General features: G+C 48.1%; 2 protein-coding genes across 4 annotated transcripts in view; both read left to right on the forward strand.

The window, feature by feature from the left end:
- The first annotated feature begins 2,004 nt into the window (after positions 1-2,004).
- GPR132 (G protein-coupled receptor 132) lies at positions 2,005-46,368 on the forward strand. Of its 2 annotated transcripts, none has more exons than XR_012646112.1 (3): positions 2,005-2,103; positions 9,690-9,826; positions 45,371-46,368. XR_012646112.1 is itself a non-coding variant. In XM_074998691.1 (3 exons), the coding sequence occupies exon 3, from the start codon at positions 25,377-25,379 to the stop codon at positions 26,400-26,402; it is 1,026 nt and encodes a 341-aa protein (XP_074854792.1). In that variant the 5' UTR covers positions 2,005-2,103; positions 9,690-9,826; positions 25,320-25,376; the 3' UTR covers positions 26,403-27,953. The 2 variants fall into 2 exon arrangements, 1 of the variants encoding a protein (XP_074854792.1); XM_074998691.1 differs by lacking the exon at positions 45,371-46,368 and adding an exon at positions 25,320-27,953.
- A 12,976-nt stretch (positions 46,369-59,344) lies between these two features.
- The window catches only part of CDCA4 (cell division cycle associated 4), a 12,136-nt gene continuing 336 nt past the window's right edge, over positions 59,345-71,144 (forward strand). The window contains exons 1-3 of one of the 2 annotated variants that reach the window (XM_074998692.1): positions 59,345-59,419; positions 65,522-65,602; positions 68,198-71,144. The exon at positions 68,198-71,144 is cut by the window's right edge and continues 336 nt beyond it. In XM_074998692.1, coding sequence (XP_074854793.1) covers positions 65,564-65,602; positions 68,198-68,953 — 795 coding nt within the window. In that variant the 5' untranslated portion in view covers positions 59,345-59,419; positions 65,522-65,563 and the 3' untranslated portion in view covers positions 68,954-71,144. Of the gene's footprint in view, positions 59,420-59,452; positions 59,521-65,521; positions 65,603-68,197 lie in introns of those variants that run through there. The other variant, XM_074998693.1, reaches the window with a different exon arrangement.

The following is a 71,144-nucleotide window of genomic DNA, read 5'->3' on the forward strand; positions in this document are numbered from 1 at the left end:
ATCTGACTTGCTGGAGTACTTACACAGCCTCCCCTTGGGGCTGAGCATCTCCTCACCACTAGCATGTTTATCCTCACAACGTAAGCAGAGAGTTCAAGGCCGGCTGGGACTAGACCATCTTGCCTGATCTCATGGATATTCCAGAACACCAGTACTCCCAGTACATGTACACTAAATCCCACCACCAAAACAAGGCTGGAGTATTGCAGCCCAGTAATACAAGCAGAGAAGAGGAGGGACTCATGCGCCCCAGAGTGCAAGGCCCCTCCAATGGTGGGGAAAACCGCTTTGTGGCAGGTCAATGGGTTATCCCCAATTCGCAGAGTGGAAACAGACAGCAGAAGTGCTAAAGGACTTTCATAGAGCATAAGGCCCAAAGGGATCAGTGTGAGTCTGACCTCCTGTATGGCCCAGGTCATAAAATGGTTTGCTATCATGCTGGCACTCTGGCTGTGCTAGGCATGGGACCGGCATAGCAGGTGTGCTGGTGTGTGGGCCAGTCCACTACTGCTGAACTGGCTTTCAATGCCAGAAGAAAAGATATCGGCTTGGTAACTGGGGCCCTCCAGGTTACCAAGCTGCCATCTCACCTTCTGAAGCAGGGATCTGGGTCTGGGACGCACTAGTGCTTGCAAAATGTGGGTGAAAAGTGGCAAAAACTGAAGAGCTGCTTCTGTAAAACCCAGGACACTTTTGTTTGGTTAAAACCTTACAACAAAGGACTTCCCATGTGGGCGGAGACATACACAAAAGGAAGGTTTCCCAGAGGTAAGTGATGTGGCCTGACACAGTCCAAAGGCACAGGCCATGTTTGAGGCTAGTTGGAGAGATCTTGTTCTTAGGGCAGGTCAACCTTAGACGTATAGCTGTAATCAACGTATCTAAGACAGATTTATCAGCCTGCCCTCACAGAGGGAGGTCACGGGGAGAGTTTCTCCCAGTGACTTCCCTTACTCCTCATGAGAATGAGGTGTACCAGGGTCCACTGTCGAGCCATGATGGTTCATTTTGTTTCCACTAGGGGGTGCCAAATTGCCAAATGGCCCCCGGGGTTGATCTTCTGGTAAGTATAGACATTCCTTTCCATATCTGTTCTTCCTCACAACATGAACATGATTTTAGTCTCTTGACCCACTGACAAAGAGTGATGGTGCCGAGGGAATCTTTCCCATTTTTCCCGATCAGTGCACCAACCCCTGTTCTGGAAGACCCAGCAGTTTAAGTGAAAGCAGTTTAATCTCTGGAAGCAATACATAGGACAGAAATCCACGAAGACAACCCAGGCAACTGAAATCCATGAGGTTTGGGGACACTAAGTTGGAAATTCCGATATTCCTTTCCTCAAGGCGTCTGATTTCTGCACCAAGTATGCTAAGATCACTAGTCCTGGACTGGATTCAATTATCCTGACATAATGGTGCAAAATTCTGTATCCCTCCCCACGCGGTCAGTTCCCCGCTCTCTGCTCTTTTCTACCCTGCTGAAGAGAGTAAAGTTAGTTGCTCTCAGTCACTGTCTTAGGAGCATATTCTAAAAACTGATATACTTTCAGGTGCAATCCTGAATATAGACAATGCAGATATTTCCTTCTGCAGGTGATGTCAATCAGCACCCTTTATTTTTGTAATGATAAACCCTGAGATTAGCGGGTCTTTGCCCACGAAAGCTTATGCTCCAAAATATCTGTTAGCCTTTAAGATGCCCCAGGACTTTTTGCTGTGTCTGAAGATACAAACTAACTTGGCTCCCCCTCTGATAAACTCCACTAATTTATTCTTCAAAAACGCCAAGCACCCAGCGCTTAGTCAAAGGGATTATTGAGGGGCAAGGTGCTGCTTATCATGAGTAAACGCAGCAAAATCAAATTCTTTGTGTATTTGCATAAATTAACTCATTTTTTCTCCCCTGAACTGGCAATTTGGTTTACTCATTACTGAGGCTGCTAATTTCATAATACGCTATAGGTGGTTACTTCCTGGAGCTGGTTCCTTTAAACACGATGCACTCGTCACCAGCAGTGCAGCCCCACTTCACGGCACCTTCATGTTCCTCCAAGGAAGAAACACAAGAAGAACAGAAATAAGATTGATTTCTGACAGAAAGGCAAGTGATTAATTCTATTTAAAGTGCTCTGTGTTTTGTTTTTATTACCGATGCTCCATGCTTTATATTTAAATGTAGTCAGCCATGCCACAGCCCACATGAGATAACATAGTACAGGCTCTTTTTAGCGAAGGCTACGAAGTAGAACTTGTCTGTAAAATCTAGTTTGAGAGGTCCTAAGCCCTCAAGCCATGCTCAGTACTGCCTTGAGCAGCAGTCATTGCAAGCGATAGGGGTGCTTACTATCTCCCTTGTGAAGAATAACACTCCCTTCACAATAGGAAACATATTTCTTCACTGAAAAGAACACACCCTTGTGATAACAAAAGCGTCAGTGACTCCAGTCAGTGGCAGCTGATGATAATTAATAGTGGATAGGATTAAAAAAAAAATACTGCCTGGCTCTGGGTTGACTGTGAGCTTTGGTTTAACCTTCAGTGCAGAGACTTTGATGAAATCATAAAATCATAACAGAACATGAGATGACTGGTTCTGTCCGTTGAAGTCAGACTGCATGAATAGTACTGAGAAATGAGTTCTGTGGCAAACCTTCCCCCTTCTCAATGTGTCGGCGTAGTATTTTACTAGTATGACATTCCCCTGGCAGCCCACAGTAGTTATAGAGTTGACATGTCTGTTTTCTCCACTCTTCCCACCTGTTTCCCACTGTTACCTGCCTCAAACATTCAAAAATCAGGAGGCTGCCCCAGAAAACCAGGAGGATACTGGTTTAAAAATCTGGAGGGTTTTATTTTTTTTTCCCTCCACCTTTGGTTTCTAAGTACTCAAGACACAAGTCCTATTTTAAAGCTTTGCCCTGCAACTAGGAGGATTCTGAACTTAGTTTTCCTTCTAACTAGAAGCTGAATTTCTTTTGCAGTTGCTCTGTTGAGTAGCGTGCTCTGCAGAATAACAGCAAACACTGCAAGTCTCGTGATGAAGGCGGGAGTTGGAAACACTGTAACATGCCCACTGAGTGCATAGACAGAATTAGTCAGTTTATGCCACTCTCCTCTTTTTGTTTATTCATATTTAGAAATAGTGACTGTGGTGCCAAGGGTGTCTGATATCTGAGGGTCTCTTCTTTTCCCATCACAACGCCAAGGAGTGCAACAGCTCGGACTGCATGCTACAACTCTGAATTTCACTTCTCTCACTCTCTTCCCCTTCAGATGCCGCTGTCACTTCTGTGATAATACAACTTGCTGCTGTTTTCTTTCCCAGCTATGTACATTGCCTGCTGCTGCGGCCACTATGCAGGTAGCTAATTAACCCTCCCCTTTAGATTTAGCCCTAGATGTGCTGCTGTGCCCAGGGGGGTCATAAACATGGGTGTCGGACGAAACCCCCTTTGGGGAAGTTAGTTCCCTGGCTTCGCTGCTGCCCACCCACCAAAGCCCCATCCCCTTCCCATGACCCCAGCCTGCCTGCACCAGCTGGCCCCAGTACTGGCCTCAGCTGCCTCTGGAAGCTCCTCCCCCCAGGGACTGACCTGAGCCCCAGACCACCAGCTAGAGCTGAGCTCCTGCTGTTTTTAGGGCAGAGGCAGAGCGAGCGAAGGGCCTCAGGGCAAAGCACGGGCAGGACCACAACCTGGGTTAGGGGAGGCGTCCCCTGCTGTAGATATCCGCCACCAGTCATACAAACAGTTGTAGCTCCACAAATGTGAGAGTTTTCTTCTAACCCAGCCACTAACGTGGTTATAGAATCCTCAGACTGCTCTAAACTGTGTCAACGTGTTGAGGTCCTTAGGGGCCACACTAGGGGGGGATTATTGGACTCCAGCCAGGTTCTTTTCTCTCAGTGCTGCCTGCTAAGCAGGGCCCTCCAAGCGTGAGTGAAGGAGGTAGTTGGGGTTCCCCTTTCTATTTGGCAAAGTGCTTAGCTGGACGGATCTGCCTGCTTTAGGGTTCCTTTGGGTCAAGAAATCTAGCCCATAGACTGTCACTGCTTCAACATTTCCAGCCCTGCTGAGTCAAGTTTGTTTCTGAACTCAGGGATCTGAAGCAGAATTATGTTGACTGTCTTGTCAACACAAACTTAGGGGTGAAATATCACTGTGATTATTTTTTAATGGTGCTACGTTATGTGCTGAGCGCTTTCTTCCAGCATGCAGTCAGAATACCGTCCCTTCCCTACAGATAGATTTCAGGAAACTCAATAGATGAAAGAGAAACTCCCAAAATCAATCACAACTCTCCAATCAAAACAAAAAAGCCATCAAGTAGCACTTTAAAGACTAACAAAATAATTTATTAGGTAAGCTTTCATGGGACAGACCCACTTCTTCAGACCATAGCCAGACCAGAACAGACTCAATATTTAAGGCACCAAGGAGTGGGCCATTCTGTTAATGACTTAAGAGTTTGCGTGTTACTGAAGAAGACTTTTCACAACGCTCTTGAAAGACAGACTGCCAAACTGTCTTTTACATTCATATTCAACACCTTAACACGTGGTTTGAACTGGGATGGGAATTTTCTGAGTCGCTATAGGGGCTCGTTTGCATACTTGGCTTAATCTAATTCTTGACCCGCTGCCCCTTCTGCCCCTCTACTCTCTGATTTGCTCACCTTGGTCATTTTTTTTTCTGATCTGTCCACCTTGATTACTGTTTTTGGTTTTCTGTGCCTTAAATATTAAATCGGTTCTGGTCTGGCTATGGTCTGAAGAAGTGGGTCTGTCCCACGAAAGCTCATCACCTAATACGTTATTTTGTTAGTCTTTAAGTGCTACTTGACTGCTTTTGGTTTTGATAGTATATAGACTAGCACTACTCCCTCTCTGTTACTATACAACTCTCCAATGTTAGAGTATTTCATGCCATGAAGAGGTATGATCTTACCGAAGTATGGAAGACTGAAAAGAATGTGGTTGCCTAATTATAAAGGAGAAGAAGAACCTCATGATCTTGGTATAGGCAAGGGAATGGTACATTGGAAATGGCTGGTAGTTAGGATTTTGAATTACTAGTTCTACTGTTGAGCCTCTGGGCTGGTCAAGAACCAGAGCCCAGTTGCATTCAGTGCTATACAGACAAATAACACAAAAACTGTCTTGGTCCCAGAGAACTTGTAGTCCTAGATTTAGCCAAAAGGTGACAAGTGACTGACCAGATGAGGGACAATGGGGAGGACAAAATTAACCTGAGATGAGTGTGTATGAATGGTCTTGTTAGGTGCAAGTGGTTGCTGACCTAAATAATGTCAAATAAGGAAAAACTACAGTTAGGGTTAGATCTTGTAACAGGTGATACAAAAGGCAGGGCAGCATGAGACCGGGACAAACCCAATCACTCAGCTGCAAGGTGGATAGGGTAATATAGTCCACTGTCTCAGCTTCCGATAGTGAGAGGGACGAGCTTTCCAGCTTCACAGAGTTTTTCAGGTCTGAGAAACCTACTCAGACTGTCACAGCAAAATCCAGGTGTTTGCACAAGTAGATAACATGTATTTCAAAGCACCATCGAAGGTAAAGTGCCCCATTAACCCAGCAGTTCACAGCCAGGGACTGAGGCCCTCAGAGCGGTAGGTGAGGTGGCTGCCCATAGGTTTCAGAGGCTTCACAAAACTAAACCAGGCAGCGCTGAGGCGGAAGGCCGAGCCCTACATGGTGGAAGCTGAAAACTGAGCTCCACTGTGCCTGACTGAAAGGGAAGCAACTTAGCTTTGAGGGCCCCCTGTAGTATAAGCCCAGACAACTGCTCTGCATGCTACCCCCTAATGCTAGCCCTGATTTGTAAGCTATTGGATATGTGGAAGAGAGGTTGCTGTTAAGTAGGGCCTCAGAAGAAAAAGGCCGAGGCCCCTGCAGTCACCTCTGCAGGACCCATCCAGTCATGTGAGGAGGGGTAGGTTATAGATTGTGGTAATAAACCGTATGTCCAGTATCAGAGGGGTAACTGAGTTAGTCTGTATCTTCAAAAACAAGACGAAGTCCTGTGGCACCTTTCAGACTAACAGATATTTTGGAGCATAAGCTTTCATGGGCAAAGACCCGCTTCACCATGCGACAAAGCGGGTCTTTGCCCATAAAAGCTTATGCTCCAAAATATCTGTTAGTCTATAAGATGCCACAGGACTTCTTGTTGTTTTCATAAATCCAGTGTGTCTCTTCAGTTCATGATTTTTAGTGTCTAGCAAAATCATGACGTTAAGCTGTCAGGCGCGTCTTTTGAATGTGTTGTTCAGGTTTCTTTTGTGGATAAGGACCGAGAGTTCAGACAGAGAAAAATCGCAGGAAGGAAAAGGTTCACTCACAGGTGAGGTGGTGTTTTTGTCTTTTGTCACATTCCTGCGTGAGTTCCTTCAACAGTGCAGGGATTGTCTGGTTTTACCCACACAGTTATTACTGGAGCAGTTAGTGCACTGTATGAGGTACAAGTATCAGAGAAGTAGCCGAGTTAGTCTGTATCTTTGAGAACAAGAAGTCCTGCGGCAGCGTATAGACTAACAGATATTTTGGAGCACAAGCTTTCATGGGCAAAGACCCGCTTCATCTCATGCATTGGATGAAGTGGGTCTTTGCCCACAAAAGCTTATGCTCCAAAATATCTGTTAGTCTGTAAGGGGCCACAGGACTTCTGTATGAGGTACAGGATCTCAAAGCGCGTATTGTGAGGGTGTGCTGATCTTTGTAGCAGTGGAGTTGTCTGTAGGTTTAGCATCTCTTGTTCTGGTAGGGCCTGGTGCTGTTTGGAGTTGGTATGTCCTGGTCTTTGGGAATCTGCTTCTAATCCTGAGCTTGGGTAGGTTGTGGGGATGGCATGAAGGACAGATGAGGAGATTCAAGAAATATTTCTTTTGGATGGGTTCCCCATTGAGTGGTAATTTTTTGATGACACCTTAGATGGGCTCCAGTGGGGGATAATAGGTGACAACTGGGGGCATTGGTCAGATGTGGTTTCATTTATTTATCAAAATGGCGGGTATTTGGGAGGTCCATTCCATGATGCTATCATCTCCTCCACCCTTGTTCAGTGAAGGTGGTTTTGTGTACATCCCAGACTTTTCATAAAGTGATCTCCCCTTCTCTAACTTAGAAGTCCCCAAAGGAAATCTACACAACACTTTCAAAAGACGAGTCTGGAAGCTTTAATTCATAACTTTGCAAGACACTAAAATTGATGGGCTGCACAGAGACTCTGGATAATGCATCTGATAAAGTGGGTCTTTGCCCATGAAAGCTTATGCTCCAAAAGATCTGTTAGTCTGTAAGGTGCCACAGGACTTCTCGTTGATTTTGAGGATACAGTTTAGCACGGCTACCCTTCTGATACTGGACTTATGGTTTATTACAACAATTTATAATCCACTAACAACATCCCTTTCCTCCACTGTTTCCTCCCCCCTGCTTTTCTTTCCACCATAACCAGCCTCTTAACCTTGGAATATATGTTAATTACTTATGCTAAACAAACTTTGCATTTAGCTGTAGTATCAGACCTGAAGAAGAGCCCTATGTAAACTCAAAAGCTTGTCTGTTTCAGCAACAGAAGTTGATCTAATAAAATATATTATCTCACCCACCTTGTCTCTGCAAAATCCTGGGACTGACACCTCTACAACACTGCATAATCACTCAGCTACGAAGTAGTAAGTGATGGGGCAAAAATGGTAAAGAAAATTTGTCTCCAGAAAAAAAATTAAAGGGGCTCAGGAAACCTCTAAGAGCAAAGAATTCCCTGAGCAGTGTGTGGTTGGTTTACAAGGAAGCGAATGCAAGCTGGATGAGGTCTGTCCAGTTGGTCAAAGCATGAGTAGGGACTATTAGAGCTGTCATGGGAGGCTGTCTGCCAAAGCAATGCAACAAGGAAATAGCCCACACAAGATGAATGATGCCTAGTGTCTGTTCAAAGACAGCACGCCTGCCTGTTAACCAAAAGATTAGCACTAATGATATTAAATAAGAAGTGATACCTGGACAGAGGTGACTGGAGGAGTCCCCACTTGATACATTCATCGAAAACGTAACTACCTTTAGTGCTTTCCTGCTGTTACTGTTCTGGGGAAGCAAGTGCTGTGGCAGCTTGGCGGGTATTACTCAATGGCCACTGGGAGGTGGAGTGGCCAGTGTGATTAAGAATGAGAGGAGCAGTGGCCCATGAGTAATTTGTGTATTAATTTGTGATCCCTAATATGAGAATGTTTGAGAACTTTGGTATTGTTAGCATCAATATGAGCAGCGTTGAGCTTCTGATCTCCCAAGGTTCGCAGTTCTGGACTCCTCCGACTATTCCAATGACTCAGAGACTTCATGTGAGGTCATGGTAACATGTATTTATTACACAGCAGAGGCTGACAAACCTGGTTCAAAAATGATTCAGGTTCCTGCTCCTGCAGAGACCTTCAGCGTACAGGTAATGGGGCTGAACGCATTGTGGGACTATGCACTTGAGAAAAGTGACACTCTTGCTTGAGTGCCGTCGTGGTTAGGGACCTGCCTGCCCCTCTTGTCCCAGAGTGCCCCTCCTCCCAGGTGTTGGTTTCATGCCTTTACCTGTCCACAGTTCTCCCACTTTTACACCAATCAAGGTCCAGCAGCCCGTCTAAGCCAATTGCTTTTTCCCATGTAGGTTGCACTGAACACTTCCCTCCAGGAATCTGTGACCAGTAATACATGGTGAACAATGGTCTCCTTAGAACAAGTGTGTTCATTAGCGAGTAGAACAAAACCTCAAAAAATATTCTTTTAAAACCACTCTCATGAATTTTTAGATTCAGCTAACTTTATTCTCCACTCTGAGCTCAGCTAGACAGGCTTCCCTTAGAAGTTACAGGAAAAGAACTGGCCCAACATGACATTTTCCTTGCAAGCTCAGGAGCTCCCAGGATCAGCCTGGTCTCAGTTTGCTTCCCAGAAAGCACCTACCCCAGAGACTATTATTCCCTCTTCACATCCACATACAGTGCAATTAGAAGGTGTGACCACAGCATAGTTAGGCATACCTCAGTCAGCTTTCATCGAGCGCTCTAGCATGCACCTTGCGTCATGGGTGAACCCATGCAGCTGCTAATGCTTTTGCAGTTTCATTGCTGGTTACTTGAGTTAGCTCCAGTACACCTGCACATGCTGCAGTCCCACCTCCTGGTTGTCCACAGAGAAGACTCCCATTTCTCAAAGTCACATCCTACCTGCATGAGTCAGAGCCAAATTGATGTTGACCTCAATGGCTTTTATTGGAAAGTCTACATGTAAAGTCTTCCTTTTGCCCAAGACTGGTTTGTCATAATCAGCCATCCCCCAAGGTCACCAACTCAATGGTGCAAAAGATAGGGATATGGAGCATGACCCTGAGCCCATAAAACAGCTGGCAGCTATATACATTTTCCAGGACACCGACTTTCAAAAAGGGATAATCCTGAGAAAACCTGGACAGGGAGCAACTCTACCTGGAACTGTCTGCCCCCTTGACGTTGCAGCTAAAGCCCACTTTCAGAGCACTCTTCATTGCTTTGCACCCCCAACCCTGTCACAAGTGCGTTGCAGGAGCAGGGCCGCAGAGCTTGAGCTGCTGACCTGTGATAGGTTTTTCAGAGGTGCGAGACAGTTGTTTGACAGAACACTGCAAATTGACTTCTTTGCAGACTTTGTGGTCCAAGAATGAGCTGAGGAGGAGGCGTGGTGCCTTTAATTTTGATATCAAGTCCTGCTTGGTAAAGTTACAGATGCCTGATCTGCAGGAAATTACCAGCCATCTCTACTAGCAAGATTCTTATTAAAGGTATGTGAGAATTTTTAAAAGGCCTCCAAACATGGAAGCTTGTCGATTTCTTTGCAGCTGGAAAGGGTGGGGTTCAATAGTAGGATGGCACCTCTTTAGCACAATGAACTATGGTAGCCTCGCTTGCACTACTTTGCTCCTTTCAGGGGCTTTACTTTCCTTGGCCCATCATTTCCTTGCATGCCGACTGAACTTCAGTCTGTATCCAGGGATGACGTTGCAGGAACTCCCAGCTGCTTTGCTGGCTGGAAAGTAGCTCTCCTCAAACTGTGGTGCATTCTCCAGACAGCCTTCTAGGGCCATCAGGTCAGCCCCTGCTTTCCCACAGCCAGCCCGGCAGCAGAAATTGCCAAACCTGCTGATGACTTTTATGTCTGCTGAAGGACACAGAATTGCCAGTGGCAGTGGTACAAAATGAGGAGTCAAACATACCATGATTTTTAAAAAACGTACGGTGTGGTTTTAGTCCGCTTTCATTTTTGGGCTCCCCCTTCCCTGCCTATTCCCAATGCGTAACAATTAGTGTTGTCAGCTTCACGGCAGTTAAGGGCTACGTCTACACGAGAAGCCAACATCGAAATAGCTTATTTCGATGTAGCAACATCGAAATAGGCTATTTCGATGAGTAACGTCTACACGTCCTCCAGGGCTGGCAACGTCGATGTTCAACTTCGACGTTGCGCGGCACCACATCGAAATAGGCGCTGCGAGGGAACGTCTACACGCCAAAGTAGCACACATCGAAATAAGGGTGCCAGGCACAGCTGCAGACAGGGTCACAGGGCGGACTCAACAGCAAGCTGCTCCCTTAAAGGGCCCCTCCCAGACACAGTTGCACTAAACAACACAAGATACACAGAGCCGACAACTGGTTGCAGACCCTGTGCCTGTAGCATGGATCCCCAGCTGCCGCAGCAGCAGCCAGAAGCCCTGGGCTAAGGGCTGCTGCCCACGGTGACCATAGAGCTCCGCAGGGGCTGGAGAGAGAGCATCTCTCAACCCCCCAGCTGATGGCCGCCATGGCGGACCCCGCTATTTCGAAGTTGCGGGACACGCAACGACTACACGGTCCCTACTTCAACGTTGAACGTCAAAGTAGGGCGCTATTCCCATCCCCTCATGGGGTTAGCGACTTCGACGTCTCGCCGCCTAACGTCGAAGTTAACTTCGAAATAGCGCCTGGCGCGTGTAGCCGTGACGGGCGCTATTTCGAAGTTAGTGCCGCTACTTCGAAGTAGCGTGCACGTGTAGACACGGCTAAGGTGACTTGGTTCCTGGTGTCGGCGCTTCTCCCCTACCTTTGTGTGTCCCTTTGCTCAGGAACTAATTTTGCTCCAACTCCTACATCAGTCCTGTCCCTCATCCCCGCACCTGTTCTCTTCCTGTACCCATTCTGTCCTCCCCTCCTGCCCAGCCTCACTTCTGCTCCTCCTGCCACACCAGGGCATCTTCCGCCCATCCCAGAACAATCAGTGCAGGGAGGTGACAGAAGCAGAGGAACTGTTCCTGGCTCTATAGAAGTGGGAGGGAGAGGGGAAAGCAAAGACATGCTGAGATGCTGACCCCTGTCCTATTCCCCACCCCATACCCACCCCCAGGAATAGTGTTGGCTCCTGAGGGGAGGAAGCAGGCCGAGAGAGATCAACCTGCTTTCTACGGCAGCTCAGACTGGCTGCCCTTCCCTAGGAGGGGGATGAGTGGGAAAGACAGCCTGTTGGAGGGAGTTGCCCCCATGCAGGAATTCAGGGATCACTTATACTGCAGCAGCCCACTTGTCTAGGTGTCCTGCCTCTGATACAGGTAGTAGCTGCTGTAGAAGGAGATGCCAGCAACCTCAGAGAAACAACCCCTCTCCCCTTTAGCTAGTTTGGCTTTGGCTTGATGCCTAGGATTTCAATGCTTCCCACATGTTTGGGGCTGGATATTTTTATCCTAACCCCTGTAGTGGCAGATGTTTTCTTGTCCATAAAAATAGCCCAGGCTCTCTGTTCTCAGTGACAGCCTTTCACATGTAGGGATGGTTAGGAAGCCAGGAATAAATAAAATATATCCCTCTTGTCCATAGGCAGTGTTGTGGTAGCCATCTTGGTCCCAGGATATTAGAAAAACAAGGTAAATCAGGTGGGATCTTTTATTGGACCAGCTTTTCTTGTCCCACTCAGCCTTCCCATAAGATTGCCACCTCTGTTAATGGAAGTTGGTCCAATAATAGATATCACTTTACCCATCTTGTCTCTCCGGGATCCTGGAAACAACACGGTTCCAGCAACATTACATGCAACAATGGAACAAAACAAATTTTGCCGTCTGAACTGTACACGCCATGGCATGAAGAAGAAGGAAGCAGTTCTTAGCAGTGACATCTACTAAAACAGGAATGAAGATACTTGTTCGCCCACCTGGTCTCTCCCCTTCACTGTTACATGGATTTGAGTCTGCTCACAGTACTGATTTCAGGCTGTTTACACAGGGAGCTGGGGCTGTGATTCTCAGCTCCTGGAGACATTAGTGCAGTAGGTCTCATCAAGGTAGCATGCCAAAAGTAATAGGGTAGCCCTAGCACCATGGCGCTCTGCTCCAAGTACCTGCACACAGGTTCCAGTTGGGGGCCAGCCCTTGCTGTGCTACCACAGTTACACCTACTGTTTTTGGTTTGCTAACTCAATGAGAGCGAAGAACCACCCCGGTAACTCCAGGTCCAGCTACATGTATAGTGAGTCTTTTTTCAGCTCAGGGTCTTTTTCCACGGTTGTGCACCCACCTCACTCTCTCAGGACTCGTGCAGTTTCTGCAACTTCCTTTATACTCTTCATAGCAGGAGCTATGTAGGAGGAGCCTTTTCCTCCGCTGATCAAAACCTTTGTTTTACGTGACAGAGGTTTGGAAACTGAATGAAGGATAGATACAAACAAAATAGACCATCTATTTAAATCCTTTCCCTCTGGGTTTCAGTTCTCTTTCTTAATCAGATATTAGCTGGTACAAAATGCTTCTAGCTGTAAATAAGTTATATCAGGTACAGGTAACAAATTCACCAACGGGCCGGCTGAGCAACAGCCGCTCTTAATTATGTAGTTGGTCAGAACTGCTCAAAATTACACCAGGAACCTCTTCTTGGTTCCTTATGAAAAGCAATGTGTCAAACTAAGAATCTCAAAATTTGTAGTTGATGCACTCAGCAGAAAGCAAGTGTGAAGTGCTCCGTGTATCATATCTGAGGTGCCCCCCTCAAGCACGCACCCAACATACTCACAAAGCTGTGATTACTCAGTCTGGTTTATGAATTAAATCCAGAAGGCACTGCGCAGTACTCGGAGCCCCTCTAAGGACTACGGTCATGCACACGTTTTATTTCAAGTTCATGGAATAGGCTTGGTCACCTGCCTGAAGTTAAGCATGCTTTTAAATCATGCCCAAGGGGAGACTCTCAGCACATCTTCTCAGAAGAGAAGGACCTCACACATGCTGTCTGTGGTTTGAACACTCTGCAGCAGCCCCCAGGGAACAGAGAAGCCCGAGAATACAGCTAAAAGTAACTAGAACTGCTGAAGCACAGTAAAGCAGCCAGGCGACCATTGCAGGGGCTCCGCTATGGCTGAGGGGATCTCCTGAGGCAGGCCAGTGATTACCTCACCAAAGATGGTTTTAGATGCTTAGCCAGCCTTGCAGAGCGTCTGGGGCTCATTCATCCCTGGCAGCTCTTTCAGCTGACAGACGGGAGGAAGCCATTGGATTTCATGCGAATAAGCGATCTTGTGAAACAGCCTGGGGCCGTCATCTCGCCCGTAGACAGCTCAGAGCGACTGTCCCAGCCTTCGCGCTTTTGGGGCCCCACGGCGGCCACCTCAACCATCCTCTGGCTGGGACAGTCCCCCTGGTTATCTGTGTGGCCAGGGTGGCCTGGGGGGTTATCTGGGGAGGCCTGGTGTTGTGCAGCAAGAGATGTCAGCCCTGCCCCCACCACTCACCATGGCAGCGGGAGCTGGAGCTACCAGGCAGCCTGTTCTGCTCCAGCCCCCTCACCCAACTGGCTTCACTCCGCTGCCAGGGCAGGAACCAAAGCGCTTGCCCGCAGCCCCATCTGCTCTCCCGAGTCCTGCAGCACTTGGGGGGCTGGGCTGGGAAAGGGGAGCTGGGCAGAGCAGACTGCTGCGTCCCTCCAGCACCTGCCACCAATGAGAATGTAGGGAGGGAAGGGCTGACCCCTGCTGCTGCCCTGCGCCAGGCCCTCCAGTAACCCCCCAGGTCACATTGCTCAGGGGAGAGGATGGAGCAGGGGCAGGAAGAGGAGGGCTGGGGGCGGAGCAGGGGCAGGAAGAGGAGAGCTGGGGGCGGAGCAGGGGCAGGAAGAGGAGGGCTGGGGGCGGAGCAGGGGCAGAAAGAGGAGGGCTGGGGGCGGAGCAGGGGCAGAAAGAGGAGGGCTGGGGCGGAGCAGGGGCAGAAAGAGGAGGGCTGGGGGCGGAGCAGGGGCAGAAAGAGGAGGGCTGGGGGTGGAGCAGGGGCAGGAAGAGGAGGGCTGGGGCGGAGCAGGGGCAGAAAGAGGAGGGCTGGGGGCGGAGCAGGGGCAGGAAGAGGAGGGCTGGGGCGGAGCAGGGGCAGGAAGAGGCGAGGTGGGGGGGCGGCGCAGGGGCAGGAAGAGGCGAGGTGGGGGGGCGGCGCAGGGGCAGGAAGAGGAGGGCTGGGGCGGAGCAGGGGCAGGAAGAGGAGGGCTGGGGGCGGAGCAGGGGCAGAAAGAGGCGAGGTGGGGGGGCGGCGCAGGGGCGGAGCAGGGGCAGGAAGAGGAGGGCTGGGGGCAGAGCAGAGGCAGGACGAGACAGGGTGGGGGCGGAGCAGGGGCAGGAAGAGGAGGGCTGGGGCGGAGCAGGGGCAGAAAGAGGAGGGCTGGGGTGGAGCAGAGGCAGGACGAGACAGGGTGGGGGCGGAGCAGGGGCAGGAAGAGGAGGGCTGGGGGCAGAGCAGAGGCAGGACGAGACAGGGTGGGGGCGGAGCAGGGGCAGAAAGAGGAGGGCTGGGGCGGAGCAGGGGCAGAAAGAGGAGGGCTGGGGGCGGAGCAGGGGCAGGAAGAGGAGGGCTGGGGGTGGAGCAGGGGCAGGACGAGACAGGGTGGGGGCGGAGCAGGGGCAGGAAGAGGAGGGCTGGGGCGGAGCAGGGGCAGGAAGAGGCGAGGTGGGGGGGCGGCGCAGGGGCAGGAAGAGGCGAGGTGGGGGGGCGGCGCAGGGGCAGGAAGAGGAGGGCTGGGGCGGAGCAGGGGCAGAAAGAGGAGGGCTGGGGGTGGAGCAGGGGCAGGAAGAGGAGGGCTGGGGCGGAGCAGGGGCAGGACGAGACAGGGTGGGGGCGGAGCAGGGGCAGAAAGAGGAGGGCTGGGGCGGAGCAGGGGCAGGAAGAGGAGGGCTGGGGGCGGAGCAGGGGCAGAAAGAGGAGGGCTGGGGGCGGAGCAGGGGCAGAAAGAGGAGGGCTGGGGGCGGAGCAGGGGCAGAAAGAGGAGGGCTGGGGCGGAGCAGGGGCAGGAAGAGGCAAGGTGGGGGGGCGGAGCAGGGGCAGGACGAGGCAGGGTGGGGGCAGAGCAGGGGCAGGAAGAGGCGAGGTGGGGGGGCGGAGCAGGGGCAGGACGAGGCAGGGTGGGGGCGGAGCAGGGGCAGGAAGAGGCGAGGTGGGGGGGCGGAGCAGATGCAGGAAGAGGAGGGCTGGGGCGGAGCAGGGGCAGGAAGAGGCGAGGTGGGGGGCGGCGCAGGGGCAGGACGAGGCAGGGTGGGGGCGGCGCAGGAGCAGGGCTCGAGGAAAGAGGTGGAGTACGGTGGGGTGGGGTGGAGGTGGGGAATGGGTGGAGCCTGCAGTGGTGTGGGGGTTGCTCTGAGCTCCCCCCTAGGGACAGCCCTGGCCACGGGTAAAAGTAAAATTATTTTTCCCCAATAAGGGGAGGGGCATCAGCTAGGGGGCAGCATGACCTCCCACGTGACCCCTTCAGTGAGGTGACCCCCACCTCTGGCACAGGATCCCCATGCTCTTCCCCTTTTCTCCCCACACATTACCTGAGGGCAGGACAGCAGCCAGAGTTGCTGCCAGCAGTTCTACTGCTTCCCCCACTTTGTCCTGCCTGGCTGCCAGCGGGGAAAGAAGCAAATGCCCCGGCCCTGCCCTGCTGTGCCCCACTCTTTTCCCACTCCCTGCATACAGCAGCAACTCTGCAGGGGAGCTGGGGGCAGTAAGGCAGCTGGTGGAGCCACTTGCTGCCTTTCCCAGGGCTGGCAGCAAGGCGGGGTCTTTCTGACACACGGTACTACCGGGAAAGAGCTGCTGCGGCATACCAGACCCTGCCAGCCACATTCTTCCCAGGACAGTGTACATGGCCATGCCAGCTTACTTCCACCTCTCGTACCAGTGCACTTTCCTATCTCCTGACCTTGGAGCTCCTTCCTGTAGCAGCTTAGCATACTAGCGGGCAACCTGCCGCCCATCGGCTGCTTGAGGCCCACTGGAGTTCCACCTGCAGCCCGTGGATCCTGTCTGCCCTCATCCCCCACGTATGGGCAGGCACTGGGGCACCAGGTGGGTCTCCACTGGCTGTTTTATGCTCGTTCTGTCAGCAGGCTGCTCACTAAGGCTATGTCCACGCAGCACCCTAGTCTTGAAATAAGCTACTACTACTACTATTTTGAGTAGATTTCCAAATAGGCTATGTGGGCACCACGTGCTGAAACAAGGCCCTGTGCGAGGCAGCCCTGTATGCCACATGCGATGAGGTTTACAGTGATGCCGGAGTAGCGTGCGCCTTAGCTTGACAACTGCGTCGAGAGAAACGGGAGCATTGCATAGATGTGGGCAGCGATTTCTGGATACCTTCATCTCCCAAAACAGCACCTGCTGTGTAGCCATAGCCGCAGGGAAATGCGTCAGTCATTCCCTCACCAGTGCACTCGCCGCTTAGCTGCCGGAGTCACCCGAGAGATGCTTCTGAGTGTCTTCAACTGATTCATTCTGCAGCATCATTGGCCAAATCAGGGATGTCCAACACGGGGCCCAGGGGCAAGAATCCAGCTCCGCGACGCCTTTTAACGTGGTCTGCGGCACTGGCAGTGGCGCCATTTTTAAAAGGTAGCCATGGGGCTCAACGCAGCTTAGCATGGCGGGGCTCTCGGAGCTCTCAGGGCTGGGCATGGGGCGGCTCTGGGGGCTCCAGCAGCAGCTCTGGTGAGTCACCAAGGGTGGGTTGTAGGGTGCCTGGCTGGGGGCAGGGTTTGAGCCTGGGGCTGGCTTGGAGCTGAAGGGAGGGTGCAGGGGGTTAAACCCAGAGGTTGAGAGTGGCTTGGGGCTGCAAGAGGTTAAGCCTGGGGATGGGGTGGGGCAGTTTTGGAGCTATTTTGTGTTCAGCCCCTGGAACATGCAAAAATTGTGCCCCCCTCAATGCAAAAAGGTTGGCCACCCCGGGCCAAACACTTCCATAGATTGTTCTTATGCTCTGGCTTGTTTACAAGAGGTTTGTGTGAGTATTTTGAAATCTGAGCAGCTAGTACATTTTGGCTGGTTACCTAGGTGACACGCAGCAACAGATTAAGACAGTGGTTTTAGGGGACCCCATGAAAGTTCTCCTGGCCTCCAAAAGGCTAGATCTGGGCTGCAGGCTTTAAAGCCCCTGTGCATTACACAGCCCTACCTGGCTGGGGGGAAGCTAGCTCTGCTCACTGCTGCTCCCCTGGCCTCCCACTTGCTCTGGTATGGAGCCACATCACCACAAGCCCCAAGGGAAGCTCTGTCCCTGTGCTTGCCTGCAGGCTGTGTTCCTACTGCAGCTCCCATAGGCCAAGAACCACAGTCAACAGGGGCTGTAGGGAGCTATGCCTGCAAGTAAGCACAGGGCATTGTGGGCCATGCTGAGCCTCCTGTTCCTCTCCACAGAGGGGAACTGTACCAGGTAAGGGCTGCACACCCCAACTCCTAGCCCAGCCCTGAGCCCTCTTCTGTACCCTAACTCCCTCCAGACCCCACACACCAACCCCCTGAATGTTCTCTTCCAAAACCCACACCCCAGCTTCCTTCCCTGGCCCTGAGCCTACCCCAGCACCCTCCCACCCACAGCCTGCACCTCTAACCCAACCCCTGTCTTCAGACCTCTCCTTCACTTTAAACCCCTTGGCCCCAGCTGGGAGCCCCTTCTGCACCTCAAACACCTCATCCCCAGCCCCATCCCAGAGCATGGACCACCAGCTGGAGCCCTCATCCACGCCCACACCAGCCTCCCCCTGCACTCTGCACCCCTGATTTTTGGCTCTACCCCAGAGCCTAGGACATCTCACAAAATCTAATAGCCCTGAGGCCCTTGGAGACTTAATCTGGTCCTGATCACATGGTACATTTCTGTGCCCTGATGGGATGGGCATAACCCTTAGGAACATGATTCTGATGCAACTGTTCCTGTTTACAAGAGTTCTCACTGAAATCTGACAAGTCATTTAAGGAGGAAGTTTACTGGCATCCACTTTTTGGTTTCAACAATAGGCCCAAGGCGAAAAAATAGCATATTGCTGTCTGCATAGATGTAAATAGACTCCAGGAAATAGTACAAATCTTCCTCCAGGGTCCAGGCACAACATCTCCAAAACAGTTGGGAGGTAAGGGGCGGAGTGATGGGTGTGGTTCTCCCTCTTTGGCTGATGAAGGCGGGGAAGAGAGCAGCCCACCACTTCTGAGGTGCCACCGAGGAACAATGATTCCTGATGCTCCCTAAGGAGATGGTTGACTGTGCTTTGACGTCGAATCAAGGCTTACCTAGCTATTGCTTTATGGCTTTTCAGGGGCACTAGGTCCATCAGGTCAATAAGACACCATCCATGATAGCCTGTCCATCCCTTCCTTTCTGCTTCCACCTTGCTGCTGATACCTATGTTCCAGTGCAGGTATTCTTCAGAGAAAATGTGACTAGCAGCTGATGGGGTAGGCAGTGCAGAAAGGTGACATTAAACAGTTATTTCAACAAAAATGTGCACACACACAAAAAGCTTGTCACGCTACTACAACTTTAAATGGTCCAACTGGCACGGACTAGACTAGTGACCTCTGTGAGCATGCAGATGTGCTGGTCTCCTATTAGCTCTGACTTGCCTGGTAATTTATCTGCTACATGTTGTCTTGGATTAGGAGCTATTTAGGAGAGAACTGGTTTTGTGATGTTCGTACAGTGCTTGGTGTAACCCTACTACAGTGCCTGGTGTACCTGCTACTTCACTGTGGTCTTTACGTGCTGCCTTAGTTACAATAATAAACTATTTTCTTTTTTATAAGCTGACCACACGATATTTGTTCTGAGGTCAAGGTCTTGTATGTTAAGTTTCAGCCAAGTGTATATTTTGGACTTGCTCATAAATCACTAGCTATACCACAGTCATAAATTAAACCTAAATAATAAAACATAAATTATGCCTGGGCATGAAGCATTCATCACCTAGGATACTCCCGCTAGCACAAAATGCCACAGCCCATTTCCTTAGCAACCTGAGCTACCACAAGCACATCACACCTCTCTGCCATGATCTACACTGGTTTCCTACAGAATCTGAAATCTAAGTCACAATCTCAGTCCGTATCTTCAAGGCACTGGGGCCAGGTCTATAAAAGACCACACAAAGCTCCGAGGTGAAGACTGTGGTCAACAGCTCTGCTCCTCGGGCCCAGGAGAGCTCTCTAGCATAAAGCAAAAGCTCATCTGTGCAGGAGACAGGACTTTCCTGGAGGCATTTCTAGACCATGCAGTGTACTCCCATAAGAACTAAGATACATCATAAATGTCACCACCTGTCCCTCCAAGTGGAAGACCCTTTTCTTTGACCTGCCTCCTTTAATATAAATATATAGCAGCATTTTGGAAAATATGTTCCAAAACCCAACCAAAACAAGACTTTCCACCGTACAATGACAGATATTAGCCACATTGTGCTTAATGCACTACTGTGATGAGCACAGTATAAGAAGTTTTGACCACCTCAAAGCCATTGCTAAGTCGTCTATAGGTTTCCTCAAAAATCACCATTGCTACATTGTCAAGTCATTCTGATGCTTGACATTCCAAAAAGGAACCTTCATATCCCTCTTGAAAGTATCTGGACCAACCCACTGGGAAGAGGAAGGTCCCAATCTCCATCAAAGAAACAGTGTGGCCCCTGCTAGGGGCAGAGGTGAATCAACCTGCTTAATGTATTGACCACTGGCTCTGTGGAGCATGGTGTGCCACAAAGGGCGATGCAGAGAGCTCAGCCAGTTCAGTGAGTTTCCTTTGCATAGGACTGATTCTTTGAGTCCTCCGCAAGCCCCCAGCCAGATTCTGATCCCCTCACTCACACTGAGTAGTGCCTTTTAGCCCTCCAGCAGTGCCAGGATGACTCTAGGGTAAGGCATCTAGATGAGAGGGTGTTAGAGCCCAGCACACAAGTTTCTTCTTATACTTGTGCCCATTTGTCACGATTGGAAATTTGTCTTCACTCAGGCTGGGTCTACACTTATCTTGAATATTGATGGCTGCTACACAAATTTGGGTACACAAATTGTGTACCAAAACTCAATTTTGCAGACGTCAATATTCATCCCTGTCCTTACTGCAGAATGCTGACAGGAGCACTCCTCCCACTGGCATGCCTTAATCCTTGTGGCTTGCAAGAAGTTACAGGGTTAACATTGAGCCCGGAACATGCTGTTTCATGCATGCACGAAATAGCACCATGGAAGATCAAACCTAAGCATTCGATCTTCTGTGGCACATGTAGAGCCAGCCTCAGACACTCCAGAGGACAAGCAAACCTCTAACTGCGGTGAACTGCCCAGAGTTATACCTAGGTCTACACATATACTTGCCTTCCCATGAAGCCTCTGTTACTATCTATATGGTGCTATGGATGCACGATAACCTGTCTGCTAAGAACATAAGAATGGCCATACTGGGTCAGACCAAAGGTCCATCGAGCCCAGCATCCCATCTGCCGACGGTGGCCAATCCCAGGTGCCCCAGAGAAGGAGGACAGAAGACAATGATCAAGTGATTTATCTCCTGCCATCCATCTCCTGCCCTTGTTCAGAAGGCTAGGGCACCATACTTTATCCCTGGCTAATAGCCATTTATGGACCTAACCTGCAAAAATTTATCAAGCTCTTTTTTAAACCCTCATAGAGTCCTGGCCTTCACAGCCTCCTCCGGCAAGGAGTTCCACAGGTTGACTGTGCGCTGTGTGAAGAAAAATTTCCTTTTATTAGTTTTGAACCTACTACCCATCAATTTCATTTGGTGTCCCCTAGTTCTTGTATTATGGGAAAAGGTAAATAATTTTTCTATATTCACTTCACTTTCTCCACACCATTCATGATTTTATATACCTCTATCATATCGCCCCTCAATCGCCTCTTTTCCAGACTGAAAAGTCCCAGTCTCTCTAGCCTCTCCCCATATGGGACCCGTTCCAAGCCCCTAATCATCTTAGTCGCCTTAGTCTGCTGCTTGCTTTCTGCTTCTGCCTTGCTGCTGAAAACTATGTTCCAATGCAGGTATTCTTAGGAGGAAATGTGACTAGCAGCTGATGGGGTAGGCAGTGCAGAAAGGTGACATTAAACAATTATTTCAATAAAAATGTGCACACGCGCAAAAAGCTTGTCTCACTACCATAACTTTAAATGGTCCAAGTGGCACTGACTAGACTAGTGACTGCTGTGAGCATGCAGATGTGCTGGTCTCCTATTAGCTCTTACGCTGCATGGTAATTTATTGATTCATGACACATTGTCCTAGATTAGGGACTATTTAGGACAGAACTGGTTTTGTGGTATTTGCACAGTGCCTCATGTACCATGACCTGCTGCTTGATTGTGGTTCTTACATGCTGCCGTACTAACAATAATAAACCATTTTCTTTTTTATGAGCTGACCACATTCTGAGGTCAAGGTCTTGAGTATTAAGTTTCAAGCAAGTGCCTATTTGGGACTCATGTGATGCCCCTCCAGGTCCTCCAGGTTGCCTGCCTTTAGAAGCTTGTGCATTACTTTGCATTTGTCAACATTAAAATTCCTCTGCCATTTTTTTGCCCAGTCGTCTAGTTTTGTGAGCTCCTTTTGAAGCTCTTCACAGTCTGCTTTGGACTTAACTGTCTTGAACAATTTAGTATCATCTGCAAATGTTGCTACCTCACTATTTACCCCTTTCTCTTGATCATTTATGAATATGTTGAAAAGGACAGGTTCCAGTACCATGCATTCCTGCCCTTTCTTTCAACCATGTATCAGTCCATGAGCAGACCTTACCTCTTATCCCTTGGCTGTTTACTTAAGAGCCTTTGGTGAGAGCCTTCCCAGACAGCCTTGTCAAAGGCTTTCTGGAGATCTAAGTACACTATGGCCAATGGATTCCCCCTTGTCTACATGGTTGTTGAGCCCTTCAAAGAATTCTAGTAGACTAGTAAGGCATAATTTCCCTTCACAGAAACCACATTGACTTTTCCTCAGCAAATTACGTTCATCTATGTGTCTGACAATTCTACTCTTTCTTTAGTATAGTTTCAACTAATTTGCCCAGTACTGATGTTAGACTTACTGGTCTGTAATTACCAGGATCACTTCTAAAGCCCTTTTTAAAGACTGGTGTCAAATTAGCTGTAGTCATTTGGAATAGTCTATAGGCAGCCTGGGCGAGGCTGCTGTTACTTACACTGAGGGGTGCTTCAGTCACATTTGCTCCCCTGGGCTGTACTTACAGTGCTACCCTCATGCTTGGAGTGGATGTCAGATAGCCCAGATTTGCCTGCTTTAAGTTTGATTTCAAACTCATACCAGGTACTCTGAAAGGGTGGCCCAATCTGACTGCACTTCAGCAGTTCTCCACATCCCTGCACACTGGACAGTGACTAGGCGGCCAAATGGAATGCTACAAGCTAGCTTTTCCCTCAGCCCTCTAGGCCAGGCTGGTTAATGCACTGCCACTGTCTGGTTCTTGTCATAAGTGCCCCCTTCCAGCCCCAGGGTGTTTAGCCCTCTTCTCCAGAGGACGTTGCTTCTCTTCCTTTCCCTGGCCTCTGCTTCTGACATTTCTTTATGTTGTTCTCTTTGCTGGTGTGTCTTTAACTTAGTTGCACTCTGACTTCCTGTTGTTTCCAAGCACATTCCAAGGAGGAGCCTGACTCACTCCCTTCCTGGCCTGAAGTGCTACCTCCTTTCACTGCACCAACTGGCTTCTCCAGGCGAATAGCTGGAAAAGGGGAGGGGTCGATCTTCTGGGTTTCAATTTCACACACCAAGTGGGGAAGCGCAAAGTCAAACTATCAGGGCTTGAGAGTCGACCCAATCTCGTGAGGAGTAGGGGAGGTTGATAGGAGATTTTCTCCTGTCTCTGAACGTGGAGCAGCAGAGGATCCAGGCAGGGCGGGGAAGCAGAGGAGCAGTGGGTCTGCCCCCTCATAGGCCAGCTTCTGGAGCTGGGCAGGTATGCTGAAGGGAGCTGGCTGCACCCCATCACAGGTTTGGAAGGGGATGCGGTACCTGTGCATGCCCATGAGCCTCACTACGCTGTCTGTCATGGTAGTGCCACTCCTCACTGTGCGCAAAATGTGCCTCTCTCTATAGGGCACGAGAGAGACCTGCAAGTTTGTGAAGCATTTGGAGCTCTGCATGTGGAGAGAAGCATTCATATTCCTTCTTCTAACAGAACAGCGCAGTCCATACTCTGGGCAGGAGCCGGCTGCTTCCAGGATTTTTAAAAATAATAATGCTAATGGGAAACTGTGTGGCAATGAATCGTGTGTTACACACAACTGGGAAAATGACTGATGCTCAGTGGGGTCCTCTGTTAGCAATGGATCCCCAAACTCTCCTGCTTTCCCTGATGCTTCTTCCTCCACAGGGGAAAAAATGGCCTCTATATCCTATCTGCCTGCCAAAGCCTTGGAACAGCAGGCAGATACAGAAAAGCTTTAACAGGTTGTTAACTGTTAACCAGTTAACCGGTAAGCATTACACTAAATGGATGGGGCTTACTGGTAGCAGGCAGGGGGCTACTCCAGCCCTCCGGGGTCCACCACAGATGGGCAGAACTCCAGCCTGGCCTTTGCAGCCCTGGTCCATGGCAGATCTAGCCCAGGAGCACTGCTGGCAGGGTTGCTCCAGCCCAGCCGAAGCAGTCCTGGTCCGCAGCATGTGCAGGGCCCCAGAGCAGCCCAGGACTGTGGCAGGGGTGCTCAAGCCTGGCTGGAGCAGCTGCCCCAGTCACCTGCTCTCCATTTAATCAGTTAACCTGTTAAACTTAATGTTTAACTAAATGACTGTTCTGGGCCCCAATTACAGGAAGGATGTGGACACACTGGAGAGGGTCCAGCAGAGGGCGACCAAAATAATCAGGGGGCTGGAGCATATGACCTATGAAGAAAGGTTGAGGGAATTGGGTCTGTTTAGTCTGCAGAAGAGAAGACTGAGGGGGGACTTGATAACAGCCTTCAACTTACTGAAGGGAGGTTGCAAAGAGGCTGGAGAGAGGCTGCTCACAGTGGTCACGGATGGCAGAACACAGAAAAATGGTCTCAAGTTGCAGTTGGGAAGGTCCAGGTTGAACATTAGGAAAATCTTTTTCACGAGGAGGGTGGTGAAGCATTGGAATGGTCTGCCCAGGGAAGTAGTGGAGTCTCCATCCCTGGAGGTGTTTAAGTCTTGGCTCGACAAAGCCCTGGCTGAGCTGATCTGATGGGGTTTGGTCCTGCCTTGGGCAGGGGGTTGGACTTGATGGGTTCTTAGGTCTCTTCCAGCTCTATTGTTATATGATTCTATGACTAATTAAACGGGATTTTCCATCCCTAGGTCATTATGCTACAGCTCCATTAAGGTTGGAAATCAGAAATCAAGTGTGTAGGCAAAGAGTTGGGGAGGCATGAGTGATAAGCATTGGGCACTATTCATGGTGTCTATGGTAGATCTGTGGAAAGGCGAAAGAAACCTGACCAGAAAAACAGGCACTTAGGAAAAGGCATAGCCATTACTTATGTCACAGAGTCTCTGATTTATGTACTGAGTGAGAGTCACAAAAGAGGATTTATCAGGTGAGCCCTGCAAAAAGAGAGTGTAAACTTGCTTAGGCTGTAAGTTCTTTGGGGCTGGGCCCCTCGATTTTCTCTGTGTTCGTACAGCGCCTAGCACAGTGGGGGCCCTGGTCTATGATGGGGTATCCTAGGTGCCCTGTAAAACAAACAGCAAGCAGTCGCAACTCAGAGCGCCTGATCCTCCCTTTAGTTACACCAATTTTAAGGTCAGTGCAATAGCTCTGGTTTAAAACCACTTGCAGCATGGCAGCTCCAGACATTCCCTATGGGTTAGCTTATGTCACTATCCCAGTGAGCCACCATTCCCAGAGACAATGGCAGTGAAATCACGGTGAGGAAGGACTGCCCTCGCTAGCCCTGTGCTATCAGACTGTTACCTTTACTATCACATTTGTAAATGTCTTTTGCAGCTCCTAACTTTCTGGAGTGTCTTGATTCGCAGGCAAAACAAATCAAGCAAAGCTATCCCGGAATTCCTGCACCACTCAGCACCACCAACATGAATGGATCAGGGAATGAGACGGAATGCTGCCAATCAATACCCTTCGAGAACAGCCGGATACAACTGGTTGCGATCTACTGTACTGTTTTTGCCATAGGCTTGCCATCCAATTGCTTAACGACATGGCTAACATTTTCACAAATCCGAAGGAAGAACACTCTTGCCATCTACCTTTTCAGCCTATCGCTGTGCGAGATCATGTACTTGAGTACCCTGCCCCTCTGGATTATGTATGTACAAAAGCAGCACAGATGGGAGATGGGAACAATGGCTTGCAGACTAACAGGATATGTCTTTTTCTGCAACATATACATCAGTATTCTGCTCTTGTGCTGCATCTCCATCGATCGCTACGTAGCAGTGGCGTACGCTTTGGAATGCAAGGGGGTGAGGGATCAGAGGAAGGCAATGTTCATCACATGTATTCTCTTTTCTGCAGTTTTTATAATCCACTGCCCAACATTTATTTTACCTGATGGCCAGCAGACTCTAGGCTGCGCCACCTGCTTTGAGACTTTACCACTCAACTGGACCTTGGTTTATTTCAGCATTGCCAGGTTCATAATTGGATTTACCATTCCTTGCACAATCCTTATTTTCACAAACTACAAAATTTTCCAAACAGTTGAAGCAAGCTGCAGCTTGAACAGCCGCCAAAAAAGAAAAGCAAAGTGCTTAGCTGTTGCCGTCATCACCATTTTTCTGATCTGCTTTGGTCCCTTCCATCTGGTGCTTCTAATAAGAGCCATTAACTTTATTTTGCATCATCATGACACATGTTCATTTGAACATCGCATATATTCAACTTCTGCTACAGTTCTGTGTATTGCCACAGCTAACAGCATTGCTGATCCAATCATCTATGTATTGACTAGTGAAAATGTTAGAAAAGATTTCTCTAGGAGTCTGAGAGAATGGAGATATCAGTCAACCCTGAGTAGCAGGGTTGAAAGTTTCAAGTTGAAAAATTCCAAAGAATCTGAGGAAACAGTAGAGACATTGGAAAATAAAAATGGACAGTAACCTCCACACTTTCAGAAGAACTGGAGAGGTTTCTACCATCAACAGTGCCTTACCGGGGGATCTGCTGGGAGTGATTAAAGTGTCCACAAAAGGAGATGTGGTCTCATGTTTGGGACATCACCCCATGGGGATACTGACACAACATCCTGATGTAGCTTTGTCGCAAGGCATGGCTCCAATGCTAAGTTTCTGGAAGCTACGTAGGAGGAGTATTAATGCCTATCAGGAGAGGGATCTACTGTCTGACTCTTCAGCTTACTCAAACCACTATCCACCAGTATTTTCATTCTAAACCGTGCTTTGCCAGGAGCATGTGCAGTCAATTGACTGGTTTCCTTCAAGTCAAACTAAAATTTGACAAATTTATTCTCAGGGCTCAATCCTTTTCTCATACACTTTCATCACCAACTTTATCTTCTGAAGGAATTCTGTAATTAGAATCCAGAAGGGTATCTCAGGGTTTGCAGGCATGCATGCAGTAGTACTTCTAGTTAAACCCACAAAATGAACCCAAATTGAAGACTTGAAAATAATAATGTCTAATAAGCTTTAGACTTTGATGTAATTTACCAGATATCATTGTGAACATCAGAAATCACAATTCCTTTTATTAAGTATTACCATAAGTAACTAGCTTACAGCATACAAATAAAGCTTTTGCATCAACTACTGTACCAGTTTGGAATTCAAGGAAGCATATATTTCAGATCTTGTACTGTACTTAATCTTGCAACACACTGTAGCATCTAGTACATTTATGTTTCTTACTAAATGGGATGGTGACTATTTTTGATGATGCCTCTGCAATTTGTTTGAACTTGAACTTTGTCTCTGCAGGGTTTGGTTTGGCACCAGTCCTTTGCCAAAAAAAAAAGATCTGCAGTGTCTTACTTGCATGCGGATCCTTCAGTATTAGTGTTTGGTCCAGATCCTAGTCAATAGGAGTCCACAGCACAGTTGTCCGCCTTATGAACTGCCAGGTATTGAGACATGGAGGCTGATACAACTTGTGATGCTAGCTAAGGAGTTCTCCAGAGCGTGGTCATGGTATACTGGTGAGGAAGTGTTGAGGCACTTTCATTACTGCTGGCTATAATATACTTGTGAATAAATGGAGATATGTGGTGTCCACTGCCTGCAATCCTGCATTTCTCCAGAAATTGGAAATTGAAACCAAAGATAAACAAATAATTGTCAGGTTGCAGCAGGTTTCAGAGTCCTTCTGTACTTAGGTAAAGAGGGCCAAAGATGATGAGGAATCTGATGTTATAACATTTTTTATTTCTTTATTTAATTAAACTTCCAACGTTCTTATAAAATACAATAGTATCATTGTAATTTATTTCAACTATTGCTCTAGTAATTTTATTTGTTACTTTCTTGAACTAAACCAGAATCAGATGACTTTATATCTACTGTAATATTAATTGCAAATTTTATTGCCATTTAAATGCATAATTCTCTATTCTTCATTACATTTTGAAAAAGATAACCGTGAGACTCCAGGACTTTATCTGAACTTAGTCTATTTGTTTAATATTTATTCTTTCTATTATCTGTTTAATTTATCTTTTGGTGCGTATCCTTAAAATGTCTGTCTCCCAAAGATATTTAGGAGAAGGCAGTTTAGGGATTGTTTCTGAGCATAAATATATATTTTGAAGTCTGGAATAAATTCTAATGTGTTTCTTATCAGCAATGTTATTTTCCAACACTTGTCTATAGACACAAAAGAGTAAACCTTCTGCTAATTTATGGCTTGATTTTTTTAGAAAGAGCGGAGTACACTAAACGCCCAATTTATGTGTAGGTTGTGTTCCCGGGCAACCATATAGAAGTCTAATCTCATGCAAGTTGGGGGGAGCAGTGCTGGTCAGTTTCCTGGCTCCTGGCACTGGCGGAGAGCTGCTAACCAGGGCTCAGTCTGGCTCCAGACTGCCCTCCTTGCAGGAGCCAGGAAACCGATCAGTGCTGCTGCATTGGTCACTTTCCTGGCTCCCACAAGCATGACAGATTGTGGAATTTGCTGAACAACAGAGTTCTGGATTAGAAAGGTTCAAATTGTATTATTTAGGTTGGTTTTGTACTTAGAAGCACCATCAGATGGGGCCTTGTTATGCTGGAAAGGCTCTGTACAAGCATGCACAAGGTGAAGTATACACAGTCCCTGCCCCCAAAGAATTTATTGTTTGGCTGCAGTTTTTATGCACTGAAGGGATCTGGCCTCCCAAATCTGATTAAAATTCATGGGAATTAGGTGTCTGCATCAGGTGATGGTTTATGTTAGCCTGATGTTTTAGTCTAATATTGAAGCTATGTTGAACTATGATAATACACAGAGATATGCATCTCATAGAGCTGAAAGGGACGTTGGGAGGTCATAGAGTCCGGTCTGCTGCCCTCTTGGCAGGATGAAGCACTATCTCATTTTTTTTTTAAAACTATTTGCCCCAGATCCCTAAATGGCCTCTTGAAGGATTAAATGCACAACCCTGCGTTTAGCAGGCCAATGCTCAAACTGCTGAGCTACCCCTCTAAACCACTGGAGTCCACTACTAACATAGGAACTGGCTGGCCTGGGAGCTACCTGAGCCAGATGGGAGAGGAAAGGAATAGCTCCATGGTTTGAATGTTGACGTGCTGAAGTTGGGGTTGTGAGCTCAGTCCATGAGGTGGCCATTTAGGAGTCTGGGGCAAATAGATTTAAAAACAAAAATTGTCAGGGATGAAAACAAAAAAGCAGCCCAGTAGCACTTTAAAGACTAACAAAATTTATTGGGTGATGAGCTTCCATGGGACAGACCCACTTTTTCAGACCATAGCCATACCAGAACAGACTCAATATTTAAGGCACGGAAACCCAAACATAGTAATCAAGGCTGACAAATCAGAAAAATTATTATCAAGGTGAGTAAATCAGAGAGCAGAAAGGCAGAAGGAGGGGGGGAGTCAAGAATTAGATAAAGCAAAGTATGTAAAAGAGCCCCTATAACAAGCTAGAAAATTGTCATCCCAGTTCAAACCACATGTTAATGTGTCAAATTTCAATATAAAAGTGAGTTCAGCAGCCTCTCTTTCCAAACAGCTGTGAAAATTCCTTTTCAGTAAAACACAGACTTTCAGGTCATTAACAGAATGGCCCACTCCATTAAAGTGCTGGCTGACAGGTTTGTGAATCAGGAGTGTTTTTATGTCTGTTTTATGCCCATTAATTCTTTGCCTAAGAGAGTTTGAAGGCTGTCCAATATGCAAAGCATCTGGGCATTGTTGGCACATGATGGCATATATGATGTTAGTTGAGGAACATGAGAATGTGCCCGTGATTCTGTGAATAACCTGGTTAGGTCCAGTGATGGTATCCCCAGAATAGATATGTGGACAAAGTTGGCAACGGGCCTTGTTGCAAGGACAACTTCCAGGATTGGTGTTCCTGTGGTACAGACTGTGGCTGTTGGTGAGAATCCTCATAAGGTTAGGAGGTTGTCTGTAGGAGAGAACAGGCCTGTCACCTAGGGCCGTCTGGCATCCTGATTAAGGATAGGTTGTAGGTCTTTAATAATTAATTGCAGTGGTTTGCGTTGGGGGCTGTAGGTAATGACCAGTAGTGTTCTGTTATTGGCTTTTTTGGGCCTATCTTGGAGTAGCTGGTCTCTGGGTATTCGTCTGACCCTGTTGATTTGTTTTTTTATTTCTCCTGATGGGTAATTCAGGTTGATGAATATTCAGTAGAGATCTTGTAGTTTTCAGTCTCTGTCAGTAGGATCAGAGCAAATGCGACTGTACCTAAGGGCTTGACTGTAAACAACAGATCTAGTTGTGTGTGCAGGATGGAAGCTAGAAGCGTGTAGGTAAGTATTGGGATCAGCGGGTTTCTGATAGAGTGTGGTAGGGATCAGGCCATCCTTGATTTGTACTGTAGTGTCCAGGAAATGTATCTCTTGCATGGGGTAATCGAGGCATAAGTTGATGGTGGGGTGTAGATTGTTCAAGTCTCTGTGGAATTCTTCTAGAGTCCCTATACCATGGGTCCAATGGGAGAGACTCTGGAAGATGTGTACCTCCATATCCCGTGATGGCAGTGGGTGCTGCATCAGGCCCTGCATAGTGAGTCAAAGCTCCACTTCTCTTCCTAGGCACCAAAGGATTACTGTGTGCTTCAGCACATGGCATTCTGTCACCAAACTACTGCAAATATCAAGTCTGATGAAATACTGGGATTTGTCATACAAATTCAAGGATGTGACAGTGCTATTTATCATGTGTTTAACCAGGCCTTACGGACTCTGTGATGTAGGCAAAAAGGAGCTTGGCATAAAGCTCTGTTCCATGCAAGTCCCCTGTGTGGCACCATGAGGGTGAGAGGAGCTTTGGCCATTTCCAGGTAGTACAAAGGAGGAATATAAAAAAATAACGCAAGAATGTAAGGGCAAAATTAGAAAGGTGAAAGCACAAAACAAGCTTCATCTAGCTTGAGACATAAAGGGAAACAAGAAAACATTCTGCAAGTACATTAGAGCTGCGTCTACACGTGCACGCTACTTCGAAGTAGCGGCACCAACTTCGAAATAGCGCCCGTCGCGTCTACACGCGTCGGGCGCTATTTCGAAGTTAACTTCGACGTTAGGCGGCGAGACGTCGAAGTCGCTAACCTCATGAGGAGATAGGAATAGCGCCCTACTTCGACGTTCAACGTCGAAGTAGGGACCGTGTAGACGATCCGCGTCCCGCAACGTCGAAATTGCTGGGTCCTCCATGGCGGCCATCAGCTGGGGGGTTGAGAGATGCTCTCTCTCCAGCCCCTGCGGGGCTCTATGGTCACCGTGGGCAGCAGCCCTTAGCCCAGGGCTTCTGGCTGCTTCTGCGGCAGCTGGGGATCTATGCTGCAGGCACAGGGTCTGCAACCAGTTGTCAGCTCTGTGTATCTTGTGTTGTTTAGTGCAACTGTGTCTGGGAGGGGCCCTTTAAGGGAGCGGCTGGCTGTTGAGTCCGCCCTGTGACCCTGTCTGCAGCTGTGCCTGGCATCCCTATTTCGATGTGTGCTACTTTGACGTGTAGACATTCCCTCGCTGCGCCTATTTCGATGTTGGGCTGAGCAACGTCGAAGTTGAACATCGACGTTGCTGGCCCTGGAGGACGTGTAGACGTTATTCATCGAAACAGACTATTTCGATGTTGGCTGCACGTGTAGACGTAGCCTAGAAGTGTGACAGGCCACAGGCTGGTGGAGGGGCAATATGCTGGGAGCTGGATAAATGCCTTTTTGCTCCCCCCCTAGGCTTACCCCAGGCAAGTGTCTGAGGCTCATTAGGAGTCAGCCTGCAACAGGGGCTAATCAGGCACTTGTCAGTTAAGGTCTCCTGGCTCCCTGTAAATGGCTTTCCCCAGGCAGAAGTGGGGAGGGATCTGAGAGGCAGACAAGGAAGAGAGGCCAGAGGTTGGAGGTTCAGAAGAGCAAGGTGATGCAGCCAGGCATCAGGGGAAGCTGCTAGAGGAAAGTGGTGGGGAGCAGTGACTCAGGGAAAAGGCTGCTGTGTTTGGCTCAGAGGTAAAGCCCCATCAGCTGCTTCTCACTTAGGGCGCCTGGGCCAGGGCCCAGAGTAGTAGGTGGGGCTGGATTCCCCCCACCCTCCCTCTGGAAGGCCTCCCTCCTGGAAGAACAGGAGCATCCAAACTGCTAAAGGGTGTTCGCCCCACCCCACACACTTGGGACTGGCCTGTGATGAGAATGGATAGGTAAGCAGAGACCCTTGCCTTTGGAGCGACCCAGGGCGGCGAAAGGGCCACCCTCAGCCTCTGAGGCACACTAGAAAATGCCAGGCAGTGTAGGACTCTGAGCGGGGCTGACACAGTATTTCTCACACTGGTGTCCAGGATGGGATTTAACTGCACAATGGCCAAAACAAACCCCCAGCCCCAATGCAAAATAAAACAAACAAAAACAAAAACAAATTAAAAAAATACGAAAAAAGAGGTAAAGGGAAAAAATCAGTGCGAAAAGGTGAACTCGTGTGAGTTCTGGGAGTGTGCCTCTCTCTCCACTGCCTCCCCCAGCTGGACCGGGTATTAGGGGGTATACCAGTATGGAGGACTTTGTGAAGGCTTTGGTGCAAGATATGGCCGCCCAACAGGAAGCCAACTTGGACCCCGGGACAGGCTCTGCAGGAAATAACAGATGCTGTCTGCCTGTCCCCCTGCCCCCATCCTAAGTAAATGCTGGAGACTCACCAGAGCCGCCGCCACAGGGGCTGGAGGAGCTGCTGGAATGGCTGGGGCTCAAGGGGCCACCAGGGCCAGAGAAGCTGGTGTGGGGGGCTGTAGTAGGGCGCAGGAGCTCTCCTCTCCTAGCCCTGTGTGCAGGAAACAAGTCGGCGCCTAGCCACCGCTGCCTGCAATGGTGCTGAGCAGCAGACATGGTGTCGGAGGGTGCTGCCCACCGGCAGGCTGAGGGCCATCATGCTCCACCTTTGCACAGGCGGCTCGGAGCTGGGGGCTGGAGAAGCCACAGTGCTCAGAGCTGCAGGAGGTGGAAGGAGCCAGGCCGGCATTTAACTCCTGTCCTGGTAAGTGGGAGAGGAAGATGGAGGTGTGCGGGGAAGAATGGGGCAGGAGGGGGAAGGGAAGAAAAGGGGGCAGAGGACAGGAGTGAGTGATGGGCTGGGAAGGTCACTGCATCATCATACAGTAGAACGTCTTGGATATAACGGCCATTTGGCATCCCCCCATTCGTCCATTAAATCGGGCATTTACTGTATTGAGTGTTATAAGCTGTTAAGCCATTATTCATAGATACCCTAAATCTAAGACAGCCTGATTTTTCCTTTGTAAAATGAAATTTCTTTCTCTGAAGTGAGCTTTCCTTTGTGTGAATGAAGAAAGTGTGAACGTACGTGCACTCATAATGGAATCAGTCCCTGAAGCCAGCCTGTCTGGACAACCAGCTGCCAGCAGCACCTGGGTGGCCAGAGAATAACAGGAGCTAAGCCCTGTAAAAGAACCCACCCAAGAACAGGGCCCCATCAAGAGAAGATTGAAGTCCCATCTGCTGTTAGCTCATGGTCGTACAGGCTACATCTACATGGTGTGCTGCTGCTGGCAGGGTCATGCAAATGAAGGCAGTCAACAATGCACATGAGGTGTTAATTTACAAATCGTGAGCCTCATTTGCATACTGTTGTGTGCTCACTGTCCAAGCAGAGGATTCAGTCGCCACAAAATAAGCCGTGTAGATGGGAGTCTGTCGACCAAACCCCCCCTCCACGTCAATAGCCCCCATCCCTCATATTTGTTAGGAATAAAGGGCTGTTGACAAGGGAGATTTGGTAGACAGACCCCTATCTGCACAGCTTGTTTTGTGGCGACTGAGGCCTCTTCCAGGATAGCAATCACATGAGTATGCAAATGAGGTGCGTGATTTGTAAATGAGCACCTCATTTGCATTATTGAGTGCCTTCATTTGCACAGCCCTGCCAGCAGAAGCACACCATGTTGATGTAGCCAAAGAGTCCTCAGGCGGTGAGACAGGACAATTGTTATTGGACTCAAGCATGTAAAAGATGAGTGCAAAACTATAGGAGTGCTTCTTGCCATCCCCTCTCTGAAGGAGTTAGTCTCAGCTGCCTGTGGAGGCAGGAGGAGGCACTGAGCCACTCCTTGTCTCCCCAGGATGGATGGTACTGACTGCTCCTGAGTACTACACTGACAAGGGAGCTAGCAAGCGTCCCACTCTGGATTCATGACTGCAGCCAGACTCGCTGGACCCACGATGCCTCAACTTCCTCTGCTGTCCCCATGCAACTCGTCACCCGTGTGAGTTCACCTGTGTAAGTCTATGAGTGCAGGAGGGTCTGAGTGTGTGAGGTGGGGGTGCTTGAAAACTGCTTCACCTTTCCCTTTAATCCAGTAGTGTCATGTAATAAAACAGGTATGATTGTAACCCTGGAGTGGGCTCCAGTGTTAAACTGAGGTAATAATAGCTTTCTCTGACAGGATAACAAGCCTTGTGGACAAAAGGGAAGTGGTGGGCATGGTAGACCTAGACTTTAGTAAAGCATTTGGTACAATATTGCATGACCTTCTTATCAGTAAACTCAGGAAATGCAACCCAAATGGAGCTGCTATCATGTGGGGTGGGTGTAACTGGTTACATAACCATTCACAGGGTGTAGTTATGAATAGTTCACAGTCACGCTGGAAGGGAGTAACAAGTGGGATTCCACGGGGTCAGTTTTAGGGCTCGTTCCGTTCAGGATGTTCATCAATGATTTAGATAATGGCATACAGTGTGTGCCTATTAAGTGTGCAGATGACATGAAGCTGGGAGAGGTTGCAAGTGCTTTGGAGGATAGGGTCAGAATTGCAGAAATGGTCTGAGGAAAATAGAATGAAGTTCAATAAGAACAAATGCAAAGTGCTGCACTTCGGGAGGAACAATCAGCTTCACACGTACAAAAAGGGAAGTGATTCCTTAGGATGGAATACTGCAGAAAGAGATCTAGGGGTCATAGTGGACCACAAGCCGAGTACACACCCACAATGTGACAGTGTCAGGATGGTTAAGTACTGGAATAAATTGCCTAGGGTCTTTGTAGAATCGCCATCACTAGAGATTTAAGAACAGATTAGATAAATATCTAACAGGGATGAAATAGATGGTGCTTAGTCCTACTATGAGAGCAGAGGACTAGACTTCATGACCTCTTGAGGTCCCTCCCAGATCCAGTATTCTATGATTTCCGACTACATGCATTTGGCTCACCTTCTCTTCTATGTGGTTATTGCCTAAAAGCCTTCAGCTGCCCCTTCTTAGAAAGAGTCCACATTTTCCTCCCCTGCCACTCTACTCCCAATGCTCGGCAGAGCTACTTGGGTACGACACTCCTCTGAACCTTCCAACTGTGGGGCTAAGCCCGAGTTTGGAGACAAGTTGGCAAGGCAGTTCAGCTTGGGCTCTGTTCCTGAAGAAAGCTGGATTGTGACTGGTCTTCTGAGATCCAGTCCTCTCTTTGCTGCATGCCCATATTTCTCACGAAAGAGGCAGAGAGTTTTCAGGGTGCAACAGGGACCACATCTGAAGTTTTTAACTCAATCTTTCCTCCCCCTCCTAATTCCCATGACTTGATTTAACTGGGAAAAATAAACCTTTGCTTTCTTTGTGTTGCTGCCCAGACGTTCAGCTTGGAAGATGACTGCCCTGGTAGTGACTCTCAGCATCTCCATTGAATATTTATTAACATGAATCATTTCTTAAGGGAAATTTGAGCTGCTTAGATAAGTCATAGCAACTAGTTTATCTGACTGGGACTTTTTGAATGACTCATCAGATACTTTCAAAATAATCTGTGTATTTTTTCAGCCACTTTTAGTGGGAACTCTGGAACATGAAAAGTAGACGATCTAAAACTTCGAACTCTTGGGCTTCAGTGTTGGTATTTTTACTGCCAAATTGCCTGAATAACTAAGTATCCTTCCAACAGATTAACTGCAATCTGAGTGATGTTTTTAAACTCTGCCTTAAAATGTATTATTATATGCAGTGGTTATGTAGTTGACACCTGAATTTGCTGTGCAGGCAGGAAACAAGATGCTCTGATGAGCATAAGCTCAAGCTCCTTGATGGCAAGATAGGATATTTTGCAGTGTGCGGTTACTGTTTTGTTCTTGTGGCTACCTTGACTCAATGAGAACGTTTATGTTTGGCAAAACTCTCTTCAGTTCAATAATTAGTCTGTAAAACTAACTTTGGGCCATGTGTTCAATGCTATCGCTAAGCTCACATCTCCATTCATCTCCTGTTGTTTTGTGGGGAATCCAAGTAATTCTTTCATGCCGCACTTCATTAGCTCTTCTTCTTAACCACTTTGTCTCCCAGTAGAGCATGGGCTAGAATGTGCCTTTTTGACTCAGCCTAGAGCAGGGAGCAATGCGGAACCTCCCCACGCTGGAGACAGTTCAAAGAGCAGTCGCGTCTCAATGAGACATAATTGCCCTTCGAACCTCCAGGTGTGCGAGGAGTGCACAGGATGTAATGTCCCCTCTGCTGCACCTCCTAGTGTGCCCAGATTGTTCTGTGGTCAGGGTTTAGGGCTTGTAAGAGCATGGTCCTGTCCCCTCTCCATCCCTGCTGGGATGAGGTGCACCTTGAAACAAAGTAATATTGCAATCTCGCTGGTCCCCTGGGGCAATGAACACTTTTACAAGAGAACCCTTTTACAAAAGAAACTGACATGAGCTGAGAAAAGAAGCAGTTGTATTTGCACAAGGGCTCAGAGCCAGGTTAAGTTTTGCTGGGAACCTGGGCACAAAGAACATACGGGCTCACACACTGTACCTGCCACAGGATCCTATTCCCTGCTCCTCCCCTGTCCCAAGGAACATCCCTCCGGCCTGGACAGAAACCAGGCTATGGTAAGCTCCCCAGAGAGTGTGGGCGGCTGTGGAGCACACCAAACCTTTCACCTGCATTGGCCAGCACACCCTGGCAGCCAGGGAGACAGGATGGGGTTGCTCTGGGGCACCTCAACCCGCCACCACCACCAGACAGGTGGAGGGTTTACGGGTCCGTGGGCAGCCTACGGTGACCACATGTCCCATTTTGCCTAGAAAAGTCCCCATTTTAAGTCCTGCATTGGAAAAACCATTTTTTTGACAAAACTGGGCATTGGCCCTGTTGGCAGAAGCAAATGGGACAAATGCCCCATTTTGCTGAAACAGGAGTTTGGAGGCAAGCGGAAGGGCCAGTTCCATGTAAAGGTAGGAAGAAAGGGGATCAGGTCAGCTTCAGGAAGTGATGGAATAAGCTCACCCTACCACTGCTGGGCTCTGGTTTCTTGCCTGGCCAGGAGGCAGAGCCCCAGGGGACAGAAGCAGAGTTCCAGCTCTGTTGCATGGGCCCCCAAATTGTCAGACCACATAGGCATGGGCCCAGTAGGCCTGTGCAATAAGCAGCCACTACAAAGACCAGACCCAATCTAGCCCTATAACACTCAGGTTTAAAAATAAACTGGTATGAGCTGTGAAACAAATGCTTCTCTGCAATACTCTTTGACACTTTAACCAAAGCGGCTGCTGTCAACACCAGCCAGAACAAGAACCTTTAACTCTCATCCATCTCATTCAGGTCTCTGAGAACTGCTGGGGGGCTGTATTCAGATTCTTGCCTCTTCTGGAGATTTTTCACAAATATGAAGAAAACCAACAACAACATGGTTTTGCAGAAAGCCCAAAAGTTTGCTGAGCGATGAAGGTCGAAGATATGAAATGTGGTAAACGTATGTCACGGAACATCATGTGAAACTCAAATGCTGTACACCAGCGGTCAGAGACAGCTGCCTTTTCAGTAGCAGAAAAAGTGCATCTCTTTTGCCTCGATACATAAAAGGGCCCAGACCAGGCCTATAATCAGAAATATCAAATAAAAAGGACTTACCCCAACATTTTCTTGCAGAAGAGATGGATTTTGAGGTGGGGAAGCAAAGAACAGGTGCGGTATGTGGGCACAGGACAGCCATGTACATACTTATGAAGACCCTAACCCTGTAACTGCCTAACATTATACATATATATAGAGTTGCTGTGACAGGGTATATTAACGCTGCACTGGCTGCGGGGGTCAGGGCCAGGCTTGCTGGGTGGAGAAGGCCCCGCTCCCACTGCCCTGCTGGGCATGCTTCAGCGGCAGCCCTAGTATAAAGGCCAGGGAGGCCAGTCAGTTGGGGCTGGCCACCGTGGAGAAGGAACTCCTGCTCTAACTTGGGAGCCGCAGCCTAAGGAGGAGCAGCCTGAACCCAAGCGGCACTTCATGTCTGGAATGGGGTAGAAAGTAGCCTGGGGCAGGGAGCCAGGAGGCCACCCAGGGAGCTCAGTGTGTTGCGGAAGGATTCCTTGCTGAGCGGATGATTGTGGGCATGCCCACCACTGACAGGATCCTGGGCTGGGGCTCCTCTACCCCCCACCCCCTTGACCCAAGGAAGGGGAAGGCCTGATTGCTATTATTAATTAGGCCACTAAGCCCTGACTACAGCGTGTAAGTCCTTGGAAGAGATGCAGGGCTGGAAGCCCTGCTACAGTTCCTCACAAACTAACTCCATCTGTGCTTCAGGTCCCCATTTGTAAAATGAGGATGATAATCATTCCTGTCTCCAACCCTTTATCTGTCTTGTCTCGTTAGACTGTAAGCTCTTTGGGGAGGAGACTGTTGCTTTCTAAGTCTTTGTACCACACCTAGCACAATACAGCTTTGCTCTTAGGCAAGGCCCCATAAGCTACTGACCTATATAAATAGCTTCAGTGTTTGCCGGAACAGGTCCAGAACAAATTGTTTACATCAGTTTTTCTGGTATAGTTTTTGAAATCTTTTAATTTTTCTGGAACACTGAGAGCCATTTGGCCTTCAGATGGTAATTTTGGGCCTGTTCTGGACCTTTGGGGAATTTTCTGAGATGCTTTTAATCACTTCATAAATTCTTTCTGGGATATTTTTAAAGCAGTTTTTGGCCCTTACGTGCTCCCACTATCAAAAAAGTTAATTAATAATGCCTGTATCTTGCATAAAAGCCATCTGGGACAAACGGCCATGTTCAATGAGCCATACAGAGCACCACTGGCTGCAACCGGGATAATGATTAGGGGGCTGGAGCACATGACCTATGAGGAGAGGCTAAGGAACTTGGGCTTATTTAGTTTGCAGAAGATAAGAATGAGGGACAATTTGATAGCAGCCTTCAACTTCCTGAAGTGGGGAGCGGGGTCTACAGAGGACGGAGAGAGGCTGTTCTCAGTAGTCACAGATGGCAGAACAAGGAGCAATGGTCTGAAGTTACAGAAGGAGAGGATAAGGTTGGATATTAGGAAAAACTATTTTACCAGAAGGGTGGTGAAGCACTGGAATGAGTTACCAAGAGAGGTGGTGGAATCTCCATCTCTAGAGGTTTTTAAGTCCCAGCTTGACATAGCCATGGCTGGGATGATTTACCTGGGGTTGATCCTGCTTTAGGCAGGGGGCTGGACTCAATGATCTCCTAAGATCCCTTCCAGTCCGAGGATTCTATGATCAGTAAGACTAATAGCATTTACCATTGTAACTCCTGTTCACTTGTGGGAGAGCTCAAGGCATCGGCAAGAATCTTTGCATTCCAGAGTGATGTGGTTGTCTGGCAGGGCCTCTTCTATTATTCCCATCTACAATGCCCTTTCTTTTCTGTGGAGTTCCCAGAAGTACTGGAGGTTCCTTTTGGGGTCCTAACACCTCTTCTTCTTTTGCAGTAGGATTTGGTACATTTTCCCTTCTAACTGACCTGCAGAACTTTCATCCACCTCTCAGCAGCCCTGGTAGAGAGTACTTCTTTTCTGCCCCAGGGAGGATTCTGTGGCTTCTATTTAATCTTTAATTCAGGGCTATTCCCCACCACCACATAACTATAACATGACTTCCCTTATTAAACATCAGAAAATCTAGAAGTTAAGGATAAAGCTAAGGGCATCATCTGTCATGCATGCCTTTGGTTTAACTTTGGGTTGCTTTTTATGCAGTTTAGTATTAGCAGTTTAGGCTAATACTACCTACTGGAGACAGCTTCATTTAATGCATATTTGAAACATTTGTAAGTATCCAAGATGTCATACAGTACTGATAGGTGCCTGTGATGGGGTGTACCAACCCCACACTTGCCCAGAGGGTGAGGGCCAGGCTTGCTGGGTGGAAAAGGCCCTGCTCTCGAGGCACTACTGGGTATGCTCCAACTACAGCCCAAGTACAAAGGCCAGGGAGGCCAGTCAGTTGGGACTGGCCACCAGGGGAGAGGGAACTCTGGCAGGTATTGCTCCCAACAGGAGGAGGTGGAGCTGCAACCACCTGAGCAGCAGCAGCAGCCACCCTCTGTGGAGCAGCAGCAGCAGCAGCAGCTGCCCAAGCAGTGGCAGCTCAGGGAGAGGCAGCCAGAGCCAGGGAGGCACGTCGTGTCTGGAACGAGGTAGGAAGTAGCCCAGGATGGGGAACCAGGAGGTATCCTGAGGGCTCGGAGTGTTGCAGTGAGAATCCCCGTGGAGCTGGTGGCTGGGGAGACACCCACTACTGAGTGGGACCTGGGCTGGAGCTCAATGGAGAGGGAGGGCCCAAGGTCACCTACGGCCACACCGGTGACCCCAGAGAAGGGGGAGCACTGGCCTGCCAAGGTCAACCAGGCTGCTATTGACTAGGCCGCCAAGGCCTGACTAGGCTGCTGGGCCTGTGAATACTGACTAGGCAGCGGAGGCCTAACCAGGTGCTGGGCCTGACTGAAGGGACACAGACTAGGCCATGGAGACCTGAGGGCAGCATGAAAGCCTCAGAAGAGGCACGGGGCTGGAGGCCCCCACATGGTGCCCCATGAGCTACTGAAATATGCCACATCAATTCCCATTAGCTATAGATAAAATCCTGTCTCTTTCTTTAATCCTTCCAGTTAACTCAAGTCTTTCCTTCATATAACTAGAGTTTTAGCAACTGATCATAGCCAATTACAGAGTACAGGTTGAACTTCTCTCTTCTGGCAACCCCTGGGGACCTGACCATTTTCCAGTCCAGGGAGGTCAATATTCTCTAGCACATTACCAACACTTCCATTGCTTACGGGGCTCTTAGAAGACATTTAGAGGTAAATTAGAACTAAACAGAGCACAGAACACTGAGACCCAGGACTGGTGGCTGGAAACTTGGCCACACCCATGATAAGTGGTTCTCCAGCTAACATCATGCCGGGTTACGGATGTTACTGAACAAGGGGGTGCTGGACTAGAGGTTCAACCTGTAGTACATTCACTTACTGCAATTTAGGAGTGGTGTCTACGTAGAGTTAACAGGAAAGTCTGAAAAGAAGACTGACACCTAGCCAGTATATACAAATAAGATACCACTTATCTGACTACTGCACAAATCTCCAAGCCGGAACAGTATTGCTTATAATGACTTAGCTTAATGGACTCCCAGATCTTCTGGTGTTTAATAACAGAAGTTGTGCTATACTTTTGTGGGGGTGGGGAATAGCCCTGAATAAAAGATGAAGTGAAAGCCACAGATGCTCATATGGACAGGAAAGGAGAAGTCTCGGCCAAGCTGTGGAGAGATGGATGAAAGTCCTGACGGTGAATTAGGCTATGTCTACGCTATGAGATAAATTTGAATTTAAGGCACTTCGTTCGAAATTACCATGTGACTGTCTTCACTGTGAATAGTGCTAGTTCCCTAAATCGAGCTCAAATTCAAAAGTTCAAATAAAGGGCAGTGTGGAAGTGCCACATCTTAAAGTTGAATTTATTAGCCTGCAGAGGTGTATCGTATGTATCCCACAATCATAGAATCATAGAATCATAGAAGAGTAGGACTGGAAGGGACCTCGAGAGGCCATCGAGTCCAGCCCCCTGCCCTCATGGCAGGACCAAGCACTTTCTAGACCATCCCTGAAAGCCATCTATCTAACCTCTTCTTAAATATCTCCAGTGATGGAGAGTCTACCACTTCCCTTGGAAATTTGTTCCAGTGTGTGATCACCCTCACAGTTAGGAACTTTTTCCTAATGTCCAACCTAAACCTCCCTTGCTGCAGTTTAAGCCCGTTGCCTCTTGTTCCATCCTCAGAGGCCAAGAAGAACAAGTTTTCTCCCTCCTTCTTATGACACCCTTTTAGATACCTGAAAACTGCTATCATGTCCCCCCTCAATCTTCTCTTTTCCAAACGAAACAAGCCCAGTTCTTTCAGCCTTTCTTCATAGGTCACATTCTCTAGACCTTTGATCATTCTCGTTGCTCTCCTCGAACAATGCCCCACAATGCTCTGCTCTGGCCACTGCTCTTCCACGGTGCGGGAATTACATAATAAGAAAACCATGAATTTCAAATTGGGACCAGGAAGCCTGTGTCTGTGGGCTCATGTTTGTGTAAGAGGCTGAGAAACTCTTTTATTTCTTTGATATTAGCGCTGTGAGCGCATCTATCCATTACAAATAGCCCCAGAACAGAGTTTGTGGTTCTAGCTCTACACTTGGTATCTTTTTCTTCACTGCCTGGTGCCAGCACTGCCCCACTGCACCACACGACAACAAGGCTGTTGTGGGGGGGGTTGAGCTTGCATAGGAGGCCAAGAAACTTCTCTCAGTGGCTTACATTTGTGCGCGCCACTGCTTCCCTCCCTCACAGGTGCCACACAGTCAGGGTCTTTCCCGCGCTCAGCCATCACGTGGGTAGCCCCCAACCCAACAAAAGGATGTGCCTGCCCCTCAGTGCTGACCATGCTGCCAGGCAGCACCATGTCCTGGCTTGCGTGCAGTTAGGACTCCAAGGCCACGTCTACACGTGAAGCCTACATCGAAGTAGCCTATTTCGATGTGGCGACATCGAAATAGGCTATTTCGATGAATAACGTCTACATGTCCTCCAGGGCTGCCAACGTCGATGTTCAACATTGACGTTGCGCAGCACCACATCGAAATAGGTGCAGCGAGGGAACGTCTACACGCCACAGTAGCACACATCGAAATAAGGGTGCCAGGCACAGCTGCAGACACGGTCACAGGGCGGACTCAACAGCCAGCCGCTCCCTTAAAGGGCCCCTCCCAGACACACTTGCACTAAACAGCACAAGATACACAGAGCCGACAACGAGTTGCAGACCCTGTGCATGCAGCATGAATCCCCCGCTGCAGCAGCAGCAGCCAGAAGCCCTGGGCTAAGGGCTGCTGCACACGGTGACCATAGAGCCCCACACGGGCTGGAGAGACAGCGTCTCTCAACCCCCCAGCTGATGGCTGCCATGGAGGACCCCACAATTTTGACGTTGCGGGACGCGGATCGTCTACACGGTCCCTACTTCAACGTTGAACGTCGAAGTAGGGCGCTATTCCGATCCCCTCATGAGGTTAGCGACTTCGACGTCTCGCCGCCTAACGTCGAAGTTAACTTCGAAATAGCGCCTGACGTGTGTAGCCGTGACGGGCGCTATTTCGAAGTTAGTGCCGCTACTTCGAAGTAGCGTGCACATGTAGACACAGCTCAAGACTGGGAAAGATTTTCGGGGGCTTGCAGCCACCCAGGGCGAGTCTCCTGCAGCTAAGATTTTTAGTGACTTGCTGCCACAAGGGGGGGCTACTTCAACTGGCCCCCCACTAAATACCACACTCAGAGTTCATAACCAATCTTCAGGTAACTGTCCCAGCTCAAATGCATTGAGCAATGTCCTTGGCCTCTCAGGCTCACCAGGCCAATACTGTAAACATCCAATCCACACACCCAACTTTCTCCACGCTCACAAATCAAATGCCCTACTTACAACTCGGCACTGACGCCTCACAGTGATGCATTCCCTCATGGAACCTGAGACAATGCCACCTTTGTGCTGGTCCACCAGTCACACCATCCCTCCATCCATCACTCTTACCAGCCATCTGCCAGTCACACTGTCTAGCTGCAGCTGGCAGCTCTTAGTGACCTTAGCTGCCATCCTGTGATTTTAGCTCACAGCAGCTATGCCTACACTAGCCCCGAACTTCGAAATGGCCATGCAAACGGCCATTTTGAAGTTTACTAATGAAGTGCTGGAATGCATATTCAGTGCCTCATTAGCATGCAGGCGGCCGCGACACTTCGAAATTGACGCGGCTCGCCACCGCGCGGCTCATCCAGATGGGGCTCCTTTTCGAAAGGACCCCGCCTACTCAAAGTCCCCTTATTCCTATGAGCAGATGGGAATAAGGGGACTTCGAAGTAGGTGGGGTCCTTTCAAAAAGGAGCCCTGTCTGGACGAGCTGCGCGGCAGCGAGCCGCGTCAATTTCGAAGTGCCGCGGCCGCCTGCATGCTAATGAGGCACTGAATATGCATTCCAGCACTTCATTAGTAAACTTAAATGGCCATTTGCATGGCCATTGCAAAGTTTGGGGCTAGTGTAGACACAGCCAGCATCTACCAAAGTAGAGTCTCACACAAGATACAAACACTAGTATCCAGCTCTACCTTTTAACAGGTGGGAAGAGCTAGTCAAACCAGGCTTACAACTATATAGCCAAGACTTCAGCAGGAGCCAAGGCACTCAGCTAGCTAGCTCAACCCATATCCCTCCCCCTTCTAATTTACAACGCTTTAAACCAGGGGAGCCCTGTGTAATCCATGTCTTATGCAGTGATGATGACTGCCCTGTCCCCAACAACGACTTAGAGCATTGGTGAGATTTCACAATTCTTATACTGAGTGTTAGCATAAATTGTGATTTTACAACAATGTGTTTACAATAGACAAAATTTCATTGCTTCCTGGCTACCCATCAGGCTTTGTTTGCAAGGTATCACATATGCACACCTTTGCATTCTCTTGCGAATGATCTCTGGGAGACACATTCCTCCCAGCCTTCAGCAGCATTGAGTTCCTGCTGGCAAATTCCTTACATATCATCTTTTTCCTAACCTTTCCTATCCTCTTTCTTCATGCTTTGACCTCCTAAAAACACAGAGAACAGTGGGTGGAGGGCCAGTTGAGATTCCTGTTTCCATTGTAAGTTCAGTGTGTGAGATTTCACTACCATCCCCAGTGCTGGCAATTTCTGTGTAGTGAAGAGGGAAGACAAAAATCTTTTTTCTTAGGCTTTTGCATCCTCTTTCTTCTAACTTTGTACCCCTTCATGCAGAGAAGAATGGGTAGAGAACCAGTTGAGAACACAAACTGTGTACAGACACTTTATAAAGAACTGGGAAGCTAAATACCCTCCCCTCAGCAACTCTCTTTTTTCAAAAACTTTACTATCAACTTTCTTCAAGCTTTTCATTGTCCTGGTGTTATTTTCAGGGATTGGATGCAATCACAGGAGTGGGGATAGTCAGTGGATGGCCAGTTGAGAAGCCACACACCTGATGATTTTTATGAACTCCTTGATGATTCAGTTATAGAAGAAAGAGATTTTTGTTGACTTTGTCATTTTTGTTGATGCCCTACTTTTCCTTCCTTCCAACAGAAAAAATGGATGTTTGCTTAACACGGGAGGGGAATGAGGACAATGGAATGCAGGAAGATGATGTCAGAAGACCAGCGAACATACTCAGAATGCTGCAGGGATGAGGGAACTGTGGGATACGTTCCCACAATGCACTACTGCAACAGTCGATCTTTGCCAATTGAGTGTAACAGCAGTAAATTGACGTTGTGAGGAGCACATGGGGAGATAAGGATAGTCAAAATCAAATTTATAAATTCCAGAGTGACAAAATTGATATGAATAAATTCAATTTTAGCTCGTAGTACAGATGTAGGCTTAGAAGGGGAAATGTACCAAATCCTACTGCAAAAGAAGAAAAGGTCTTGGGACACCAACAGGAATCTCCAGTCCTTCTGGAAACTCCACATGCAGCAGGGAGCTTTGTAGATGAATTTCCCCTATGACTCAGGCAGGGGTCTTCCCAAGAGCTAACAGACTTATGTCAGTGTTTTTCTATTTAAAGAACCATCTTGTCTACCAGAAATGTCCCTCTCACATGAGGAAGTTGGTAACTGTAATAAGCCTTTGGGCTTCAGGCTGCTGTTCTATTCAATGTCAGATACCAGAACTGGGACCCCTCCTTTAAGGACTGGCCTCTAATTTATTTTTCTTTAGGGTGAAGTCTGCTTTTTTTATCAAATATCCATTTGAGGAATATTAGCAAAAAAGGATGAAATCCAATTCTATCCATCTCATGTGTGAGGAAATATAAAGCAACTTTGGACAACTTGACCTGATGTTATACCAAAATTATGGATCCAGACACTCCTGAAGTCAGTGGAAGGTTGGCTCTGAATCAGTCTTGTATATGGAGTCTAGAATCGGAATCCCAGAAATGTAGGGCTGAAAGGGACCTCAAGAAATCATCTAGTCCAGCCTCCTGGGCTCTTGCATAACCAATTACAGGTTGAATCTCTCTAATCTGGCACTCTCTCGTCTGGCAATATCCATAATCCAGTATGATTTTAGTTAGCTGGATGTCTACTTAGCCTGGGTGTGGCCAGGTTTCCTATGGTCCCATAGAATGTATTTACAGCCACCAGTCTTGGCTCTCCATGTTCTGTGCTGTTATTTAGCTCTACCTCATCCCTAAATGTCTTCTAAGAGACTTGTATGCTGCAGAAGCATCAGTAACACTGTAGACAATACTGGCTTCCTGTGATCCGGCAAATTCTCTCATTCAGCACCATCAGGTCCTGAAGGTGCCAAACTACAAAGGTTCTACCAGTATACCTAGAGTATTCATGTAGCACAGAGGTGGGCAATAATCAGCCAGTGGGCCCAATGCAGTTCATCAGGGTTAGCCCCTGGTGGGCTGCTGGCACTTTATTTGCCTGCGCCTCTGCAGATTTGGCCACTTGAAACTTCCACTGGCTGCGGATCTCCATTACGAGCCAGTGGGAGTTGCAGAAAGCACTCTGACAGTGATCCTCAGCCAACTGAAGTTTCAAGTGGCAGTACCTGCGCAGGCACAGGTAAATAAAGTGCCAGCAGTCCGCCAGAGGCTAACCTTGGCAAACTGGCTCCATCTTATTGCCTATCTCTGAGGTAGCTGGTCTTACCTGGGCTTTTTCTTTTTCTTACACTGGTTTGGGATCTGTCCTGAAGATGCCTGGATGGTTACGTTGGTCTAGCAGAGCTGAAAAGCCCAGCCAGGAAAACAAAAGAACATATTTTTTGTCCATGGATTGAAGGAAAGGAAAGGATCCTTGTCCTACAATGATCCCCCACGGCTCACACCTCCAGATTTTGGGAAAATTCCTGAATGGGTTAAAACACTGTAATTCACATCCACCTCACTGTTGTAACTGACAATGTATAAAATGACATGGGCCCACTGCCTCCCTCCACACCCACAATGCTGAGGCATGCCAACAAAGCGAGCTCATAAGATCCTGGAAGTGACTTGGAAGTTGAACCTCTCTCGTCTGGCACCCTTGGGACCAGTGCCAGACGAGGGACCTTGCTGGACTACAGGAGCTCAGTATTGGCTAGCACATTACCAATACTTCCACTACTTACTGGGCTCTTAGACGATATTTAGGGGCAAATTTCAGCTAAATAACAGCACAGAACACTGAGAGCCAGGGCTGGCGGCTGGAAACAAACTTTATGGGACCATAGGAAACTTGGCCACACCCAGAAGTGATCAGCCAGCTAACTAAAATCATGCCAGATTACAGATGTTACTGGACAAGAGAGTTCCAGATTAGAAAGGTTCAACCTATACTATACTTCCAACCTCAGTTGTAGGTATCTATGGCCTCTTTAGCTAGCATAAGTAAAGCACCCATCTCTAATATTATAAACATCACATATTTATTAACCTTGTGCAAGGAAGTTTAACTGTTTTGATATTCGTAGCTAGAAAAGATCTGGCTTAAAGTGTTTTGCAATTGTCTGGCTGCCAGCATCGTTGTCAGTTTGGCTTTCGTTGGCAAATAAGGGAAAAGAAACAAAAAGATATGATTGATACTGCATGTAATGTCACGTTTCATGCCACATGAGGGCACCAAACCCTAATCTAGTTCATCTCACTTCTAGGACATGCTGGACCTTTCAGCAAAGGAAAGAAAAGGAGCATCTCTCTTTTCTTTTTTTCTTAGCATCCCAAATTCTCAGGCCACATGATGCTAAAAAAACGAAAATGGAAAAACATAAAAGGCAAAGCTGATTTACATAGTGACAAAGAGTTTGAGTAGCAGGTATGGTCTATGGGGAAATATAAATCGCAAATTGAAAAAAAATGAACAGGCATTTGTAAGTGCTTCTAAGAAATAAACCTCTAGAGGCGAGAGACCTGGATTCAACAAAGGAGCTCTGAATATGTAGGTATCTGCTGAACCATCTGTAACTGGGGTTCTGATATTTATCAGTCTAAGGCAGTGGATTTCAATCTGTTTCAGAGGTTGAGTTCATAGTACATTAAGAAAGCATTTTGAGACTTCTCTTTCATGTAACACTAAAGAAATGGAGGGTAGGTGCCATCTGTCTGGATCGCTTTCTGACTCCCTCTAGATTGCAAACCCATGGTCTAAGACACAGGTCGGCAACTTGTGGCTCTTTAAGGAGCCACTTGCAGCTCCGAGCGCTGCCACTGCTGACTCCACTTGCGGCTGTGGAGACTGCCACCGCTTAAACAAAGCCTGCTATTAAAACGGGCTTTAGTTTTTTTGTTGAAGCGGTGGCAGCCTCCATTGCTAAGTTTGCAGATGATACCAAGCTGGGAGGGGTTGCAACTGCTATGGAGGATAGGGACATAATTCAAAATGATTTGGATAAATTGGAGAAATGGTCTGAGGTAAACAGGATGAAGTTTAATAAGGACAAATGTAAAGTGCTCCACTTGGGAAGGAACAATCAAAGTTTCACACATACAGAATGGGGAGAGACTGTCTAGGAATGACTACCGCAGAAAGGGATCTAGGGGTTATAGTGGACCACAAGCTAAATCTGAGTCAACAGTGTGATGCTGTTGCAAAAAAAGCAAACATGATTCTGGGATACATTAACTGGTGTGTTGTGAACAAGACACGAGAAGTCATTCTTCCACTCTACTCTGTGCTGGTTAGGCCTTAGCTGGAGTGTTGTGTCCAGTTCTGGGCACCGCAGTTCAAGAAAGATGTGGAGAAATTAGAGAGGGTCCAGAAAAGAGCGACAAGAATGATTAAAGGTCTAGAGAATGTGACCTATGAAGAAAGGCTGAAAGAACTGGGCTTGTTTCGTTTGGAAAAGAGAAGATTGAGGAGAGACATGATAGCAGTTTTCAGGTATCTAAAAGGGTGTCATAAGACGGAGGGAGAAAACTTGTTCTTCTTGGCCTCTGAGGATGGAACAAGAGGCAACGGGCTTAAACTGCAGCAAGGGAGGTTTAGGTTGGACATTAGGAAAAAGTTCCTAACTGTCAGGGTGGTCAAACTGTGGAATAAATTGCCAAGGGAGGTTGTGGAATCTCCATGGCTGGAGATATTTAAGAACAGGTTAGATAGATGTCTGTCAGGGATGGTTTAGACAGTACTTGGTGCTGCCATTGGGGCAGGGGGCTGGACTCGATGGCCTCTCGAGGTCCCTTCCAGTCCTAGTATTCTATGATTCTATGATTCTAAGTGGAATCAGCGGCAGCAGGGAGCCCTGGAAGAGGAAGCTGCCAGCTGTCGGCACACTGCACGCAGGGGAAGGAGAGCTGGGGGCAGCCAACCCTGCCAGGCTGGAGGGGGTAAGCCACATCTGCCATAAGGCAGAGGGCCATGGTGGTGTCCCCCAGAGGGATCTCCCTCTGTGGGCTGTAGGTCCCCAGCTCCACCTGGCGGCACAGGCTTGAGTTCCTAAAAACACGGGTGTCATGGGTGCTGCCAGGTCAGACAACATATATGTCCTGGAAGTGGCCCCGGCTGTCCACCACGGCCTGGAGGACCACCGAGTGGTAGCCCTTTCTGTTCACAAAGTGTCCTCCGCTGTGCTCTGGGGCGCAGATGGGGATATGGGTCCTGTCCAGTGTCCCGAAGCAGTTGGGGATCCCCATACCGTCAAACCCCACGATGGCCGCATCCAGGTCCCGGAGCCACACGAGCCTGTGGAGCAGCAGAGCGTTCAGCACGCAGACCACCTGCAGGGGGAGGACATGAGCACCCGTGAGGGGTGTGCCTGGCCCCCACCCCCTGGGCTCTCCCCTCCCTGGAGCACCCCCGCCCACCGGGCTCTTCCCTCCCACAGTCCCTCACCCCCTAGGGTCCCCTCCCGGGCCTCCTTACCTCCATGACGAGAGCCCCCACAGTGGCCTTGCCCACACCAAACAGCTGTCCTATGGATCGGTAGCTGTCTGGAGTGGCCAGCTCCCACACAGCGATGCCGACCCGTTTCTCGACGGCGAAGGCACGCTGCATAGGGGTGTCCTGGTGCCGCAGGGCAGGGGTGAGCCACTGGCAGAGCTGGAGGAACGTCTGCTGGCTCATCTGGAAATTCCAGAGCCAGCAGTCATCATCCCACTCCTCGAGGACCAGGCGCTCCCACCACTCTGTGCTGGTGGGGTACCTCCATAGCCAGCAGCACGCCCAGTGGCGAGGGGAGGGCCCCATGATGGTCTGGGGTGGCTCCTTCCTCCCCCGAGCAGGAGAGCTCATCTTCCAGGAGGTGCTGGGAGGCCTCCTCCGCGGCGCCGTGCAGGGCAGCCCCTGCCTCGGATACGGCCCTGAGGGCGGCTGCTGCTGCAGCTGGGGGTCCATGCTGCGTGCACGGGGTCTGCAACCGGTTGTCAGCTCTGCAGACCTCGTGCTGTGCAGGCCGAGTGTGTCTGGGAGGGGCCCTTTAAGGGAGCGGCTTGCTGTTGCCCTGGAATGGCTAGTCCACCCTGTGACCCTGTCCGCAGGCTTTCCTAGCCCCCTTTTCCAATTGGGGCTGCTTTTGTGTGTAGACGCTCCCCTGAGGGGCCCATTTTGTTGTAGCACTTTCCTACATCGACACTGAACGTCAATGGCAGCAGCCCTGGAGGATGTGTGGACGCTACGTGTCGAAATAGCTTATTTCAACGTAGCATTCCAGGGTAGATGTAGCTCTTGACATTCATTTCTAAACTGATAGTCTTTTGAAGACAATACGGTACCTATGTTACTGCAAGGCCAGGAATACCTTATGCGCTGTCAGGCTGCATGTGTTTATGAGCAAGTCAGTACTACTTAATAGTAGATTCTAAGTTGCTATAGCAACTGTCCTAGCCATGGTATTTATGCTGCGATAAGGTGGAACGCCCTTTTTAAGCAGCACAGGGATGCACAGCACACAAGTGTCAAGTATTCAAAAATGCATGCTTAGAGAAATACCTCTTATGAAGGGAATAGGTATGTTGTGAGAAGTTCTAATGTGATGCTTTGCAATAAAGAACAAGTCCTCTCTTTTAGTAATAAACCAAACAACAATGATTATCTAGAGTGCTCTGGGACATTAAAAGAAAGCCCTAAAGAATCCGGAGCATTTTTATGTGCTTTCTTTGGTGACTAGGACTCGGTATTGCAGAGATCTCCATGTTACACACCATGATCAGTAACTGCCTTGTGGATTAGTTTCATCATACGCCTTTCAGGAATATGTAATGATTTCATCAGGATCATTAGCGGAAGACTGGACCTTCTGAACAAAAAGCAGAATCCTATCCCACTGGAATTAAAGGAGCAACCCTTATTATCTGACAACAAGAAGAGCTTCTGGGTGCAAGAAAGGGACATGACACATGTAAACAGCTTGTGACCTGCCGCTGTAGCTAAATTTCTCAAAACTCACACTGTGCTGTCATTGCTAGGTGAACACTCTAACTGGGAATAGACTTCTGGATACTGTCTTACTAGGGCAAGCCTTTCTTGGAAGGTAGCCTGATGATATCCAGCCAGAGATCGAGATTTGTATGCCCCACTTTCAGTGAATAAAGTATCAAAAAGATCAGTGTTGAAATGGAACAACCTCAAGGAGCTATTGGAAGAGGGTAGCATTGAAACACTAGAGCCAAAAATGGGAGTAGAAGTACTAATAGAGTTAGAGGGAAGGACAGTATAGGGCTAATGGATTTAGGGTGGGAGGGAAAGAAGTAACAATATATTACTCAGAGAAGGTAACATATATAAGACAACATTTCTGCATTGAGTCCTAGGTTGAAAGGTTAGCAACACATCATTGTCCATCTGACCCACTTTTGTCCAATGATGGCCTTTCTCTGTTTTCATCATTGGCTGGAGCCTTTTACTCCTGCCATTTCTGACTCCTTTTAATAAGTGAAGAAGGTAGCCTCTCAAAGCTTAGAGCCCTCCTATGCTCAGCTGAAAAGGGTGACCAGATAGAAAGTGTGACAAATTGTGATCGCGGTGTGGGAAATGGGAGCCTGTATAAGAAAAAGTCCCAAATATCAGGACAGTCCTTATAAAACCAGGACATCTGGACACCCTACAGCTAAACTGCAGTAAGAGGGCCTGCTTATTTAACTGCCCTTGCTATCATTTCTTCTGACTCTGGACTCTTTAGCCTGAGCCTGCCCTAGGAGGACAAAGTCTGCAGAAATTCTGAATTGTTTTGCAATATTGACAAAGACTGCTGCTTCTTTTTAAAGCAATTCATCCTGGGTATGAAGAACACAACATGCTACTTACCAGACATACTCCTGTCCTGTTCTGCTGCTGCACTGAGTTAAACAGGGGAAGCATGATTCAGTTTCCCCACATACTAAACAAATCCAAACGCACCAGTCAAGATCTGTAACTGACAGGTCAGGAATCCTGAACCAAAGGAGCTAAGAATCAGATCTGGAGTGGCAATTTCTCTGTAAGCCCTAAAATCCCTGTAGTCACAAGTAAGACTAAGTACTGCTGCCTGGAAGTTCCCTAATACAGATGTAAATGGGGCAGTTTGACCAAGCATGCAGTGGTTTCATCTAAAACCATTAGTTTCTTCAAAACAAGCCTAGGTTTTTTAAAATTTGTTTCTAGGCCTTATAGATAAAAACAAAATCTTCCAAATGTGCCTTGCCTTTAAGGTGCTGGCCCCCAGTCCTCCAAACACATCAGCACTTACTTTGAGGTATATAAGTAGGTCCACTGATCCTCCCAGCAAGAGAAGGGCAAAAACATCTAGTGACACTACGCATGTGCTTAAAGTTATGTACATAAGTGTTTGCAAGATCAGAACTTAATTGTGAAACAGCACCCCTAATAATGGTGAGTTGGTTCAATTTATTTTAATGGGATAGTAATTCTGTTTGATCACAGGCCCTTTGTTTGCAAACATTTAAGAAGGTGCATAACTTTGTTCACAGGAGTAGCCCCCTTGTCCTAGGTAAGCCTATAACTGCAGTGGCCTGAGTGAAGTTAAGTGTTTGCCGGTGTGAAGCCTAAATCTGCAAGCTAGTGACAGTATATGAAGTGTCAAAATTACCTGTTTAACTGTTTCACATTAGCAGCAACTTTTTGCCTGTCTGGTCTAGTAATTGCCACAATTCAGGGCAACTGTGCACCTGTATTACTCCTTTAGGGGCACACGCTATTGGTTCCAGAGCTGTCAGCTCTTAGATGGAGACCCACGTCGCTCTTCCCCATGAGCAGGATTTTCCCAAGCTGCGCAGATTCCTGCCTGCATTGTGTTGCTCCCAGCAACACAGGTGGTCCTGTCCACAGCAGTCCGTTTAAACCACTGGTGTGCCATGAGAACTGTCCAAGTGTATTGTGAAATGTAATCAGTTTCCTCTCTCGCAGCTCTTTGCAGAGCCACGGGGGGTGCGATACTGATGAATCCCAGGTCAGCTGGGGCTCAAGCAGCAAGACTGCCTGAGCCCCAGCTGGCACAGGGTTGGCCAATTTCCCTCCCGCAGTGGCTGTTTGCAGAGCTGCTGTGAGGGGAAATGCCAACCCCACAGGAGCCCATTCATGCCAGGAGGCAGCTGAAATGCTGCTTTCTGGCCCCAATGGGCTGGGAGAAAGCCCACCCCCGCCTCGCTGCAGTGGTAAGCGGGAAGGGAGGAAAGGCGGCTGGAGCCCGTTGAGCTAGGATGCAGTTTATATGTCTCGTCCTGGTTCCAATGGGCTGGCAGAAAGGGAAGCCTGCTCTCTGGAACCGCCTCCTAGCCCACGAGTAATCAAACATTTCAGCGGTTACTCGGTTATTCAGCATCCCATTTGATCCTTGTTGTGCGCACTGCTAGGTTGCAAACCTCTCCAAGACTGTGACCATAGTAAGTGTGAGACAAACTATCGATTCAGCTGAAAAAAGGGGGCGTGCCGTGGAATTGTCTCACTGAAGTGTGCCGTGTTACTGCAAAGGTGGGGGAACACTGACTGAAACTGCCCTTTCTTTGTCAGTCTCTGGAGAATCCAGTTTGAACCAGTATATGCAAGCCTTGCCGGAGATGGTACCTCTCCGGAGGTGTTACAGCCTGAATGATAAATAGTCTCAGCAGGGTAGCTGAGTTAGTCTGTAGCGTCACAAAAAAAAAAAAAAAAACCAAGCAGGCAGAATGAGTGAGTTTCCCTAATCACCCCCCACTGTTCTTAGTTCTTGGAGGGCTGTTGTTGCCCTCCCCCATTCAGCTGCATACAGTCCCTGGCCCACAATTATACACAAGCTTAGTATAGCAAAATCTCCCAAAGGTATTGCAGGAAATTGCCACGTGTGTCACAATAGGAACTGACACTTATGAATTTTTGTTTCTATTCATTATTATTTGTATTGCAGTGGCAGTCAGAGGTTCCAATCAAAACTGGGAACCCATTGTGCTAGGCTGATATTTCTCAAGTCAAGCTAATATTTCAGGTTGGCAACAGCTTATTTAAATTCAAAAATTCTCACGACCCCCCTTAGAGCTCCTGCAAGAGTAAAAAGGTATTAGTGATAACAAAGCTAAGCTCTATGATTTCCTTGTGTGTTTCCAAAGGTTGACAAAGAATACGTCACCTTGAAAGTAAGGGTGTGCAGGGAGAGCGGGAGAGAGGGGATTTTTGCTTTACATTGTAATGCATTTTTCAATGTAGATTGACCCTGTCAACTGACTTTTGTGACACCCTCTCTCAGGCCATAACCCACCGGTTGAGAAACAAAAAAGCAGTCCAGTGGCACTTTAAAGACTACCAAAATAATTTATTAGGTGATGAGCTTTTGTGGGACAGACCCACTTCTTCAGACCATAGCCATACCAGAACAGACTCAATATTTAAGGCACAGAGAACCAAAAATAGTAACGAAGGTTGACAAATCAGGAAAACTGTAATCAAGGTGGGCAAATCAGAAGAGCAGAGGGGCAGTGGGGGGCGGGGAAGTCAAGAGTCAGATAAAACAAAGTATGTAAAAGAGTCCATATAGTGGCACAGGTAACTGGCATCCTGATTCAAACCACGTTGCTAAGGGGAGATCAAACACCCCACAGGAGACAGTGCCCAAAGGAAACACTTTAAGGAGTCTGCTCTCCTCACAATGACTGCTGCACAGAATGGCACTGGAACACTTGTTATAGCAGGGATGCTGAGAGCCAGATAACAAAATTATAAAGCAGTAGTCCCCACACTTTTCACCTCACATCCCTCCTTACCCCATCCATGCTCTCCACCCCAAGAGCTGGGGCTGGGAGCAGGGCTGTGGCTCCAGCACAGGGAGACAAGACATAGACTGGAGTAAGGGGGCTGAGGCTGGGGGCACAGTTGGTGGCAAGATAAGGTGACCATCCATTCTCTTTTAACAGTCCTGTATTTCAGGCACCAGGAAGACATCCTGACATATTTTAATGCAAGGGATAATTGCCCTGTATTCATGCCCTCTGCTGAGCTGCCCTTTCCCCAGGTCAGTGTAGCCACAGCTGCTGGCTGGAGAGCACATACTCAGTGGCCACATGTAGAGGCAGCAGCAGGAGAGGGAGTCAACAGAGGCCATGACATAGCTAAAGCAGGGTATGTTGCGGTGGGTTGGGGGTAGTGTGTTGCCCAGTCCTTTCTAAGATATTAATGGGTCCTGGTTCCCCTGGCAGCCACCCATCCAGCTGGGGAGCCCACTCCCCACCCGCCCGCCCACCCGCCCGCCCAAGGCAGAGTTGCTGCCCCATTCCCAGCTTCCCGCAGCTTGGGGAAGCCAGGAGCCACACGGGAGGGGCTGCGGTCTGTTCCCAGCTCCTTGCAGCCTGGGGAAGCTGGGAGCCTCACTGGTGGGTTTACAGTCCCACTCCCAGCTCTCCACGGTGTGGGAAGAAGCCAGGAGCCTCACCCACAGGGCTGCAGCCCCATTCCCGGTGCCCGGAGCTGTGCATCAGCCAGGGAGGTCCCCCGCAGGACGGCAGCCACATTCTTGGTGCCCAGTAGTGTGGGTCATCCAGAGCCCCCACCAGGGTAACCACCCCTGCAACTGGGGAGCTCCCCTGTGGGGCAGTAGCCCTGTTCCAGCACCCTGTGGCATGGGGCAGCCAAGGACCTACACTTGGTTGGCAGCCACAGCTGGGAAGCTGTCCTGCCCCGGGATGTCCCATATTTGGCCTAGGGCAGTATGGTCACCCTATGGCAAGAGCAAGGCTGGCTGCCAAGCGGGTGGGGTTGGCTGCTGGGACCCTGCTGCAGTGCAAGGAATGGAGCTGGAGTGTAGGATGGGGGAGCTATATTACCCCCCCCGCACACACACACATGCCCTTAGTTCCCAGGCTTATGGCTGAGGGTCTCATCCTGCAGTAACTTTACTCACTGGAGTATCGTCTCAGAGGTAGCCTTGAGAGTCTGTATCTTCACACAGCAAACAAACAAAACAAGCCATGCTGTAGCACCTTAAAGACTAACAATATGATTTATTAGGTGATGAGCTTTCCTGGCACAGAGGCACTTCCTTAGAGCTGCAGAATACTGACAACATAATAACTGATAACTGCTCAGTATTCTCCAGCTCTGAAGAACTGAGTCCAATCCACAAAAGCTCCTCACCTAATAAATCATATTGTTAGACTTTAAGGTGCTACAGGATGGCTTTTTTTGTTTCACTGGAATATTGCCATGAGGTGCTCACATGTGTGACCATGAGCCATGCTTAGCAGATGTTAATTTCCAGTTTACTAGTATTTATACTGCAGTAGCTCTGAAGAGTCCCAGCCAGGACTCCATTGAACTAGTTGCTCTACAAACTAACTCCAAACCTCATTGGTTTGAAAAAGAGAAGAACCAGTTCAGGCCCTAACCCAGGTGCTGAGTTTCCCGTTCATTTTGGTGGTTTTACAAACAGTTTCCTATTTTTAAACTGTTTTTATTGCCTTGTTGTTGTGTGAAAGGCCCACCCTCACATTGGTTGAGTGACTACACCGCAGGCCGGGCTACCCCCTAACACTCTGGCTCATGCCATCAAGTAGGGGGGTGGCAGGCAGGCTAGAGCTTAGTAGCTGTGTGCCCAGTAGGTCAGACAACCCAGCACAGAGCAAGGAGGTGGGGCTACTGATCCCAGCAGAGCCAGCCCCCGTGGTGAGGAGAGTAGGAACTAACGCTGTGTGAGCTCTGGGCCTGGCCTGTGGATTGGCCATGCAAGTAGTGGAGGGGGTTGAGAGCTCCCAGCTCTGCTACTGCCAGCCCAGAAGTTCACAGAAGAGCTCAAAAGCTTGTTTCTCTCACCAACACAAGTTGATCCAATAAGAGCTATTACCTCATTAACTAGTCTCTCTAATCTCCTGGGACACACAGCTACAGCTACACTGCAAACATAAAGGACGGAAGGGAGCCACGCCCTCCTGTAAATCAAGGCAGTAGGAGAAATCACCCGCTGCCCCCGGCCCAGCCAGATAGCAAGAACAGGACAGGCTGCAGCAGCCTGGCCTAGTTGAATGTGCACAGCCTTGCACTGTGGGGAGCCAGTTAAGTCAGCCCCTTTAGGTAAGGGAAGAGGGTAATTCAGCACCAGATTCTTCTTCCATGGGACATGTAACTCACTCCCCCACCCCCTCCAGCTTGAGTCTGGAGTGATTTCAAGAGGCAGTGGGGGATGTGGACTGCAGACTGCTCCTCACATGCTCGTATCTATTTCGGATTTGCTGACACTTGAAAGGCCTATGCTACATCAGTTCATTGAGGGTGCATGTGATTTTTGAGCACTCTCTCCTACACCGGAGTCGAAAGTGTCTCAATTTCGGTTTCCTTTCTCAAGCTCTTGCAGACTTTTCTTTTCTTTTTTTTTTTTTGGTGTTTTGTCTCCCTTATTCTTTGCTTATTCTTTTGTCTCCCCTGACTTCTAGTTGCTGATTCTGCTTTTTGTCCTTTGCCTACACTTCTAAGATTAAACCTCATCAGTGCTTTAACAGGACTGTGTAGTCAATGCAGGAGAGATTGGAAAGTACCTCTCCCAGCATAGGTAAACCGCCCAATGTAGCTAACCGCACTGAGAGCTTGCTTACAATGGCACTTTACAGCACTGTATCTTGCTACATGTGGGGGGAGGGATGTTTTTCCACAACCACGAACAGGAAAGGACCAGTGTGGTACCTTGCCAGTGCAGATAAGTGGCTTCTGACTGAAAAACGGGGGCTGGGGAAGACACTCCCCTTACACACCAGTCCCAGGGCAAGTACAGGATCTGGGGCCAGCAGTTGCTGCAGAATAGCCCCATTAACGGATATTAACCAAGATCATTAGGGACACACTGGCCCTTCTGGGAGCCACACAGAGCCAGGGCAGGCAAGGAGCCTGCCTTAACCACACTGCACTGCCATTCATATGTTTAATTGCCCGGCCAGTGGTTCTGAGCAGAGGCACCAGATTCCCTCTCTGAGCAGGCCTGCGGGTGGGAAAACAAGGCAGCTTGTAAACCTAGGCTAGAAGCTGAGGCTGGAGGAGGGCTGATGGCTCACTATAGAACTGCCCTGCTCTGTTCGTCGCCTCTGAAGCATCTGAGCCAGCCGGACCACGGCGTGAGCGCGTACAGCAATTGGTGCCTTCCCTTGCGCTTCTACCCGCAGGCACGGGAGGTGCGGCAGAATGATGATGTGCCTGGTGAGGCGGGCGCTCCTTTGCCACCACGCGGAAGGAGGGCGGCGGATTACGCGCTGTGCGTAGTCAAGCCACTTCTGCCGGCTTTGGAGCCAATGTGGCCAGAGCCCCAGTCACGTCAATAGGACAAGAGCACAGGCCCGCCTCGCCCATTGGCAGCTATTTGAACACTAGACTCCACCTCGCCCTTTCCCTCAGCCAATTACAGCTAAGGGGCAGGGATGTGCTCCATGGTAACCTTTCACCCACTCGCACGTTCGGGGGCGGGGGAGGCTGAGCACCATGGTAACTCGCCATCCAATGGACGGTGGGATCCCATGTGGGCCGTGCAACATGGTCAGGAAACAGCCAATGACGGTAAACGAGTATGCGTGGGCGTGGCTTCAGGTGGAAGCATCCCCCAATGGCAAACCGGGTGGGGCGGGGCCAAACGACCGTTTCTTTGTGGGCTTTGACAATAAGATGGCGGGCGGGGGGAGGTGGGGCTGGCCGTGGTGCTTGGTCCCGCCCCCGCTCTCAGGCGCGGAGCAGTTGGCGAGGCGGGAGCTGGGCGGGAGCCGACGAGGTGAGTAGGGTCGGGCCGAGCGCTCCGTGGTCCCGGCATTGGCCGCTCGCAGGGCTGGTCGTTTCGCCCTCGGGCAGAGACACGGGACTCCGGGGCTGGAGGTAGGTGGGCGGAGAGGAGCCCGCGGCGGGGAGCGGACTCAAAATGGCGGCGGATCCCCTTCCCCGGGGTCCCAGAGCGGAGAGGGGCGACGAGCGGCTGCGGCCGCCCAGGAGCCCGTTAGGCCGTTCTCGGGGGGGCGCCACCTCCGCGGACTGCGCTCGCTGCGCCCTTTCGCCCCCTCCCTTCCCACTCCGCGCCCGCTGCTCCTCTCGAGCCCCCCCCGCCCCCCCTTCTCCGCACGCCCGTGGCCCGGGTCTTACTTCCCGCCCGCCGCAGCGCCTCGCTCCTCCCGTGCACTCCCCGGCCCCCAGCACCGCCTGTGTGTACGGGGGGAGACACCTGCCGCCCCAGGCCTGGCCTCTGAGCGGAGAGGTGGCTGCCGGGGCCGGGGGCCTGACTTCTCCCCACGGCCCTAGGCACCTCTGCGCTTTCCCGGCCCTGTCGCCGCCCCGGACACCTTTACTCTGCCTCTCCGTTCGGGGAACACTGTCCTGTGCCTTCCTATCCATCCCACGCACCTCCGCTTTGCTAGGGGCTGCCCTCCTGGTACTGTCACCAGCCCGGTCCCCCACCGCTACCCACTGGCCTCAGACGTTGGGTCTCAGAAATGGTGTCTCCGTCTTCTGCCTTTTATAACACACCCGAATCTGGACCTAAATTTTGCCCTAAGGCCGCTATGGGTAGGTCTTCACAGCAAAGTCACTTCCGGATAACTTAGGGAGCATCTACATAACACAACTGCTATTTGGAAATAATTTTCAAAGCTTATTTTGAAATAAACTTCATTGTACAAGGAATACCACCTGTGTAGCTTATAGAGCCTACTTCAAAAGATGCCATGATGGGGCCAATGTTCCTATTTCAAAATAGGCTCGATTGTGTCTGGATGCTCTACTTAAAAATGGCTTTTTCAGTTGGCTATTTTGAAATGCATTTTGTGTATAGAAGTGTTCTTCCAAGACCAGCCATTCTGGAAAATCTCCTCCAGGATAGCTTATTTTGAAATAGCACTACGGTGTAGACACACTATACGTTTCTACATTAAACTGGAAGCTCTGTGACCCACCTTATAGTAAATTTAGATGAACTAAAATAATACTATTCCTTGGACTACTTACTTTATATTGACTCACAACTGTTTTGTGCTGTTCATATTTTCATGTGTCCTTGTGCTGCAGATTTTTGTATTGACACATTGTGTTGTAGGAACTGTTGGAGAGTAACTGCAAGATGCAGAGGTTTTTGGTGCTTTTGGCACACAGGAATATGGAACAGTTTGGGGACACTCACTGCTAGGGAGGGGATGTTCTTCCTCTTTTTAGTTGAGGTTAAGGTTTACTTGAAATAGTTGGGGGTACTGGACTTGAACTTCTAGCTTCCAGACAGCGTCTAACAGCAGTGTAACAAGTACAATTCCTGACTTGACTGATATGGTGACTGGCAGAGATGTAAATGTCTACAGGCAGTCTCTGACGTACAAACACATTGACTTATGACCAACCTCCAGCTCACCTCCCCCAGCGGGGGGCTCCAACTGCATACCTGGTGCTCCCTCCAACTCCCCCAGACCCAACCCCCATGCCTCCTCTACACACCCAGACCCCAACCCCTGTGTACCGCCAGATCACTGCCCCCGTGTGGCTGGCTCAACATGCATGGGGCTCCAGCCTGCCCCCTGCTCAAGTGCTCCAGCCCAGTGCACCACCCCAGGTCATCCCTTCCCCCGCTCCTGAGCCCCAGCTCATTTCCCCCATGCCTGGGGCTCCAGCTCCCAGCCCCTGGCAAGGCTCCAACCCCCCTCCAATCTGCACCACCCCCACTCAACCTCCCCACCCAGCTCAACTCCTCCCTCCTTTGGCCCCAGCTTGCTGCCCCCTCCACCCCACAATATTTGGGGCTCCTGCTGTCAGAGTGTGCAGGAGCTCTACCTCTCCTGCCAGTTCAACCCACTGCTGCCCTGGTTCACCCCTGTTCAACCCCGCCTTTTCCTGGCTCGTTCCCCCCCCCTCCCCCCCAGCATATGCTGGGCTCTAGCTGTCCAGCACTGCAGGTGCATGAGGCTCTACCCCCACCCCCACACACACACAGCCCCAGCTCACGCTCCCTGGCACGCAGGGCTCTGGCTTCAACCTTCACCTATGGCTCACAACCCCCTGGTGCACGGGGCTTCAGCTCCAGCCTCCCTACCCACCATCCCCTTAGCCGGCTCAAACCCACCCCAACCCCCTGCTGCCTGGGTCCAATGCCCTGCAAGCCCCAGCTCAACTGCACCCTCCCCCCACCCCTGGCTGCCCTAACACATCCCAGGCTTAATCCCCCACTCCCTCCCAGGGCCCCAACCCAAGCCCTCCTCGACTTACTTGAAATTCAAGGTATACAAGGGTTGCATGGAACACAACCCTCACGTTCCTCAAGGGATTACAGTATAAGGGCATTTCTGACTTCTGACCAAATTGAGTTACCACCAGGTGTTCGGGGTGTAACCCGTTTATAAGTTGGGGACTATCTGTATGCCTGATCTATGCTACATAGTTAAGGCAACTTAAGGCAGTTTGTCAATCGAACTATGTCAGTATATACACTGCTGCCTTGCTCGCACCTGTATTAAGTGTACTGCCACTCTTATACAACTCCACATCTAGGAGAGGTACAAGGCTTATGTTAGTCTAATTGGGGTGAGATGTAGATACTGTGCCCCACCCTCATCTCCAGTCTCCACTGTAAACTGTCCTCCTGCCCAGACTGCTGCTGGTGTCCTGCTTCTGTGTGCTCTTGTTTGGCTCCCTGGTCTTGGCAGCAAGCCTGGCTGTACTGAGGCTCTTGGCTTCCCCCGATCCAGACTCTTGGCTGCTCAACGGGAGCACAGCAGCCAACTGGACTCCATGCTTGCATCTCTCTGCAGGAGATGAGAAGTCCCAGTCAATTCTCCCCACCCCCTCCCTGCTGCCAGCTGGGCTGTGGGAAGGCAAGAAGCCCAGAGGCAGCTGGGCTCCCAGCTGCTCCTCCTTAGTTAGTGGAAGCGCTTTTAGTGAGGATGTGCACCCCTGACAGAACAAAGGCAGTGTGGTCACAGTGGTGACTGTAGGTTGTTTTATGATTGTGTTGTAGATATGTCCTTTAGTTTTCAGAGTCAACACACTTTTTTTTTTTTTGCAATGAATGCCAGTTCATAACTACTGTGGTTTCTGTTCAGGTGCGGGAAAATGGCAGGATGTGCATATTTCATTTTTATTTGCATGCTTTTTAAAAAAAAAAAAGTCAATCTCAAGTATTCTTTATGAAAATTGTGATACAGGGCACTGTATGTCAGTGAGTGCATCCTCTTATCAAGTAGAATCCTCTTCCTCATGGCGATCTGGTAGTGAAGCCTACAGCAGATTCCAAAGAGAACCTATTTGTTCTTGAGAGCAATGCTTTTTTTTTCTTTTCCTCCTGGAAAGGACTTAAAATCGCATGCAACAGGTCATGTGTATTGCATTATGCATTTGGTACTTGTACCTTTCCTAGTGTATATTACTAAAGTTACAGTTTGACAACGCTGAAACTATCTCTAGTATCAGAGTAGCAGAAAACATTGCATTTTAGTTACTTCTCATATCTCTGGCTTCTTGTAATGTTACTTGATCATTACTAGTGCCTCTTCAATTTAGGAATGTTCAGTCAGATTCAGCATGCAGATGGCTGCCATTCAATCCAGATGCATACAACTGGTTTAAAAAGTAGCATTATTGGGGGGGGGGGGGGAAATGCTCCTCCCTGTGTTTAACTGAAGTGGGGTCACTGAATTCTTATACTACAGTTGTTTCTAGAAGAAAATTTGGGTTATTTTCATACTTTATCATTGGAGCTTTCTGAACTTTTAAATGAATTTTTCTCCTGCTCCAGTAACTCTATTGCAGAGGATATTGATAGTCAGTCTGTTCAGGGGTCCCTCAAACTTTTAGATGTGAATTATTTTGAACGTCTACTTTTATGAGCAAAACACATTTATTCTGCACTGTTTCCTAGCAAATGTATCACCTTGTAAGGCAAATTCTTGTCACAAAGTTTTCTACTTCTGTGGGAAAACTTGATACTTTATTTTTACTGGTTACCACTTATTTGCTTTATATAATATTGATGTAAAATGAGAGAAGAGGGGAGTGGCAAAATCAGCAATAGAGTACACCTATCCCTCAGCTTACAAACTTCCAATTTACGAATTTTAGCTACAATGAGCCATGTACATTTATACCTGTTTTTTCAATTTATGAACACTATTTTCACTGCAACAGAGAACCAACCTTCCTCGGAGCATCTGTGGTACATTCAGTGCTCCTTCAGCAGCTCCATTTTTTGCTTTGAGTTTTCCCCTTATGAACAGTTTTCATCAAATGAATTGTGTTCGTAAATCAAGGGATAGGTGTATATCCTTTATCTAAATATCATGAGGCAGGCAGCTTTTATTTGAATAATTGGGAGCTCTGCTAATAGAGAGGGGAGGAGCCATGTAGAGGCCAACTCTTTTGCTGTCCTGGATGGTTTGTGTTCTTCCCAGCTTGCTCCTAAGACATCAGTGCTGCAAAGGATTCTGTGCACCACAACAGCCAGTGACACAAAATCCTTGCAGATGCAGGGCAGAGCTGAAATTCCTGGGTAGGATTTTGCTGTGGCCTGCCAAGATTGCAACCTTTGTTGTGCCTATAGGGATCAGGTGATGCTGTCACTGACAGTACAGGGACTCCTGATGCTCTGCTGTTGCAACCTTTCTAATACATACTCACTCTATCCTATGACAGCAGGGATGCAAAGGATTTCTGTGCTTCTGCAGGACTGCTCAGCATCAGGATGACTCTACCATGGCTTGGGGCTCATTCTTTCTTGCAGTCCTGGCTGGGGTCTCTGTTAACCAAAACACTGCATTATTTAAACCCCTTCCTTATCCCCCTAAATCAGATGCAGAGGGGAGAGAGAGAAGGATGGCACAAGGAAGGGGTTTGGATAATATGGCTTCAGGTGCAGTAGAACACTGAAATATGTGCACTCAAGTTGTGTGAATCTCAAACACAACTCTAAATGTCTGGGAGCTGGTGCCTGTTACTGGGTTGCCCGCCACTCAGGGGAGTCAGGAAACTAACTAGTGGAGCAGTGCTGGTCAGTTTTAGGGCTCCTGTAAATGGAGGGGAGCAGGCAGCAGCTTCCTGCCACTCACTGGAGTGGGGAACTGACCAGCGCTGCTGCACTGGTCAGTTTTCCTGATCCTGTCAGTGGGGCAGTTGGGAGCCTAACTCTCTACTGCTGCCACTGACAGAAAGGGGGAACCACTCCTGTCAGGAGGGGTTTTACAGCTCCTGTTGGGGGGTAGTAGCCTGATTCTTAGTGGCTGCTGCTACTGACAGGAGCTGGGAAACTGACCAGCACTGCTGCAGTGGTTAGTTTTCACTCTAGGCTGCCAGCCACTCATGGGAGAGCCAGGAAACTGACCAGTGCATCATCGCAGGTCAGTTTCCTGTCTCCTGAGTTATGTGAAATTTGACTTAAGGCAGGGTTGCACAAGAATGCAAGCTCTGTGTGAGTTGGTGGTCTACTGTAAATGGGAATATACTGCATGTTCTTCCTTATGTTCCACAGATAATTGTCTTCTCACCTTTATGTAATTTTTATGTATATGTCATATCCCAAGTGACATACATAGCTTACTATTTCAGTGGTTAAGAGAGGAGAAGAAAAGAACTAAAATGGTGCAGTGATTAAGGCATTAGCCTAGGACGAGACATTAAACCCCTGCTTTGCCACAGACTTCCTGTGTGACTTTGGGCGAGTCAATTGGCCTGTTTGTTCAAAATCTGTACAATGGGGATAATAGCAGTGCCTTGCCTCACAGGTGTTATGAGGCTCAATACATTAAAGGTTGTGAGGAATAAGGTATGTAAGGGAACTGTGCAAGTACCTGAAATAGAAAAGATGAAGTTTTGCTGTGTACCACCTGTAGTTGACTGCCTGTCTTCTGGTGCCTGGTAGGTGGAGCTGTAACACCTGCTGTATGGAATCTTGTTGTGTAGCATGGGAGAAGAGGAAGGATTACACCAAACACAGTTACTGGTAAGTAACTTTTGTAAGTGAAACTTTAAACCAGATGTGTATTGTGCAGTCTCAAATTGGGCAGCAAGGTACTATATTTATAATGTGGATTATCAATTTGCGAGTGAATCAATGCAATAGAAACCAGTACCAGTGAGAAATCCTGACAAAATCTGACTTTTTTTTTTTTAAATCTCAGGGGATTTCTCAGTTTCTTTGCACGATGCTGTTCCTATATTTTAATTCCCATACAAAAAGCAGTGAGGTAGAGAAGGTTGCAGGTGCTAAATGTTATGTGCTCTACAGTCATTGCTATTCGGTGATGTTAGTTTTCAAATACCAAATATTTTGAAAAATAGTTTAATCGGTTAGGGTTGTATATGTCCCTTTACAAGAACATTACAGCTAAAGGTGTTTAAAGGGGGAAAAAAACCCTCAAACCTGGAAATGCAGCGTCAAGGTGATATTAATTACATAAGCTTGGGCTGACTAGCTCTGATGGGCACTGCTTTCTAGAACGTTCCAGTATCACATAAACAGGTTAAACTTACCCCAAGAGTGTGGACCTGCCACAATTACCAGACCGAGAATCTTTATTGGTGTGGAATTTTAAACTGGGTGCCCACAGAACCATAGTGTCACTGGTGTAATATACTTGAGCAATAGACAGTACAATGTTCACTAAAAAATCAAGGAATTGTAGAAACCCTTACTAAAATTAGGGAACAGAATGGCAGAGTAAAGTCAGTGCAGACAAAGTCTAACAGTGGAACAACCTACTTTGTTTACCAGATTGAGTTAACTATCTAGAACAGGGGAGACATGGAGGAGGGATGATAGAAAAATATCTACTCAGAAGCACAATAAGTTAGACATCTAAAATAAGATCAGGTTATGTTGAGAGAAGTTAAGAATAAAGCCACATCTACACTACACTTCTGCAGTTTGATTTTTAACGTGCCTGGTAGGGACATGCTAAATTCAACTTCCAGGGCATCACTGTTCTTGCCCCTTGTTAAAAATAAGGGAAGTAAATAGAAGCAAACAGTTGAATCAACTTCACTTAGTGGGAACAGCACAGAAACGCAAACTAAGGTGTGTTGACGCCATCCACATAATTAACATAGCTGGAATTGTGTACCTTAATTTGACCACCTGCTTAAGTTTAAACCTGGCCTAAAACTGGGGGAGTGAGGGAAGATTTGTTTTAGGTTTGGTTGTCCCCTCAAAAAAGCAAAAATCTGATATAAACCATGTTGGGTACGACCAATGGTTCATCTGGCTCAGTATCTAGTTGGACAGTACCAGGTGGTTCAGATGGTATGGAAAGAGCTGGGTAGTTCTGAGCATCACCAGTTCCTGGTTTCTGGCATTGAGGTGAGGGACACCAAGAGGTTAGGGTTGTATCTGTTTTGAATCTAGGCATAATAAGACTTCTGCCTGAGGAAGGGTCAAGAAAGGGCGCTATAAAGGTGTATAGCTAAACAAATTATGTGCAGTAAACCCTCAAAATGCATGATTTTTTGACTTGTGCTTAACTCACATTAATGCAAGTTAAGCGCAGCTCAAAATCTTGCTACTCCTGGCTCCAGCTCACCCCCACCCTGCATGTGGCTCCAGTTCAACTCCCTTCCCTCCCCCCGCCGCAGTCATAACCCCCGCAGGCTTAGCCCTCCACCATCAGGTTTAACCCTCTCCAACTGCACCCCCAACCCCAGGACTTAACTTTCAAAAGGAGTTCCAGGTGCTCCTGCTGCTTCCCTGGCTGCAAAACATGAGTTCTGTGCGGGGGGGGGACACCACCACCCCACATTTGTGAAATTCGAGTTATGCAAGGGTGGCATTCACACACACCCTTGCATAACATGAAGGGCTGCTTGGCTTACCCTGACTGTTATATTAGAATCAGGGAGCACCCATTTAACTTCAAGGCCAGTTTATTTTTTTTCTTGTACATCCAGCAGACTAGCCTGTAGCGCACACAGCTCTAAGGAAGGGTCAGTACCAGTAGAGGTCAGAACACTTGTATGCTTACCAGGCCGGTAGCTAACTACCACTCACCTTTCTGAACATAAACCTATTGCTAACTGGCTGCCTGTTGAAACAGACCTCATTCTGTAGATATGTTGTTGTAAAATTGTCCGTTGTCTGTCTGAAGCATCTTGTACAAAATACATCATTGCTGAAACCTGGTGTGACAATTTGTCTTCAGGTGATTTTTAATGGTTTCTTAAATGAAAGATTCTGAAGTTTTTTGCAGTTGTTTGCTTCTCCAGTGTCTAACTTGTTAGGATACTGGAGGCTGGGTCTACGCTACAAAAATAACTTCAAAGTGCCTTACTTCAAAGTACATCTTAGAGTAAGCAACTTCGAAGCTGAGTGCCTACACACACCCTACTTCAGTTAAACTTTGAAGTAGGGTACTATTCCATTCCTGGGAATGGAGCAAGGACTTCGAAGTTGGGCTCCCTACTTCGAAGTTAATGTCCAAAGTAAGGGTAAATGTGTGTAGACTCTCCACTGGCTACTTCGCTGTAGTGCCTAACTTCAAAGTTAGTTCCACGTGTAGATGCACCCTAAATTGTGCTAAAAGTGCCTCTTATTATTTCTCAACAGGACACAATGTTTGTGCGAGGATTGAAGAGAAAATGTTTTGATGGTGAAGAAGATATTGAAGGAACTCTGGCTGGTTTTAAGGCTATCCCTTCATATAACCTTCAGCGACAGTCACTTTTAGATATGTCTTTGGTCAAGCTTCAACTATGCCACATGCTTGTTGAGCCTAATCTTTGTCGCTCGGTACTTATAGCCAATACGGTACGGCAGATCCAAGAGGAAATGACCCAGGATGGGACTTGGCAAATGATAAATACCCAAACTGCAGGACAGACTTCTCTAGATCGTCTGGTTTCAACAGATATCCTTTGCCGTTCATCCAAGGAACAGGCTGAAGGAAAGCTGATTCAGGTTTATAGTACCTTCACTAAAGACTGTGAGGGCTCTCAGTCACCAAATGATTCAGAAATCATGGCAACAGTTACTTCACAACAAGCTCCAAGAAACCTGCAAAATAACATGTGGGAAATAGAGAATCCACAAGAAAATAGAGGAAGTCTTCAAAAATCCTTAGATCAAATATTTGAGTCCTTAGAGAATAAAAGTCCTAATACAGTGGAAGATCTGTTTTCAGAAGTTGACAGTTCTTACTACGACCTTGATACAGTGTTAACAGGAATGATGAGCAACACAAAAATGGGACACTGTGATGTACTTGAAACGTTTCCTTCTCAGACAACCACGAATTCTAACTCTAACTGTAAATCTGATCTTAATGAGCTTGATCATATTGTGGAGATCCTTGTTGAATCTTGAAACTAACTGTGCAGAAGATAAAGATCCTTCAAGGAAGCAGAACTTGTGGAAACAATTTTTCAGATAGTTTATTCTATTAAAACTGCACATGTATTTTATATAAAAATATATCAAGCACTTCATATTGCCAAATGTTAATTTTTGAAGTTAACATGCAATTTGTAGTGTCATTCTGGTTTGTCTATCGAACTGTAAATACATACTCTTAAGTGGTTTTAAGTTAGTCCAGAGTTTTCAAAATTGGGCTTTTTGCCTAACTTTCCTAGCCTTTGAAGGGAGTGTATGCTCAGTGAGAGGGTTGCTATATCTCTTGTTCCCCTGCTGCCTCGACATTAAAAGGGGCAACGGTTAGAGAGGCTGGGTGGTTCCTTACCTCCTGATTCTGAACCAACAGGTCATTCCTATTGCGACTTAACTCCTCTGGTTACCTCCTCTAGTTTGCCTGCAGTTTTCACAGGGCTCTTGAAGAGCAATATGCAATAGTTCCCAATAGCCTACTAATTTTTTTCTGTTTTTTGCTAAATTTTTCGGTTTTAAATCTAGTTTTAAAGTGATTATCAGCATTTAGACTTTTTCCATCTATTTTCCTAAAATATATTTTTACTACAAATGTCCTATCAGCTGCTAATTTAGTAACTTTTAATCATAAAGATTTGCAGTTGATGTATTTTTTTGAAAAATTTTCAAGAAGGGATTTGTTTTTTTACAATGAGCTACCTTATGTAGTTCAGTAAACTGTGTGTGTAAATGTAATATACAGTTTTTATACTTTACATTAAAATGTAAGCACTGTTTTTTGATTCTGTTTTAGAGTAGTACTTTACTAAACTAAGAATTGTAGTTATGCTTCTTACACAACTTGAATATCATTGGAGGAAAAGCTCTGAGCAAGCTGCACATACAGCTAGATGCAAGTAAATTTAATTCAGTTAAAATCACATGGTTTTTGTTAATTTCAGACATAAATTATAGAGGTTATTTATGTGTATTTATATGTAAATGTCATCAAGTGAATTATCACTGAGGTCTAACATCAAATAGTTGCTACAAGAAGTTCTTGTGCTAATTATTTCAAAAAGTATTACTAGAGGCCTTTAAATCTCTAATACTATACTCCAGAGTCTTGTCTAAATTAGTATGTCCCACTCTTTCTTGTCAACTTATTTTTGATTAACAAATGTGGGTTAGTGTTTACTTTATGGACTTATACATTCGTTGTAGAGTGTGTGTAATTAATCTTGTCCCCAAGAGCACTTTTGGGGATAAGGTGATCAAATACAGTATGCAATTTTACTATAAAATGAACATTTTTTTTTTTTTTTAACATTGGTAAACTGGTGCTAGAAAGATATAGTTCTTCATGATAGCAAAGGGAGGTAAGAGACTTGGTTCCTGGAACTTCTTGGTGTTGGCTGTGTGGCGAGAAGAAATTACAGAGTTCAGTTGCTTCCTCTGGTGTATCAAGGGATTGAGTATGACGTGGGAGAAAAAAGCAAATGTCTTTGGCTACGTCTACACTAAAGCGATCTGCCGACAGAAGGTACTGTTGGAAGAGATCTTCCAACAAAACTTCTGTTGACAGATTGTGGCAACACATGAAAGTGCATCGCTCTGTCAATCCACTGTCTTGGCAGAACAGCGGACTGGAAGTACAGCAGGCAGAACTGCCCGGTGACCTGGAAGCCCTGTCTGTTGACAGAGCTGCTGCCATGTATGCTGCCCTGCCCCCCTGCCAGCATCTATGCAACTGTTTTGTCGACAGATTGTTGAGAGAGGCATTTTTGCCTCATGGGGGAGACAGGCAGAAGGATGTTGACAAAAGTGCCAAGTTCTGGTGATAGTAAGTTGACAGAACACACTTTTTAGTGTGGATGTGCTGTGAGTTTTGTTGACAAAACCCACTAGTATAGATGTAGCCTTTCAGTTTACCGTAACTTTTTGCCTTCTCATAGGTGATATGACCTATTTCATATGTCTCATGATTTTTAAATCTCTAACCAGAGGTTTTAAGCACATTCCTGTTCCTCACTTCCATAAACTAATTTCCAACTATAAATACTTTTCTGGTGTGTCTAGCTGAATGCCTGTGTTTTCACTTAGTCTTAATAATTTAAGTGCTTTTTGAAATGTGTGGCTGAAAGCAGCAGTGCATAGTTAACTTTTCCCACCCCATAGATGTGTGCATATTTTT

The sequence above is a fragment of the Carettochelys insculpta genome, chromosome 6 (genome assembly GCF_033958435.1).
Source record: "Carettochelys insculpta isolate YL-2023 chromosome 6, ASM3395843v1, whole genome shotgun sequence".
In the NCBI taxonomy this organism is placed as follows: domain Eukaryota; kingdom Metazoa; phylum Chordata; order Testudines; family Carettochelyidae; genus Carettochelys; species Carettochelys insculpta.

What these genes read in the sequence shown, in the direction of transcription:
- GPR132 (XM_074998691.1), top strand. Translation starts at nt 25,377, where the DNA reads ATGAATGGATCAGGGAATGAGACGGAATGCTGCCAATCAATACCCTTC.